The sequence below is a fragment of the Anolis carolinensis genome, chromosome 2 (genome assembly GCF_035594765.1).
Source record: "Anolis carolinensis isolate JA03-04 chromosome 2, rAnoCar3.1.pri, whole genome shotgun sequence".
Lineage (NCBI taxonomy): Eukaryota > Metazoa > Chordata > Lepidosauria > Squamata > Dactyloidae > Anolis > Anolis carolinensis.
In genome coordinates this window covers 155993677-156063595 of record NC_085842.1, presented here as the reverse complement: position 1 = coordinate 156063595, position 69919 = coordinate 155993677, and the positions used below count along the sequence as shown (strand labels likewise).

Genomic DNA, 69919 nt, shown 5'->3' with positions numbered 1-69919 from the left:
ATCCAATTGCTGCCAGTTAGAAGGCTAAGCTCCTCCAACTTGGTCTCCTAGCAACCCAATAAAAATAATAAAAAACACTAAAATATTGATACAATAAAATAATATAATAACAGAAAATAACTAAAAATAATACAAGAAAATAATAAAATATAATAAATAAAAATATAACTTACAATAAAATTAATAAAAAATGCAAATAACGTCAAATAAAAATTACACAACAATTTTTAACCAATACCACCACTTTGCCACAGCAACACGTGGCCGGGCACAGCTAGTAGTAATATATAATGCTAATATTGTGCTATGCGAATAATATAATATATTGTATGTACATACAGCTGCTCTGAGTTCCCTTCGGGGTGAGAAGGGTGGGATATAAATGTAGTAAATAAATGTAGTAAATGAATAAATAAATAATTTTGGACTTAGGCTCGCCCAAAGTCTGACATGACTTGAAGACACACAACAACAACACCAATCCTAATTAACCTGACTATCTCATTGGCCAGAAGCAGGCCCACACTTCCTATTGAAATCCTGATAGGTTTATGTTGGTTAAAATTATTTTCATTTTTAAATATTCTATTGGTCTTTCATTGTTATTGTTGTTGTTTTGCACTACAAATAAGATATGTGCAGTGTGCATAGGAATTTGTTCAGTTTTTTTTTCAAATGATAATTCGGCCCCTCAACAGTCTGAAGGATTGTGGACCGGCCATCTGCTTTAAAAGTTTGAGGACCCCTGCTCTAGGTAATGCTATGACATGCTTCCCCTGGGAGTTACCATGGAGTTACACTGGAGAATCTAGCAAATTTATAGAGAAGATACTTCTCTAGAAATTTCTAGGCCCTTCAGTGCAACTCTATGATTTGTTGGGAGCTAAAGTAAGCTAATTTATGTCATCCAGTTGTATCAGAAGTTTTTGGTAATCACGGTCTATCCAGGAATATACCCCCTGTGGATACAGGATCTTATTGAATAGTAAACAAACAAAGTATGAAACAGTAGATTTTTACAGTAATTGTTATTCTTACAATTTTTGACTTTTTCTGCTTTTAATTTATATTCCTAATTTGTTATCTTGTGGCTGAGTGTAATAAAAAAAAAACTTCCAGCCAAGGTGGAATTTGTTCCTCAAGTGATATTTTGGATAGTTTGCAATCACATTAGAATTGGCAGCTATGGTTAAAACGGGGTGGGGAGGAGGTGGGGGGAGGTGTCTGTGTACAACTTAATGAGAATGTTGAATTTGTCTGTTCAACAAGTTGACTTGCTGCTTATTTTAGGGGTCAGTCACAGAAATTATAAATGAGATCTTTTCATTCTTTATTTCCTTTTGCTATTGCTTCTGCTTTTTCGGGATCAAACCACCCAATTAGCATCATGGGAGCAGGTTGCATCCAGGAGCCCTAGCCATCATGGGACAGTCTTAATGCTATGACAAATTAATGTCCCTCACAGCAGTCATTGGACTGACAGGAATGTCACCCTAGGCGGCTGTTTCTTTTCCAGGAAGTTTTTCATCGGAACAGCTACTGCAGAGTTACGATGTTTTTTTTCAATAAGGTGGGGAAGTGCTCTTATTAATTAGGCTTTCACCTCCAAAGGTTCATTTAATTAGCACCGCTTCTATCACAGATGCTCCTTTCTGCTCGAGGCTGAGAGCTGGATTAGATCGTGACTCACATTGTACCAGCAGTTGCCACATGTGTGTTGAAGTGATCCTGTGGGCTGAAGTGTTTGGTGTAATAGAGAGGACAACAAAGTGATGGATCAGATGTGTGAAGGCTGATATGAGAGAGGGAGAAAGGAAGGAAAATATTATTACCTTAAATACGAGTGTGTACCTGGGCTTAACTTTCTTTTTTAATTTCATGTACTGCAAATCCACAGGACCCTAACTTGGACCACTGCTTGCAACTCATATTTCTATCGATGAGGGCTAAAATTTGTTTTAAAAGATAGAAAAATGGGGGAGGGGGCAGCAGCTAAAATTGACACCAATGAATATTTTATTAACTTTTAAATTACATCTCTTTTAGGTTTTGGCTGATCCAAGGTGCTGTATACTACCACCAACACCTGGGAAAGCTCCTTTGAAAGCCAGAGTAAAACCTGGAGCTGATTTACCTTGTCACTAACTTGGGAATGACTGTATGCCTGCTCCTAGGAAGAAAATGAGTGTGGAAGTAGATTACTGCCCCCACTGCCTGTGTACAATGGTCAAAATTTAGATTTTCAACACACATTTCTGTTCTTCTTTAAGCATGGAGATCTTGCATGAGGAACAGAGCTTTCTATGGTAACTCTCCCTCCATTTTCCATTTTACCTCCCATACCTTCTGTTGCATTTCTTCCCCAAGTGGCTGATGAAGAGCAAGAGGCACCAGAGAAGTCTCTGTCTATTGGCTTATAGCCAAAAATACAGTGGGAAAAGCAACCTTTAGGAACTCTCAGAGGGCCTTGTGAAGTCCTAAAGAATAATGTGTTGCATACAGCTGTAGAAACACAGCCAGATGGTTCTCTTTTGCCCCCCACTCCACAACAACCATTAAATGAACATGTTTTGGGAACCTTAGAAGCAACAGGGGAGTTTTGAGGGACAGGGCTATAGTTTAAAAGAAATGGTAAATATCTTTCTCTGCATTAACCTGCTCCCCACAAAAAATAGGTCCATGTCAACAGTTATATATTAACAGAACCCCAGTTTAAAAAGTAAGTCTGGCTCAGCTCTACATTATGGCTAGAACCCGGTTGATGCTCTTTTTTTAAGGCCAAGCAGCAGTGGGAAAGATGACCAACAAATACTATCAGCTTTGAGCCGTCTATTTCTCCAGAGCTATCTGGCCTTCATAACTGTTGTACTTGTGAGCCATTTCCCCCTGCTGCCACAGTTTATGCCAACATAGATTGGCATTGTCTACCACCGTAGATGTATGCATGAATGTTGGTGGACATGATATATATTGTGAATGTTATATATGTATTTTGGAGTCTCTTTCTGTTCCCACATCAGTCTTCATATATTTGTTGTATTGCTTGATAATTTTGTTGTAGCAATAAAACAAATTTGTGAAGACTGATGTGGGAAGTTATCACTTGAATGCTGGTATAGCATTGAGTCCAATGGGATCTGATTCCTCATTAGATTCAATGCAGAATCGGATCCTATTAGCTTAGATTTGGAGTGCAACAGAACTGGAAGTTAAATCTCAGTTCTATCCAAACTTGCTGCTTTCTTCTGGTTACATCTCCCATTCCTCTTTTAAAAACAAAATAAAATAAAAATTATATTATCACAGAGGTCATGTATAGTGAGACTCTTTCTCTTGCAGGCGCCATATAAGCCACACATTCTAGCCGTATTTTGACAATGGCTGTTCAAAGAGAAAACAAACCAGAAAGGGGCTATTCCCATTTGTATCTCTGAAGCAAGATCATCACCCATTGTGACTCTTACTTAACCTAAAATTCTTAACGTAAACATCAGAAGATATCAAAGCTGGTGGGTTCAGCAGAGGGACATGAGATGGGACACAGGGTCTTTCAACCATGCCTGCTTGAAATGTGCCCTCCCACCATGCTCTTTATGACATTTTTTAGACTACAAGATTTCAGGCAGAAGTCCGTTTTTTTCTTTTTCTTTTTCAAAATCGGCTGCTATAAATAGACACATAGGCCACATTGTAAACAGGCTTTTAAAAGGCGGAAGGTCTCCATGCAACAACATTACTTCTCATGAAAATAGTGTGGTAAATTGAATGTGGTATAACCAGTTGGGAGAAGGGGTTGTGCTACTTTTGCACAACAGATGATGAGGGTTTTCCTCTCAAATAAGAAACAAGCTGAGGAAGGGGAGAAGGTGGTATAGGATCAAATAAGATGCCCAGTTCTAGCTCCAACCTTTCCTCAGGAGGACAGAGATGACGTTTTCATGCCAACATATAGCAGCTCTTGTGACTCGTGAATTCAGTGTCTTTACTTTTCAGGGCCTTGATGTTCAGGTTGATGCTTTCACTTTTCTTGAATATGACTTTTTTTTACCTTTCACAGACAATAAAGAAGTGGGTGGTTCCCTCTATGAAAAATATTGTTGTTCTGCACCATCTGGAATTCTGTCCTTGATCCTCATTTATGTTAACAATGCTACCAATCAAAAAAGGTCATGGTATAGGAGTTTTGTTGGGGATAATTGGCTGGAATTTTTATATTTGCCTTTTCTGAGATGGGAACTGTATAACTATTACTTGCCTCTAATGAGAAAGCTGTTAGGTTCTCCTTAAAGCAATTCTAGAAGAGGAGCTTAATATGCAATTGGCCTGTTGGGAGAGCTTATGTACGCCAACTTGTAACCTTCACAACTTTTTTCACAACTTTTTCATCTTTTTTGTATCGTTAAAATGTTTGATAAAGAGAAAAAATGGAACATTAGTCACAAAATGGCAGAAATCCTACATTGGGCTTGTGTGGCAGAAATCTCTGATTGTTGAGTTCTGTACGGATTGTGATATGCATCTGTGGTATAAGAATCTATCATTATTCCTTCCATACTATTCCCACCTCTGGCATCAAATTATTTTTTAAAGATACAATGACCAGGAACACATCTACTTTGCTAAATGAAGTATACCTGTAATTGTGCAATGTGAATCGGTCCTTAGTGGGTGATATATGACACCAACGTTTCATAGGAGAAAACTTTGACATTTCCTTGTGTCACTCCTTTTATCACCTTGGTGCTTCTTTACATAGGTATTAATTATTCTACAACATGGTCTAACTTTACTTTCAAGTAAGCAGCATGGTTTGAAATGGAACTTTATTTCATTAGAACTGCCACCTTGCAAGGTAACACCCGGTTGACCGCCTTTGGAATAAGATGGGAAACTTGATGGATCATAAAAGGGACCTTTTTAAATATAAAATTACTTTTTTATTTCCACCATTCCTCTCCTATCAGTTCTTTAAGCAGTCCTTGTGCAAAAGTTAAAAACTGCGAAGTGGTACAATTTTTTGTGGATGGTTTAATCTCACTACAGAATTGCTAGCTCTTATTACAGCACAGACACATTCAGCAAACTTTACTGCTTGGATAGATACTGATTGGCAGGAGGATTGAAAGGGAAGCGAGAGCGAAGCATTTAAATAATTAAATGTCAGTCCGCTTTTGGATTCTGCTTTATTGGCTATGTATTTGTACTAAATAAATTTTCTAAATGTGCAGTTGAGTCATGATCCACCCTCCCTCCAGTCAAATATTTAACTTCTAAATAAGAACCTAGGGTGGGGATGGAAAGAACAATAAAAGCCCCCTTGGCAAAAGCTAGCCAAAACTCCTGAAGCAAAACTACCCTGAATATGGTGTCCAAACCTTATAACAAAAGACAGAAAGATTTTGGTACATTTAGCTTTGCAAAGAGGGCTCATTTTGACTGGCTTCAAAAATTTGGCACAAAGAGGTTGGCAAAAGATTGTTTTGGGTCCCTGCAGGGGGCAACATCTACAACCAACCTTCCATATTTGATGGGGCTAGGGGTACAGGACCCCCCATCAAAGGTTTTAAAAAGCTAATAAAGAAATTGCTACTTTTTAACATGAGGGAATCCCGCTCTACGACTTTCTGGGTTTTTCAACAGGACTGTATGAGTGACTTCTGTTGACTATAAAATTATAATAGGGTAAAGCTACTATTGTTTGCCCTCTTTCTGACTTAGGGTGAGCCATTATGGTGTTTTCTTGACAGGATTGCTTTTCTCTGGGACTGAAAGAGTGTAGGTTACCCAAGGTTGCTCAATGACTTTATGTGGCCAAAGAGGTATTCTAACACTGGTCTACCAAACCTTGTGCAGCATAAACCACTGTTCCACATTGGTTCCCAGGGTTAAATTACAGAAAAAGCATATTTTCATTGAACATTGGGAGAAATTACAGAATGGTAAGATAAATTCTTACCTAATTGCTTGGAGGCATGTGAATGGGTTTTCTTTTTTCTGGAGACCTTCAAGCAGAAATTGCAAAAACATCTGCAGCTGTAGGACATTCAAGCTCTGGATTTCTCCCCAGACAGCATGTGCTTGGTCAATCTGGATCATGACACTCCCATATACCTCTTGCTCTATGATCTCATGTCACCTCAAAGCAGAAAGTGGAGTACCTTTTACCAGGCGGCTGCTTAATTTTTTTCTTTTAAATTGGGACCACTGTTTTACCCCACAGCCAAAAGAACTCTTGCTTGTTAAAGAGGAATAACTGGAGCATAATTAGGGCAAGTGAAGGATTCATTCAAAGGGATTCTTCTGTTGACAAGAGTGACAGCTTTCTTTGTGTGTGAGTGACACCTACATAACAGTGACAATGTGGGTGGGTAGGTGCGAAATATGGGGAGACAATATGTGTGTGTGTTTGTGCGTGATACACACAGTGAAATACTGAGGGAGCAATTCGAAGAGTGTGAGACTTCTAAAGTGTGGGTGGGAAGAATAACAATGCATTTGCAACATGGCACATGGATTTTTGGCCACTGTTAGTTATCCCTTAATACTTCTCAATGTTTTAGAATTGTATTGTTTTTAGCTTATTATTTTATGAACCACCTTGAGGCCTAATCCAGTAGAAGTTGACATAGAATTGGAATAAATAAAATACAGATTCCCATTTTGAATGTCACCGCATTGCAACTAGACTTGTTCAGCACACAATCCCTAGAAATCCCCACTCTGTAGAGATCCACCTGTAAATTGGGGGCTGGGTATTGCAAGTAGATGTATTTATTTATTTATTTGCGGTATTTATGTACCGCCCTTCTCAACCCTGAAGGGGACTCAGGGCAGGGTTGTTGTATGTCTTTCGGGCTGTGTGGCCATGTTCCAGAAGTATTCTCTCCTGACGTTTCGCCCACATCTATGGCAGGCATCCTCAGAGGTTGTGAGGTATGGATAAACTAAGTAAGGAAAGGAAAGAATATATATCTGTGTAAAGTCCAAGGTGTGGCAAGAGTCCTTTGTCACTGGGAGCCAGCATTAATGTTTCAGTTAATCACCCTAATTAGCATTGGAGATGTTTTGTCCCTTGCCTGGGGGCATCCTTTGTTCAGTCAAGCCTTCATTGTGTTGGTTCCCATCTACTGTTTTGATTTTGGAGTTTCTGACATGATAGTTGTTGGAATGGAACATGAAAGGCACTGCAGACTAATTCAACCAGAGAAATCAGCCATAGCAGAGCATTTGATGAACCAGCCTGGACACAAGATACTATTTGAGAACACAAAAATGCTGGACCATTCCAACAACTATCATGTCAGACTACACAGAGAAGCCATTGAAATCCACAAGCATGTGGACAACTTTAACAGAAAGGAAGAAACCATGAAAATGAACAAAATCTGGCTACCAGTATTACAAAACTCCAAAATCAAAACATAATATTGAACTACTTTTTCTGTCAAATTTGTAGCATAACATGATGTTTTGGTGCTTAATTTGCAAAATCATAACCTAATTTGATGTTTAATAGGCTTCTCCTTAATCTCTCCTTATTATCCAACATATTCGCTTATCCAACGTTCTGCCAGCCCGTTTATGTTGGATAAGTGAGACTCTACTGTACTTGTGATAACCTAGGATGCATCTACACCAGGTACAGTGGAGTCTCGCTTATCCAACCTTTGCTTATCCAACATTCTGGATTATCCAACGCAGACTACCTTTTAGTAGTCAGTGTTTTTGTAGTCAATGTTTTCAATACATTGCGATGTTTTGGTGCTAAATTCGTAAATACAGTAATTACTACATAATGGTACCATGTACTGAACTGCATTTTCTGTTGATTTTTTGTAAAACATGATGTTTTGGTGCTTAATTTGTAAAATCATAACATAATATTTTTAATAGACTTTTCCTTAATCCCTTCTTATTATCCAACATTTTCGCTTATCCAACATTCTGCCGGGCCTGTTTATGTTGGATATGTGAGACTCTACTGTATGTGCAAACTTTGGCCCTCCAGGTGTTTTGGACACCAACACCCACCATTTCTAACATCCTAGCCAAAGTTTTCCCATGTCTGATCAACACTGTGTAATACAGTAGAGTCTCACTTATCCAAGACTTGCTTATCCAAGGTTCTGGATTATCCAAGGCATTTTTGTAGTCAATGTTTTCCATATACTGTATCATGATATTTTGGTGCTAAATTCGTAAATACAGGAATTACAACATAACATTACTGCACATAGAACTACTTTTCCTGTCAAATTTGTTGTATAACATGATGTTTTGATGCTTAATTTGTAAAATCATAACCTAATTTGATGTTTGATATGCTTTTCCTTAATCCCTCATTATCCAAGATATTCGCTTATCCAAAGTTCTGCCGGCCCGTTTAGCTTGGATAAGTGAGACTCTACTGTAAACAGGGCCGTAGCCAGAAAAATATTTCAGGGAGGGTTTTGAAAATTGGGGGGGGGGGGTGTTGAACCCCTGAAACCCTCCCCCCAGCTACAGACCTGTCAATATCTGCTTGAGATAGTGCCTGGAGGGACTCTTAATTTTTTGCGTCTCATAGACTTAGCAAGGGCCCCTGGTGGTGGCGCAGTGTATTAAAGCGCTGAGCTGCTGAACTTGCAGACCGAAGGGTCCCAGGTTCAAATCCCGGGAGCGGAATGAGCGCCCGCTGTTAGCCCCAGCTCCTGCCAACCTAACAGTTCGAAAATATGCCAATGTGAGTAGATCAATAGGTCCCGCTCCGGCGGGAAGGTAACGGCGCTCCATGCAGTCATGCTGGCCACATGACCTTGGAGGTGTCTACGGACAACGCCGGCTCTTTGGCTTAGAAATGGAGATGAGCACCAACCCCCAGAGTCGGTCACGACTGGACTTAACATCAGGGGAAAACCTTTACCTTTCCTTTTGACTTAGCATGGGGATTTGGTTAACCAGTTAAAATTCATGAGTAAACCAGGTTTTTTTTTAAAGTGAAAAATTTCGGGCGGGGGGTTTGAACCCCTAACCCCCCCCCCCCCCCCGGGCTACAGGCCTGACTGCAAATGTAGTGTGAAACGACTGTAACTGTCATGGGAGCTGTAGCTTTACAAGGTCTTTCGCCTTCTCGGCCAAAGTGTACTGGCACCTCGCAAAGCTACAAAATCCCAAGAGTGCACAGCATGGAACCTTGGGAATGAAAGTGGTGCCACACTGCATTCATTCTACGCTCTGAATGAGGAAAAAAGTGGGAGCCAGAAATGAGGTGGGTATATTTTTTTCGCCTTCAAGAGTTGTCTGCCTTTTGTGTGGGAGGGGTGGGAGTGAGTCAAAGGGGGTCGAGTCCCCCCAGAGTCTCCGTCCTTCCCTCCCTCCAACCCACGCCCAATGGGCACTTCCTAAGCCCCCCCCCCCCCCCCATCCCCCGTCGGCAGCCTCTCTCGCTTAAAGTGGCGGGAACGGGCAGGCAGGGACCCTTCCCTCCGGCTGAGCGCGCTCGTGCTGCTTCTCCCCGAAAGCGCGCGCAGAGAGGACTCGTCGCTCGTGAGTCAGGCAGACGGGACGACCGCTCAAAGGCCTCTTGGACTGGCCGCCCGTCCCTTTCTCTCTCTCCAGGGTAAGTCTCCCCGACCCGCTAGGGGCCAGCAAGGAGGGTTGGAGGGTGAGGAGATTTCTAAACTAGTAGTGGTCGGGAGGACTTGGATGCTGTGTCCCTGCAAGGCACAATGGGGTCGGGACTGCATGGCCCTTGGGCTCTCCTCCAACTCCAGGGTCCTGTGATTCTGGTTTCCCCTCCCTTCAGGAAGACTTTACAGCCACTTCGGTCCTCCAGTTGTTTTGGGACTCTAACTCAAAGTCCAAAAACACCTGGAAGACCATAGTTTTTGTATTGCAGTGGGGCAGTGCAGGTCAGAAATCCTCAATTTGCAAGAAAAGAGAGTCCAACTAATGATTAGGAAGAATTTCCTGAAGGCTAAAGCTGTTCCATCATGGAATATGCAGTCTCAGTGTGGCAGGGACTCCTTTTCTGGAGGTTTCTAAGCACTGTTAGAGGTTGGATGGGCATCTGTCAGGAGTGCTTTGATTCTGTCTTCCTTTATGGCAGAAAGGGATTGGATTGGATGGCCCTTGGGGTCTCTTCCAACTCTAGGATTCTGAGAAGCCCTTTAGTGCATCTAATGTAAACAGCAAAAATCCAACAGGTGCAGTTTCCCCCTCACTCCTATTATGAGGAATGATTTCTGGTTTGAATTCCCTCCTGCTGTTGGATTTGTTCAAGCCAGAAAGTCATTCGTAAGGCTATGTAACACAGCTTTTGTTCCTGGGGTATAAATGTTATTCCCTAATTAGGTCTATCATAAAAGCATGGAAAAAGTTTAGTAAACTACCCAACCTTTGTTTTTTTGTGGGAATAAATCTAGGCTGAAGTGACAGGAAGGTTAATCTTTATTGAGCTGTGTGAAGTGCAATAAGATTTGACAAGACACCATAATAATAATAATAATAATAATAATAATAATAATAGGAGCCCCCGGTGGTGCAGTGGATTAAACCGCTGAGCTGCTGAACTTGCTGACTGAAAGTTTGAATCTGGGGAGAGGGGTGAGCTCCTCCTGTTAGCCTCAGCTTCTGCTAACCGAGCAGTTCGAAAATACAAATGTGAGTAGATCAGTAAGTACCGCTCCAGCGGGAAGATAGTGCTCCATGCAGTCATGCTGACTACATGACCTAGGAGGAGTCTATGGACAACACTGGCTCTTTGGCTTAGAAATGGAGATGAGCACCAACCCCCGCAGAGTCGGACACAGCTAGTCGGGGAAAACCTTTCATGTTTAATAATAATAATAATAATAATAATAATAATAATAACAACTTTATTTGTAACCCACCCTAGCTCCCCGAGGGTTTTAAATGCTTATTTATGTTTATGTTTTATTGATTGCACATTATATTTTATAGTTGTGTCTTCAATTGTTTCTGATTTTGTATTGTATTTTATTTTACAGTATTTTAACATTTTGGAAGCTGCTTTGGGTCCCTTCACAAGAGAAAAGCGGGATATAAATAAATATTTATTATTATTATTATTATTATTATTATAATATCCGGTAGCACATTTTGCTCTGGTTTTTCAATGAATTCATAGAAGTTCAACCAATTCAACATGGTTTGTGGCAGCCACAAAAATAAAGTGGCTGGAATATAACAACTACTTTCAAATTAAGTACTGAGTAATTAAGCAGGAAATAAAACTTTCAAACCAGGAACAATTTTTTTTCATATCTTGTTACATAGTTTAGATGGGGAGGGCGTTGCTAAGGAATATTCTTGTTTGTTTCTGTGCTTTTTTGTTTTTGGTGGCAGAGTTTGTATGGATAAGGTCCTTTGGTCTTTGCACAGTTTTGCTTAAGTAAAATTTGTATTTGTTGTTATATGTCTTCAAGTAGTTTCTGATTTATGGTGATCCTAAAGCAAACTATCATGGGGGTTTCTTGGCAAAACTGGTTCAGCTGTGGTTTGTTCTTGCCTTTCTCAGAGGCTGAGAGAGAGTGACTTGTTCAGGCCATGGTGGGTTTCTGTGTCTGAGTGGGGTTTCAAACTTTGATCTCCAGAGTCATGGTCTGGAGATTCACAGTCACAGACTGCAAATCAAGTTACTTACTTTGTAGTGAAGGGAGTTATATGGTTTAGTTATGTATCTGCTTCAGCTTACTAGCCAACCTGTTATATTATTTGTCTCTGGCAGCGAAAATAGGAACCAAATGATTAAAAATGTGTCTCCCTTAGGTCAGGGGAAGGATTGAGTTTACTTTGCCTTAGGGATTCAATAGAGAACCAATATAGCTCTCAGTAGTGTTGAACCTTGGAAATAACTTTCAGCACCTTGGTCAGTTTCTTTAAAGTTCTTGTAGTACTTTGACTAGCTGCCACTGGAGGCAGGTGACATTTTGAATTAATTGCTATATAATACAAATATTTTATAATGTTATGTGATACATGTAAGGCTGAGTCGGATACACTGTACGTATACCTGGTGGTAGGAAGGTTAAGGGGAGAAGTGATTCTATAAAAATTCAAATACCCGAGTGCTGTCAGGCTAAAGATGAGGCAGATTTTGTGGTTGTTTTTCTCTTCTTTCCAGTGAGCAGGATTAGAACTAGTGGGTGGAAAATTCAAGGGAGCAGATTTTGGGGAAACTACATGTGGTTTAATCTCTGGCTCAACAACTGAACAGACTGCTTTGGAAGGTGGTGGGCTCCACTTTGCTGGCGTTTTATAAGCAGAGGTGGGATGGCCATCTGTCAGAAAAGCTGTGAGTGGCACGATTCTTGCACTTTGCAAGAGGCTGGACAAAAGACTTCAAAGATACCCTCCATCTCAAGGGGACACTTATTCTGGCACCTCTATCCAGAAATCATTTGTTTGATATCCCAGTCCAGGTTAAGGTTGAGTGTATGTTTCTGGGTATCATAGGCATACACTCACCGCAGATGTTATCTCAGTGCTGAGCACAAGTATCTTTCTGGATACAAAATACATAGCTTTCTAGCTAAACCCAACAAGTATAAAAGGTCTCAGAGTGAAGAAGATGGGTTGGTGGGAGATTACCATAGTCGGTGGTAGCATGGGTTGAGTGCCACTTATCCAGAATTCCAAAGACCAAAATACTTCAAAATTGTCTACAGAGGCAGTTGAAATAGGGACACCTTTGTTTTCTGATCATTCATTATATACAAACTACTATAGATGTAGGTGCTGTATGCTGGTGGATCCAGTGGGGTTGAAGAAATAAACCTACTCTGAGCTCTAGCATGCATTTCAAAAGAACAATCTAAAGTGCTGAACCTTTTCTCTGAAATAGGTTTTATGTGAGGGAGAGTGCATATAAAGTTTAGATTAAAACATAAAGCAAAGGCAGTGGTTCATTGACACTGGAGACTCCACTGTACACAGATTTAAACAATAGTTTGAATAGTATCAGATGCTCAACTTTGAGTTGGGCAAAATTAATGTGTGGGAATGTGAACAGCAAGATGCTGGAGCTGTGTGTGAACAAGTGCGACCAAAGATACATAAAGGAGTGTGCTTGAGAAAACTTTGATATCTAAAACAAAGCATTATTTACTAGACAAAACAGATGCTTACAAGCTTAAGCATGCATATATGTCTGTGTGCAGATCTGTCTGTGAATGTGCAGGAACATTTCAATGGGAACAGGGGAAGATATTAATTACGGACATGCTTGTGCAAGAGTGTGAGATGCTAAAAATCATATTAGTCATATAACATTGTTTATCAAATCACATCATAACAGAATTTCATACAGATAAAGCCTAGAGTGTTGAAACCCTTTTCCTCATTGTTTACTGGCATTCAGTTGCATGGGTTCAAATTCCCAAGCTTTATACAGTTGGCCTTTCATATCTATGGACTCTCCATCCACAGATTCCACCATCCATAGCTTGAAAATATTTTTTTAAACCCAGAAGTAAAGCTGGATTTTGCAATTTTATATTATTTATTTATTTATTTAGTAGTCCACTGAATATGAGACTTGAGCAGCCACAGATTTTGGCATCCACTGGGGGCCTGGAGCCCAACCCAGCAGATACCGAGGGCTCCCTTTATAAGAGTGGTGTGTTTGTGTGTAGAAAATCTTTAGGTATTCTGATTGTAGGCCTGAGAAGGTGGTTAAAAAGTATTGAAAGAAAAATTAATCTTCAGTAGGTGGTTTTTAAGTATCTTTGGCAACTGACATAATATTATGTAGAAAGAGTTCAATGGGAGTCCCATAACTGCATGTTGAAATATGTAAAGACTGCAGTACTACATATAGTTGGCCTCCGTCAACAGATCTGAGCAAGTCTCTAGACAAAATCAACAGTCCTTCATGCAACCTGCTCACCACTAGTCCTGTGGGCTATAAACAGACTACAATATACAGGGATGCCTCAATTAACAAAGGCTCTGGCAAAGAAGCTCCTTTCCCCAAAGACTTAGTAAACTCGCCGAGCCCTTCATGTTTCTCTCATCATCTGTCTGGAATATTTTTTAGCAGCATCAGAATTGGGAGAATGATGAAGGAGCGCTGTACAGAGACAAAATTCCAAAGCCAGATTGCAACAGTGTGTCTGCAGCAAACAATGCAATGAAGTGTAAGGTGCAAAAACTAGGATTTTACTAATCCTATTTTGACTGTATGCCTGCCTAAAACAGTCAGACAACACAAAAATTCTGAATGAAACACAAAAGGGGGGGGGGGGACACAGATAAGCCTGCCTACAAGTTGCCCCCAGTATGTAAAAAAAGAGCATAGGTCTATGTGGTTGGCCACCAAAATAATAAAAAATGTGCAAGATGATGAAGGAAAAAAAAACTGTCCCTGGGTGCATTTTGGAAGAAGTTTTCAAGTGGGCTTTAGAAGGTTGAATATGTTCTTGTTTATGTGGATGAAGCTTACTTCATCTAGTTGCTTCATTCAAGTGTGCATATTGTTTTAGTATATTGAAACCTATTGGCTTGCCGTTCTCCTTTTTTTGTGATTCCGGCTCTTGTCAAGTTATTTCTGCTCCTGGTAGAAATGTTTCTGCTAAAGAAGTCATTCTCAGGGATACACCTGCTTTGTAAACTGAGATATTCCAATGTATAGAAAATCCTTCAAATATTTTAAAACACTTTATTCTCAAGAACCTTTTACCTCTACAAAATGAAATATAGATTTGGTGCAGATGTATGTGGTGTATAGGTTGCCTGTATCCTAACCCAGTTTAAAGTTTTTAAAAAGCACTCTGAATTAGTTCCAGGAGCCTAATGAGAGATGAGACACTCATGTAGTGGTCTTATTTGCCTGTTGGATTTTTCACCCATTGGAGCTTCCAAACTGCCTTCCAAATGTATACTAACTTTCAGTTATGTCTCAGAAAAGAACAAAGCGTTCTCCCTACATATAATTCCTTTCTTGTACAGTATTTCTAATACTTTGGGTTAATGTACTAGTTTTACTGTTGCAGTGTTCAGTTTTTTTTTTCTGATGGGCACTTGTGTTCAGACTGAAATACAAAGATCCAGAGTCGGTTCATGCAAACAGGATCCCAGATCACTCTCTTAGCAACACCGTGTAGCTGATGTTGCATCTTGGTCAGTAGTAGCAGCTGTCCTCTCTGTGTGGGACCAAAGGCATCCATATCCAAAGCTAATAAACCTCTAATATCTCTATCTGGAAGTTAGCCCTGATGGAGTAAGCCCTATATTTGAAATTTAATAATGAATATAATCTAGTAAAAACCATCAGGGAGGAAAAACAATTTCTCCTGCTCATGTTTCATATAAGGCAGAAGGAATTTCTCAGATTAGGTTATTGCAATGCATTCGCCTTGGGGCAGCTGATGCAGATGGTTTGGAGATGGCTTTCAGGGGTGCAAAATGTCATTTTTCTATTTGTTGCATTGGACTTGAACTGGCATTTTACTGACCTAGGATGCCAATATCTTCCCCATCTAACATGCTGGCTTTTGTGCATAAACACAGTAACAGTCTGAGTCTTCCATACAGGACATGGGTTAGTGGCAAGTGCTCTCCAGATATTGTTGCACTGTAGCTCCCATAATCCCTTGTCATTTGGCTGTGTTCACTAGACCTGAGGGAAGTGATAACTCAGCAGCATCCCAAGGCCACCCACTCCTGTTCTGGAGAACACTGTTCTATCATATGATTATCTCCAGAGTCCACGATCAGCCAATGAAGCCAAAGTTTCTAAAAATCCAGTGAGTTTTCATGTTTTTATCTATTTAAAGCACTAACAGTTTCCACAGGAAGCAGCACCTTTTGGATTGCAGCCTGGAATCTAAAAAATAGGCTCCTACTGACTGTTTGTTTTTTAGTTTAATGTAATGACACTATATAAAAGGTGAAGGCAATCTTATTTTGCACCTTCTTTGAACCCCCCCCCCCCCCCTTGTGTATGTGCATTCAAATCACCAGGCAACCCTATGAAATAGGGGTTTCTTAGCCAAGAAATGTTTAGATGCTTAGATGTTTAGTACAGCCCGAAAGACATACAACAACCCTGTTTAGATGCTGTTTTGCCAGTTCATTCGTGTTATAACACTTTATTCAATCATTTCCCCAGCTAATGCCCACATTTTGATCCCTCTTGAGTTTGTTTATGTGTGTATATTCTGTGGTGAAACTCAGTGTAGTTTCAGGCATCCCCTGAAGCTCTTTTGGTCCAAAACACTGACACTCGTGTATATCCATTCATAAGTTTAAGCATCAGTGGTGAGTCGCACACATTGCTTATAAAAGATCTGCCCATGAGAAGTCGTGAGCTGGGACTCTGTTACCAGCCAGATGGGATTTGAAGTCCTTAGCATTACCGCCAAATGTCAACAGTTATCCAGTGTCATGAAAAGGTTTATTTGTCTTAAAGATCTTGCTGGGTGCTTTTTGAATTTGCTTTGAAGTTTGATGCTGGGAAAAGATAAGATGGCTGACAATAGACTGGAGGAGTGTTTGAGTTTTTCTTTACTGCTAATCTGCTTGACAGTTCCCATAGGCATAGTGGGTGGGATTGGGTTACATTTGTGCACATTGGTTTTCTTTCTTTTGCTTCTGCACTATATAATCCTCAGAAGCTGATCTTCCATCAGCCTCAGCCTGGGAGGGTAGAGTGCACCCCCAGCTTAGGCTTCCCCATATATCCAGCAATGGAAAATCTGGGGTGTTTTGTGGCTTCCGGGCTGTATGGACATGTTCTAGCAGCATTTTCTCCTAGTGTTTTGCCTGCATTTGTGGCTGGCATCTTCAGATGCATGTGAAATGTCAGGAGAAAATGCTGCTAGAACACGGCCATACAGCCTGGAAACCATACAACACCTTAGTGATTTCAGGCATGAAAACCGTCGACAATACAATGGAGAATCCAATTTCTAGCCAAGAGATAAACTTGATAGACCATTGATTGTGAGGGGTATATGGTATTCTTGGGCCAGAAGTCTTTCATTGCAATAGGGTTATCTGTGGTTTTATATATCCATATGAAGTCCGAGAACATATTCCCCACAGTTACAGAGGAAGGCCATATTTCATATGCTTTGTATAAGGAAAGCAAAATAATAAAGAAACCAAATTATTGTGGGTATTGTAGCAAAACTGGCTGGTTACTGAGAAGATTTTGTTTTTCAGAAAGACCTCACAGTGACCACTTAGATTCTTGTTGGCTGTGGCTATACCATCCTTCGTTAATAGTGGTGCAGAAGCTGTTCTTGTTCTGTGATAGGTCTTTTAGATCATGCACACAATTAAGCAAATACTTTGTAAGCTTATGGTGGTTTCATATCCAGATGCCTGGGATGAAATTTGAGAGAAATGATAATGTAGGTTGCTTTTGACTTTAGCTGAGAGATATGTCTCACTGCCATATTGGTTCATAACCAATACTCTATTGGACTACATCAAGGACAGCCATTATGACTCAAAATTGCTTGCTGTTCTGAAGGTTAATTTAACCAGACTCCTTTCATTCCTGGATAGGAGACAATAATAAGTATAGACTGTATGACAAGAAAGTAGAACCGGGAATTAAAGCCAGTGAGTGTATTAGATTAATTCCCCCCTTCTGTGTATGGATAACAATTGCTGTGGAGCAAGAACTGTGCTTTCACCTTGTTCTGGTGGCACCTGCTGGATCCTTTTCCAACAGCTTCAGAAGTATAACAATATACTGAAGGAAAATTAGAGCTTTGCTGTAGCTGAGGTTTTCCTTTGTATAGGGGTATTTACAGTCCTGTGTACATTTGGATATGTTCTTTTTTATAGCCTTTTAATCTTTGAATAAAACCGTTGCTCTTCAAATAAGTAATTTGTCATTTATTGTAGGGAAACAGCAGGAAATGGATTCCTGATATTGACACAAATAGAAAATGTAAACTTTTGTGTATCTATTAAGGTTCTAGATAAAGTGCATGCTGCTTAACTGTTTTTTGAAGGATATAATTATTGACACTTCTGTGCCACTTCTGCATCCAGCAGCTTTTCTTATTCAGACTCATATTTTTGTCTCTCCTTCCTCTCTTGCCTTCCTTTTATTACCTTCTACCCCTTCCCAAGCTATCCCTCATTAAAGGAAAAGAACATGAAGAGTCCCTTTGTGCTGACAGTGCTGCTGTCCTTACTAGTGGCAAAGTTGTGTCATGGTTACTGCGTTGAGTCTCAGGAACAACAGCTGCCCAGCAGAATTGATGTAAAGGTGAGAATTCTTGAAGGGGTGGATGTGAGATGCTGGTGAATGAAAGGAGGATCTGCTTTGAATTTCTGCATGTCCTTCTGATATGATGCCATATTTCTTTGATTCTAAGATGCCATCAATTGTAAGAAGCACACCATTTTTAGAGATATTTATATGGGGAAAAATATGTCTTGAAATACAGTATTTTGGGAGTCATTCATTGAAATCTTTCAGAGGGTGAATAAATAAAAGGAAAAGCATTCTTGCCTGTCTGACTGACTTTCCCTATCATATCTATCTATGATATGGAGGGGTCTTTCCTTCTTTTTTACTCTCCCTATCATATCTATAATAGGAAGAATAAAGAAGGAAAGAAGACATCGCTCTTGGTGAGAAGAAGCATTGATGGGGGTCTTTTTCCATGTCATTTGGGAAGCTGGTACATAACATTCCCAAACCATCCTGTGAGCAATCTCAAGTGTGACAGGACAAAAAAAACCCCCATGTTCCAAATTCCCCGTGTCAGAAATCACTAATGTGAGAAGTAGAGGGAACACTGGGAAGCTGTTTCCTAATTTTAACAGGGGGACATACTCTCATTGCGCCTAGTAAATGGAATTTGACATACTTTACATTGCCCCTACATTATGTATTGTTCTGACTACTTAGCAGGAATGAGTGCACAACTATAGGTTATGCATTCTTTACTGCACAAAAAACGTTGGTCAGTACCCCATCTACACTCCAGAGCTTGAAAACGTTATTTTCCCACAGATCTTTGAATCCTCCTGTTTATGTGGTTATTAGATGTGCTGGCTGCAGTATTCTGAGAACTGTAATCCCAACTGGAAACATTTTCAAGCTCTGCAGCATTTTCGCACCACTTTGTGCCATAGGCATAGACTGGTCCATAGGGTCTCCAGAGCCTATTGAATTGAATTCAAAACTAACTACTGAAAGCTTTGATTTTGTGCTTCCCTGAGCTATGATCAACTATTTTATGCTACGCGTCCACTGACATCTGTGGATGTCTAAGTTAGTGCAATGGGGATAATCTTTCATACGTATGAAAAGGAGAGCTTCAGTATAGGAGGTAAATTTTACATCCATCTCTGTTCAAAATAGCTTTGTGTAGTGCAGATTACTTTTGTGGACAAGACCCAGCTGGAGTTTAAAGTGGTTACTTTTGTCAAATCCCTTCTGAATGAGCTCCCTTGAGGATAAAAAGCTCTGAGAAATCCAATTCTACCCTCTCTCACTCCAGCCTCTTCCTGATGCTTCCCTACTGTCCCAAAATGCCTCAAATTACACCAGTGTTAAGGCTCTTATGATGTAATTCCTAGGGAGTTTTATGTTCCTGATCTTTGGAAACACTTTCCTTCTCCCCATCATCTGTCTTCTGAAATTGCTTTACTTATGGCAGCAGCATTTTAAACTAGATTCAGTCAGATAGCCCTGAAGTTTTCTTCTTCGGGGCAGATTTGAAACATTGTATAAAGAGATGTAATTTGGGAAAGTTTTTTCATTGACAACCTGAACTGATTATTGGCAATTAGGGTGGTTTTTGTAGCAAGAGGGACAGATTCTATCAGAATGTGAAGCTATTCTAGCACTCCCTGCTAGCCGTATCTCTTGAGTGGGAGATGGTTATCACAAAGGATTTGCAAAGGGATAGATGAGGAATTGTGATTGCTTTTTTGTGCCTGTGGCTATTGAACAAAGGCAATAGTGCTTTTGTGTTTTGCTTAATTTTACTCAAGAATGTGCATTTCAAATTATCTGGAATATTTTTGCTGGGGTGACACAATCTTGGATGACAGAGAATTTGTAGAGGGAATGAATGCATGATATTACACCCATCTATTCCATCTAAAGTCCTGGTCTACTTTCCAAAATAGGCTTACCAAATCTCAGAGATATCCTCCAGTCTCAACTTTTCATAGATAATCTACAGGCATGAGATGAGATTGCAAATTTTCCAATTTTGGTGGGCAAGAGGAAAGAGCTATGTGCAGCTCAGCTATGAAAGTAGGTGCTTGGAACAGTCTGTATGGTTGCTGTAATTTGCAAAGACTTTTCAGAGGGTCTGCTTATTAACTTAATTTGCTTCTTCCTTCCTTGCTAGGTTAAGATGGGTTAACTATACCAAAGATGTACTACTAATGCAATTAATTTCATTTTGGCCTTGGGGATAATGCTACTGGGGAGAAATTGCTCAGCTGCCTATATTTCTAGAAAGCAGCAAACAGCCACTTTTACAGAATAATCAGTACAGTGATGCACAATTTGTCTTCCCAGAACTTCAAAGAACGGTCCATTCCCACTCTTTAAACAGAAATAAGAAGTGGAAGTGAATGAGAAATTTGAGTGACAGCAGAGGTTTTAGACTGCAACTCACAGCAATCTAATCTAGCATAGCCAATAGAAAGGAATAATGGAAGCCATAGTCCAAAACATTGGAGGGCCAAATATTTCTCATCTTAGTTTTAGTAGTTTCCTCACTGTTCGTGTTGGCTTGTACTAGGAAGATGGCATTGAGTGATCACTGATTGATTACATTAACTTCTTTTGAAGTATTTTCTTTTGAAATTGGCCATAAGAATATACTGGCCTTCCCAAATGGATTTGTCATTTGTATTCTAGACCAAATGACAAAACAGTCCACCTAACCCATTATTATATATTCTGGTTAGCAGTAGCTCCCTAGGGTCTTTTAACTGTTTTAACGATTTTAACTGTTTTATCTATGTTTAACTACATTTATTGTTTATCCTTAATTTACTGTGTTTTGTTTTTTATTTACAGCCTTTTTTATATTATGTATATTGTTTTGTGTTGTGAGCAGCCCCAAGTCCTTTTGGGGAGAGGGGGTGGATTATACATAAAGTTTATTATATTATTTATTATGATTCTTCCTATTCCAGGGAAGAGAGAGCAAGCTTGTTGCTTGGACCTGAACCAATGGGCTCAAAATTCAAGGAAGGCTGTTCTGACTCAATTTATGGTGGCAATCTAAATGAGCATTCTTCAGTGTGTCTGTGTTCATGTCATAGCACTGTTTGAAATTACAGATCTGCAAATCTGGAGGGAACTCTGTTGTAGGATTTCATAGTTCCACCTGACATTTCCTGAACATGTTACGCATAAAGCCAGTTTCTAGTCTAAACCTGAATAGGCTTATTGAATCCATTGCTGAATGGTAAATCAATGTTCGATTCATTCAATAGATCTGCTCTAGTTGGACTGGCAATTGGACATGGTCTATAATATCCTGCTAGAATCATGCCCAATTAATTTAGAGGATACATTTTTTGGCAATGGCCAATGATTGCTGAACCAATTATTTGGCTACTTTACATTATAGATTGGAGGGAATATTTTGTTAAACTAATATTTCCTTAGACTGGATACACCTACACCACATACATCTATGTATGTGTTAATGAAGGAAGTGAGAATTACTTAGCTGTTTAGCTGTATATTGTCACATCATCTTGGGATCTTTTGAATGCTGGGTTGCCTTCTTTTTTTCTCTCCATAGAAGAGTTCTGATCCTTATAGGCTGCCTCCATCCTTGCTTCGGCGATTGTATGATGGCCAAGGGATTTCCTATGAGGCACTGCTCAGACTGTCAGGCAAAGAAGAAATTGGTATGTTTCCCCATCTCACCACATTGCTGGTTCTCAAGCACTTTCATAACAGACAAAAAGGTAAAGTGGTCATATAATTACAAAAGCTGCCCAATCAAAATTGCCATTCCAAAATACCTTGAGATGTCTCTGATGGTTCATGCTTAGAGTTCAGTCAGTTCGGAGAACATGGTGTGAAGTTTAGCTCTTTCCTCTTGCCCACTGCAGTGCTTTCCATGGAATCAAGGGGGTCTTTAGATTATGGGTGAATAAAGAAAAAGATCCAAGTGGGCAGATGTTTGTTTTCTTTATTTTTTTAATTCAGAAAGCAGCTCAGAATTTCCCCAAACATAGACATATACACCAATACATGAAAATCACAAAAAAACACCCCACCTCACTATGCACACATTTACACATCACTTCGTTTTCCTCCTACACTACTAGCAATTTCGGTCCTTTCTCAAGCCCATTACTTCATTCCCTATTTTTCTTTTGCTTCCTGAGTCTTTCCTCAGTAATGTCATCCAGTCCCTGCATGCAAATTTCAGCTTCTTGCCAGGCCCCTTACCGACCAAGTCTGACCTTGAATCTCACCAGTACTTTTTTTCTTTTTCAGGTCCCCAGACACTTGCCTCTTCCCAGAAACGTAAGTCAGTAAACTGGTAGTGTTCTATTACATTCATTGCTCCCTCTGAAACCACATCCTGGTAGAAAGCAACTGAGTCGTTTCAAGAAATGCTGGGGTGACTGGTGGATTTCATTTCAGAGGGATGCTGCGCCTTGTTTCTTTCTCTTTTTTTTTTTGGTCCAGACCTCCAAAATGCTGAACTTCATTCCCAAAATAGTGTCAGCCCTTTGGAGAGTTCTTTTAAATGGAATAAACTCTAGAGGGAATTCACATTGCCATGGAAGTACAAGCTGCCATTGGGGTGAGGCTTATTTGCAGTTAGCTAGTGAATACAATGGAGTCAATCTTTGGAGAGACTACTGCTTTAAAGTTATGGGTTGGCTTGCTTAAACTTTCCTTTTTTCCTTTTAAAACTAAATTCTGTGCTGCCATCTCCAGCTACCCATGTCTCTCCTCTGGGGATTCCCTGTTCCACCTCTTTCTTATAGCACTTGGCATTTACAGCAGTGGTCTCCCTGGGTCAGTAATTTCACAGAACCAGGAAGATTCCCAATGGCACTTCAGTAAGAGTGATGGAAGCAGCTGCTAGGGTGACAGGCATGAGAATTAGAATGCTATGTGGTTAGGGCAGACAGGGGACACCATGCAAGGATGATCTAGTGGGAGGTGTAGGAGCAGAAGTTGTTCTTTTCTGTCCTTGGTATAATGTACTGATGGAGTAAGAGCAGAGTTGGGATCTTCTAACTTTCCAGATGTTTTGTATGGCAATTCTCAGAAATCAGGTCAGCATGCACCAAGGGAGTACTAGAACAAAACATCTGGAGGGCACCAACCTAGAATCAGTGGGGCTGATAGATGTAGGATTATGCATAAAGATCATCAACTTATATGAACTGAGTTGAAGTACTTTGGCCACATAATGAGAAGACAGGAAAGCTTGGAAAAGATAATGATGCTGGGGAAAATGGAAGGAAAAAGGAAGAGGGACTGACCAAGGGCAAGATGGGTGGATGTTATCCTTGAAGTGACTCTCTTGACCTTGAAATAGCTGGGGGTGGCAATGGCTGACAGGGAGCTCTGGGATGGGCTGGTCCATGAGGTCACAAAGAGTCAGAAGCGACTGAACAAATAAACAACATGAACTGAATAAACATTAAAGATTGGAAGTTTGAAATTTGTCAATGCACACACATACGACCACCAGCATGGATAAAAGTAGAGGTTTGATGTACACAATAGATGTATGTTCATGTTCTTTTTCAAATGGGGAATATTTGCTTCTAACCTGAAAAATAATCAGCTATCAAAGAAACTTTACAGATTTTTGGACTGAAAAATCTCACACACTTCCATTACAGAGAAGAAAAATTATTTTGGCCCCATCTACACTGCCATATTATGTGGTTTCAGAATGCAACTTAACTGTATTATATGCAGTGTAGATGGGGCCTTTGTTAGTAAATCCTCCCTTAGCAGACAGGCTGGTCTACTATAAAATAGACTAAGTAAAGAAGATGGAAAAGAAGATTTAGAAAGTTAACATTTGCAAAATAAAACAGGAAAAGAGAACTGTCAAAACCTTGTGAAAAATGTTTGTGGGCACAGGCTACCTTTGGATTTCTTAGCTTTACTTCCAAATGCCAAAATGAGGCAGTAGACAGCTAAGGACTCGTGAGGACTGCGTTGTTTAGACAGAGCCAAAGAATGGGACATCCAGCAGTGCATCTGGGACATTTTGTTCTCACTGAATATGAGCTGTTATTAGGGACTCTGGGGCTACTGCATTTTTGTAAAAAAAAAAGAGAATTTCTAGCAGGATTTCGATATTGAGACTTTTTGGTAGGCTTTTCTCAATAGTTTACACATTTGGGGAAGACATGTAACTGCCTACACAGATGGCTGAAAAGGCATTCATTTAAAGTATGTTTATGTGTTTTTAACTGTGGAATTAATTTTATCTAACCATATTCTCTGTTTGTAGGAGACATGCACGACTTCTTTGTCGGACTCATGGGGAAACGGACTACAGAGCTTGGTAGGTCTGTTGGGGATTGTGTTGCCAAGATAGTTCTCCCATCTCTGATATTCTGTGAAAGATTCTCATAGATATCTTAGAATGGCAAAAAGAAACAGGTGTTCTTTATTCTGGATTGCTCATGTGAGATGAAAAAATTGTGCATACTCCAAGTATGTAGCTCTGTGGAAGTAGAGAAATCAGTGTACAGTACTAGAAACTTCATGAACATCTTGGTTTCCTTAGTTGTTGTTTTTGAAGCAAATCCCATCCCCCCCCCCCCCCCCCCCCGAGAACAATCCTGTTCTTGGGCAGGATAACCTGAAATATGTCTGATCACTTAGTTGGTGGTCTACACCAGGCTTCTTAGACATTATCCACTTGTGACCCCTTTCCGCCCAATAAATTTTTATGCAATTTCAAGTTTATAGGTATATGAAATAGGTATAAAACCCAAACATTTAACATTATAAATTAGCATTTGCAAGGCTTGCTAAATAGGCAGTTTTTCTTTTTATGAAGTACAGCCGAAGCATTTTCTAGAGTCTACTATGCACACTACACATTGTTGCTAACCAGTTCATGTAAATGTCTAGAACAAACATTTTGTGATGTTCAGAAATCTTTTACAATTGCCATTTTTCTTGCGACCCCAACATTGAGCTAAGGGAACCCCATTTGGGGTCAGGACCAACAGTTTAAGAAGCAATGCTCTAGGTGGTCGACAGTTAACATTCAAGATTAATTTTATGCTGGATCCGATTGCCAGTATGTATGGATGCAGACCCTGCAAGAGCAAAGAAAGGGAAACATGGCATTTCACTCAGGTTAGGGGAGAGTGAGAAAATAATTAGGAGAGATGGAACACTTGTTATCATACTCATTATTGTCAAGAGTGGAGCTAGGCTGTATGTCACATCGAGGTGGGATGGAATTTCCACATTTGTTGTGGCACCCTTTCCCTGGACCAATGGAAATGAAGAAATGGAATCTGTCTGTGTCTTGTTCTCACACCCCGTTTTTCTTATGAATTTATTTCCATTTATCTATCCATTCACTCTCAGCAAAAACCATACTAGTTCCTTTAGCTTTCCTCATGAGGCTTCCCAATTATTTGATATATAACAACAGGAGAATGGTACCATAGCTAAGGCATATCCAGGATCGTTGGCTTATGAGGACTCAAAAACACACAATTTGAACCGGGTGCAAGAGACATTTATTTGGAATTAAAGAAGGACTGTCAAACATATTTTGAGTTGTGGGATTTGTTTTCAGCCATAGAAGTATACCAGAATTGAACTGAGCTCATAGCCTTTTCAGACGAGTCCCTGCCTTGTAACAAGAAGTTTTCTTTGACTCTGAGGCCTAATTCATGTTTTTAAAATGTCATTTTGTTGTTCACTATTGTTAACAGTTGGGAGCCAGAAACTCTTGCCAATCTACTGAAGATCATTTCGAAATCTCTCAGTACTTTGCCATTTGCAGCTATTATGACTGTTACAACTGGAAATGCAGTTGGCAGTTATCATTATATATCTGGAGAAAAAAAAGAAGGAAAATCTGTCATGTGAAGTATAATCTGTCATGTTAAACATTTCTGGTAGTTGGAAAAATAGGTAAGGACACACGAGCTATAGAAAAATGAACAGAAAGATGTAAGGGAAAATCCATAGAGAGCAGGAATGTTTCTGCTAGAAGTCAACTGCCTTTGCCCTCTGATTTTAGATCAACCCACAGAAGACAAGGGAAAGCTCACAGATTTTGGAAACATAAAGTATTCAAAAACTGCAGAATGAGGTAAGGGGAGTACAATGGTGTTGTAATTATGTTTCTTTTTAAAAGGTTCTCCAATATTCTTCACCCATATATACATTCCTTCATACATATTTCTCTATGCACAAGTGCACTCAGAAGTGTCAAACTTAAACACTGCCAAAGTCAAATGTATTTCATTTGTGATTGAACTGCAGCTGAGAGAGTCACATACAAACTATGTTCTCTCTATGTTCCAGCAGCAGTCAGGGACATGTAACCCATGCAATAAATCTCTCATCAGTCTACAAGGAATTTACAGAGACTGGGGTCATATATTCTGCAGAGCAGGAGCAAAAGCCATAGACCTGGAAATATTTAGATGTGGGGGTGGTTATTTTTGTATCTAAAGATAGGGGTATGTCCACTTTTAATGTTTGTCTTTTTTAGGATGATTTTAAAAAAAAAAAGAAATTTAGGAGATACATATTACTTTAAAAATTACACTAGAATTGGCTACCTTGGTAACTTTTCTGGGACATATTCCAAGCAAAATTGGATGGGGTGCGAGATTATTTCTGGAAATCCTGATTGTATGCTATTCTAGTTCATTGTAATGTGCTAGAATTCAGAGACATTGTCATGTTAATTGCGAACATCAGTATGCAAAGAGATCCTAGAGACAATGAAGTTGGTACGCTAATAGAAGCTTTCATAGACTTTTATAGTCTAAATCAGATCATAACATGCTTCTCACTTACACAAAGAGTGAATAGTTCTAGGTAAAGGTAAAGGTTTTCCCCTAACATTAAATCTAGTCATGTCCGACGCTGGGGGTTGGTGTTCATCTCCATTTATAAGCCGAAGAACAGGTGTTGTTCATAGACACCTCTGAGATAATGTGGTCGGCATGACTGCATGGAGTGCAGTTACCTTCCCACTGGAACAGTACCTATCGATCTATTCACATTTGCATGTTTTCAAACTGCTAGGTTGGCAGACACTGAAGATAACTGCAGGAGCTCAACCCCACTACCCGGATTCGAACCACTGACCTTTCGGCAGCTCAGCGGTTTAACCCGCTGTGCCATTGGGAGCTCCTTTTCTAGAATAGTTCTAGGGCAATGCTATTTTGGTTTGCTGTTTCTTTAGCATTAGAAACCCAATATATTTGAAGTAGCACACACACAGTATAGCAGAGTGCTCAGTAGTCATCCAATTGTTATGAATTCATTATGTGGTGATTTCAATCCTGCAGATGAAAGGACAAGAGTACTTAGAACTCTGGAAGAGTGTTTTCTCTCAGAGCCAAAATGAGGAATGTAGAGAAATGTTTTGTTCAGTCACAACTTCTTTCATCACTATTGGCCATTCTGGCTATGGCTGATGGAAGTTAAAGTCCAAAAACACCTAGAGGGCCACATATGCCCCACCCCTAAAGTAAAGAATAGCGTTGTCCTTCCAAATTTTTGGTTTTGACTTTTGTGGGTTTGATTATTCACGGATTTGATTCAAAATGTTCTAAGAAAATCTAGGACCTGAAGTGTGATTCTATGATCACATTCCTCCAGTCTGCTAGAGGATCTGGAGATTGTTAGCAAACTCCCTAGGAATCTCTAGATACTCCAGTGCAATTCTGTGGTCAGTGTAAAGTTTCTTTCTGCATTGGCTGTGTTGCTGTAGAGATATGCTCTAATTGAAAGGAGGATTCTCCAAGACACACAGGAGCTTTAGTCCTTTGGTTGCTCTCATTCTGTGTATCCACTTGACTATCATATGTACATAGTTGCATGTCGCTGGCATTGCTTATGCAGTAGTACCTGTGAGACTGAAGACACCATGTTTAGAATAATAGAGCCAGAGTTGGAAGATACCCATGGGCCATCCAGTCCAACTCCATTCTACCATGCAGAAATACAATAAAAACACTTCCAACAGATGGCTATCCAGCCTCTGGTCGACATCATATATGCATTTACAGCTTAATCAAGTGATGTTGCCTGTATGAAATGACTGTTACAAAACCAGAAGTTCAGACAGCACTTTCTCATTATCTGAAACTTAACAGCTTTCAAATGAAGTTCATTTTACATCCATAGCAGGGGCTAAAAAGACTCTCAGAAAGATATAATTTGGAAAAGCTTACTCTGGCATGCATCATTGGTATAATAATTTTGTTTTAAAAATTTATACCCAACAGTGGCCAGCCTGAAGCTCAAAATCAAACAAAACATGGAAACCAAGTTACACATTATTCAAATTTCATTTATGTTCAGGGTCAGAAAGAACAATTTGTGATTTGATTTGTGAAGGCAAATGGATTTCCCATGCTGGTACCTTTTATGTCCCTGCCTACAGACACCTGTTACCCTGGAACTAACATGAATTATGAAACCAGTGAAGCTGGAATCTTTGAATGTGTGTGTGTGTTGTGTGGGGGAGAGATTTCTTGGTTTTCTGTGTGCACACACAAGTCTCCTAAAAATATGTGCATCCCCACAGGAAAAAAGATATAAAACTGCTTACTCTGGCATAAAACTTGGAAGAGTAAGTTGCCTTTTGTACTAAAAGCCCTACTATCTTCCCAACAGTATTGCCAAAGCTGTATTTGCTAGGGCCGTGGTTTTCAAAGTGTGTCTGCGGAGCCCTTGGGGCTCTGTGAAGCATACTGAGGGGCTCTGTGCTTCCCTCCTCTTCCAAGCTTTTCCTCCTCTTTCCTGTTCCTCCCCCTCACCATGCCTTTCTTGCCACCAAAAGCATTTTCCTCACCTTCCCCCCTCACCTGGCTTGCTTCCAAATCCCTATTTCCCTCCCACTGCTCAGGGAGTGTTGTAATTGTTTTCCTGCATGGCAAATGAGTGTTGGACTGGATGGCCCTAGCGTCTTCCACTGAAATACAGTTAAGTTTATGTTGGTCAGAAAATGTGTCCATGCCTGCTATATATACATTATGTATAATATAATATAAAAATTTCTTGGGGCTCCATAAGAAACCTTTGCTTCAAAAAGGGCTCAGCAGCTGAAAAAATTTGAGAACCCCAGGGCTAGGGGATTCTGGGAACTGAGTGCAAATGAATACAAACTACCCACCCTGGAGCAAAGACTGGAATATTATTTTGTGCCACAAACTTACAGAATTTCATCCAGCATGACCAATACCCCACTATTCTCCCCATTCAAAAAGTAATGCTTCCAAACTTCGCTTTGGACACATGTGCCACTGAAATTCTTAAGAGAAGATCAGCATTAAATGTACAGGAATGAAGAATCCAGGACTCTATACGTAGCAGCTTACTTTTGAAATTGAAGGCAATTTCAAAAGTAGTTTTTACTGAGATGAAGATCTGCTGTTGTGGAGTAAAAAATATCAAAAGCAAAAAACTGAGCTATTCTAAACCGAAACTAAAAAACCTGTTAATTTCCCACCATAATTTGACCCAGTGCTTAGAATAGCTGTGTAGATTATTCTGGGACTAGTAGTCTGAAATGTGATTCTAAGAATGTCAACTGTAAGTAATGATTGAAATAGATAAATCACCAATCATGATTAAATAGATGTCAGTAGATAAATTTGTGAATGATTGGGTAGCATTTATGGTGAATCACCTGTATTCTAGATAATGTATATGTACCAGGCACCAATAAGAGTGATTACTATTTGCACTAAGGTTTTCAGGCTTAGTGGTGGGCAGTCTTATGTTAATGTGTATTGTGTGGAGTAGAGGAGGAAATTGTGTTGCTTCATGTGTTTGTCTGTCTTGTGGTCATAGGTGTTGTGGAGTACTAGCAGTATTAAAACAATTTTTTTAAAGAAAGTAAACTATAGTGCATAGTGTGCTCAACATCAGTCTCTCATGATCTCTTTCACAAAGGTGTCATGCAAGGATGAGGGACAAACCTCATGTCTGCAGGACCTCAAGAAATCAACACCAAGCAGATGCCATCCACCAAAGCCCAACATACTCTCGACCAAACCCTTGGATGTACCATGAAGACCTCACCTTGTCCTGTGCCTCCAGCTGCCATGCCTTTTCTCCTTGACTCTGATCTTTATTTCAGCCTGTTCCTCATTGTAATCTCTGATGTTCTGTTTGGAAATTTTCACTCCCTTCATTGTGCTTTGCCCCCTGTATCTATGTGACAAATTTGTAGATTACTCTCCCATGGCTCAAGCAAAATGACCACACCTGCCCACCCTTCTGTGTCACAGATTCAGAACACCTCAAAATCTTATACAATAACAGGGTTTTTCTTTATGACCTGCCACTGTGTGTCCCTTGTTCTTTATTTGATATTTCACATTTTCATCACAGCTGTCTGATTCTAATTTGTGGGAGGGATAACTAATACTCCAGAAGATAGAATCAGAATTCAAAATGACCTTACAGGTTAGAGAGCTGGGCCTAAACTAATAAAATAAATTTTATTGAGGAGAAATGTAGGATACTACACTTAGGCAGAAAAAAAAATGAAATGCACAGAGAGAGGATAGGTGATACCTGATCTGACAACAGCACATGTGAAAGAGATCTTGGAGTTTTGGTAGACCACAAGTTGAACATGAGCCAACAAAGCGATGCAGCAGCTAAAAAAGCCAGTGTGATTTTGGGTTGCATCAAAAGGAGTATAGTGTCTCAGGAAGTCATAGGGTCTGTCTATTCTGCTTTGGTTAGGCCTCACCTGGAATACCATGTCCAATTCTGGGCACCACAGTCCAAAAGAGACATTGACAAGCTGGAAGACGTCCAGAGGAAGGCGACTTAAATGATCAAAAGTCTGGAGACCATGCCCTATAAGGAATGGCTTAATGAGCTAGGGATGTTTAGCCTGTAGAAGAAAAGGTTGAGAGGGGACATGATAGCTATGTTAAAGGATGTCATAAGGAAGAGGGAGCAGGCTTGTTTTTTGCTGCCCTGGAGACTAGAACTCAGAGCAATGGGCTCAAATGACAGGAAAAGGAGATTCTACCTGAACATTAGGAAGAACGTCCTGACCATAAGAGCTGTTTAGCAGTGGAATTCACTACCTTGGAGTGTGGTGGAAGCTCCTTCCTTGGAGGCTTTTATGCAGAGGCTGGATGGCCATCTGACAGGGTACTTTAAATGTGCCTTTTCTGCGTGGCAGGAGGTTGGACTAGATGGCCCATGTGGTTTCTTCCAACTCTATTATTCTATCTGAAAGTTTCTTGATATTTTGAACTACAACTTCTGTAAGTTCACAACAGTATGCCAGAGTCAGTGATTCTGGGAATTCAACAGTAGCATGACAGCCCACCAATCTGGCCCATTTCCAGGAACCCCACCAAAATATGGGAAACCTAGGCATGCTGCAAAGACAATAGGAGGAAGATCCTTGGGGCGCAGTGGGCAAGCACTCCATAGACTGGTGGAAGGACAAGTTTTTGTTAAAACTTGCATGGTAGCAAGTTTGGCTGCTGCATGCCACTTGCTTGATCTATTCACATTATCTAGAATACAGGTGATTCGCCATTTTTCCCTATTTTTATATTTAACACTTCTTGTTTTCTGTTTTAAATGCAACTCAAAATGTTAAAAATATGGAATATTTTTTAAAGCAAGGCACCAACATATGTATGATTATCACAGTGGTAAGATAGGAACAAAAATTAAAGTCTTTACAAGAAGTTTTAAAGTAGTAGTCGAACAAGCAAAGAGCATTTAGGCACCTAACTCGAGCTGAATCAGTTACATTCAAAGCCTTTCTTACAAAGCCAGGTTTTGACCTGATGTCTAAAGTCCTATAGTGTTGAGGATTGGGCAAATCCCCTTGGGCGAGTGCACAAAAAGGCTGATAGAGACCTGATTCTAGTAATCATTCATGAAAGTTTGTTTAAGGGAATTACCATACTTGATGAATGAAATATATGGATGGCATGTACGAGAGAAAAGCCTACGACAATATGTTAATTTTGAAAAATGCAGATAAAAATGTGCCAAAATTTCTGTGTGGGAGTGAAAACAAGTCTCACAAGATGCTACAGAACTAGAACAACACAAAAATGCTGTGGGATGTTCTCAGAAAAGCAGTAAAAACAAATGGCAGATGTTCATATTTATTATTAAAATACCATAAATAGATTGTTATAGCAACTAATAATGACAAAATCCTCCTACTATTTCCTTTTAATTATCAAGAATGATTAATATTAGAAAACCTTTTTCTCTCTCTCCTGTGACTGAGAAAAGAACTTAGGCTAGAAAACTGGTTTGGCTGCAGGCCTCCTAAAGAGTCTAGTCCTGAGTTAGCTGTTTCCTTTGGGAGAGAAGTTTGATCTTGTCTCAGACACTGAATTGAGCCTTGGCAGTAATTAAAACTTAAAGCAATCTCTGAAAAAAAAAACTTGGAACTTTATCACACAAGGTAGGCAAAACAGAATTGCAATGACACTCTTCGGCTCCTGAGATTTTCCCATCCCTAGCTTTTGATGGATAAAACCTGTCAGTAGCTCGCCATCCTCAATGTTACCATCATCCACTTTAGTGTGATAAGTCCCTTCTGCTTCTGTGCCCGCACACAGATAAAGTTACATCAGAAGGTAGGATTTCCTCCTTTCCCCCCTCCCTCTTGCTATTCCCAAGTTGGGTACATTCCTGCTATTTTATATACATCTTTGCCTTTTTGTCTTTGATTCTAAAATTGTGCAATTGCATTAAAAATAAAAACAATAACAAAAAAATTAAATGAATTCCAAGGTATGCTGAGTAGGGAGTAGTGCACAAGGTGGCGTTACAAGGAACTGTGGACATCCGATTGTGGAATGCAGTATGTATCCATTATTTACATTAAAGCGACTGTAGTGCAATAATGGGTTGATGTGATAAAAGTCCTTGGAGTTTAGCTGTTGATGGCATTGAGAGTTATAATTGGTACCTTGAACTGAAAAAAACCAAAAACTTCACAGATTATATCATGCCAAACAGTTCTGGACAGTAACCTGGTAACTAAAGTAATTGCAACATCCAGCAGAAATATTTTTCAAAAACAATTCTTGGAAAGGTATATTCTTACAAAGAGCTTCAAACAATAATCCAAGTCCAATGTGTTTTAAAGTTTTAAAGTAAAAGAGAATATTCAGAAGAGTTCCTAAAATTAATATGTAACCTCTGTTGTTAAAAGATGTACATGCTCTTTAGCCCAGTGATAGAAATAATTCAGCCCGCCAAATGTTGGGAGTGCTAGCAGCTGTAGACAACATTGAAGAATGCTAAGTTTTGCAGTTCATCAACATTTTTAGTGGCCTGTACAATTCCCTTCTTTGCTTACAGAAGTTTCTATCTGAACAGAACCTGGATAAATCACTTTTCCGAACGACAATTCTCAGAATAATTTATGTATGCATACAGAGTGTGGAAAAAAAGCATTTTCCAAAGGATGGAACACACACACAAAGGTTGAGTATCCCTTATCCAAAATAATTGGTACCAGAAGTTTTGGATTTTTCCCCCCGATTTGGAATACCTGTATTTGCAAACATTGTAAGTACATAGTGAGATATCTTGGAGATGGAACCCGCGTTTAAACATGAAATTCAGTGATGTGTTATATATATGCACCTTATACATAGTTTAAAGGTAATTTGATACACAATATTATTTTAATAATTGTGCATGAAACCAAGTTTGTGCATTTTGAACCATCAGAAAGTAAAGTTGTCACTATCTCAGTCACTCATGTGGATAATTTTGGATTTTGAAATTCCGGATGTTCAACCTGTATCACAGTATTTCATTTCAGGTATGCTAGCAACTACAAGCATTCATTCTTCCAGTAGACACAGAACAGTACTTTACAGATGGGCTGCAGTCTATTATCTGTCCACTTGCTTTATGTAGCCACTCTCACAGGTGTCTGGGACATCTCAAGTGCAACACACTTCTGTTACAGACACTTCATGACTCATGAATTGAGGATTAACAGCACCCCAGTCCTATGGGTGTCTATTCAGAAGAATAAACATTCATAGGACAGAGGTCCCCCAAGTTGGTAGTAGAAAATGCCAAGATTAGCACAACTGATTACTAGTATATTCTTCAAGGCTGAATAAAAGAATTCCTACACATCTCTACCAGATAGGTAGCCTACACCAGGCTCAGAGCACTAGGTTCCTTGCTTGATATTCTGATGTGCAACAAGAAAGCACAGAGATAGTTGCCTTATAAAAAATGAGTCAAGCTATTCATCAAACTGACTCTTCTGTCTTCTGACAAGTAGGAACTCTCCAAGATCTTAGATATGTTTGTTTGGATGCCATATCTAGTCCTGCTTAGAGATGATCTGCACAAAACCCTGGATCTTCTGCAGGCCTGGGGTGAAATGTTCAAGACCAGATTTTAGAATGACTTTAGGTACCTTTGCAGTTAGAGCTTCATAGGTGGTGCTCTTCTGCCACAATACAAAGGCAGGGAGGGACTGCCATCTTGTGAATTTTGTTTTGTACTGCAGGTGGGTGATAGCCGGGGCAGAAGCAAGCAGCAGGGAACATAGACTAAAAATAGGGGCCCAGTCAAAAATGCAGTCCCTGATACACTACATGTAACAAAAGGAAGCACTTAGTTGTGCTTGGCTGTCTAGCCCAGGCATGGGCAAACTTCAGCCCTCCGGGTGTTTTGGACTTACCAATAGGCTGTTAGGAATTGTGGGAGTTGAAGTCCAAAATATCTGGAGGGCTGAAGTTTGTCCATGCCTGGTCTAGAACAACAATAGAAGCATTACTACAGTAGAGTCTCACTTATCCAAGCTAAATGGGCTGGCAGAAGCTTGGATAAGCGAATATCTTGGATAATAAGGAGGGACTAAGGAAAAGCCTATTAAACATCAAATTAGGTTATGATTTTACAAATTAAGCACCAAAACATCATGTTATACAACAAATTTGATAGAAAAAGTAGTTCAATATGCAGTAATGTTATGTTGTAATTACTATATTTACAAATTTAGCACCAAAATATCACGATATATTGAAAACATTGACTACAAAAACGGCTTGGATTATCCAGAAGCTTGGATAAGCGAGGCTTGGATAAGTGAGACTCTACTGTATATGGAACCAGATTGCTTGCTGCACTATATACATAGTTGACTTGAAGGCATACAACAATACAACAAGTTATCTAGGACTCGGTAATGCATCTACCATGCAGCCAGGAACACTGGCCTTCTTCCCAGCTGTTGGACAAAATTTTCCTTATATGCCATCTCAAGCAAGAAGCTTACTTGTTCCTGAACAGTTATGCAACTATTAGGCTATGGTGACAAACCTATGCCCACATATTAAACACATAATTATTAAAAACTAATACATTAAAAAAATCTTAACCTGGCTGCAAGGAAGATGTCACAGGGCATCCCTTTTGTATCCTATATTGACCAGTCTCAGAGGGAGAGTTCCTCTGGCCCCATCTACACCCCCATAGCCATACAGTGCAGTTTCAAAGGGCATTCATTCCACGGCGGTGTAGATAGATGGAGGCAGAGGCAATCTCCCTCTGGACCATTTCTGACGCGGAAGCCTTGCGAGAAAGAGCTTCGCCTGAGTCGGAAGGGGGCCTGCTGCCTTTGTCCCTCCCGGCCTGGGGGCGCGGATTCCCCCGAAGGAAGGAAGGAAGGGAGCCAGGCGAGGGCGGAGGGCGGAGGGCGTCGGCGTGGCTGCAGTGCCCCCTCCGGGGCTGGGGGCGGCGCTGGGCCCGGGCGTCTCGGGGCGGATGGAGCCTCTTGGCCGGGGTCGGAGCCGCCGCGCCTCCTCCTCCCCCTCCCCCTCGAGGTCTGGCGGGGAGAGAGGGAGGGAAGAGGCCGGGGAGGGAGGCCTTTGTGTCCGCGAAGGGGAATGTGCCCGGCCCGCCGCCTCCCGGGTAAGGGCCCCTTCCCTCCCTCCCTCCCTCCCTCGCCCGCCCGACCCCCGCCGCCTCCTCCTTCGCGCCCTCCCCTCCCCCCACTCTCCCCTCTTCCTCCAGGACGTGCTCTCTCCCCTTTCTCTGCCGCCGGCCCTTGTCTGAAACATGCCCCCGCCGCAGCAGGTTCTTCCTTGGAGGCTCCTTCCCCCGAAAGTTTGCTTTTCTTTGCGGTGGGAAGGCTGCCCCTTTCCCCCCATACTTCTGGGGATGCTGCCTCTCCCATTCATCTCCCGTTTGAACCAGCATCTCCACTTGGATCTCTACAGTAGTAGCTTGAGGGGTTGGAAGGATTTTCAAGAGTGTTACTTCTGAAGAAGCTCCCTCTCTATTGTTTCCTCTCACTTCCAGCTCCTCCCCTTCGAAACAGTACCTTCACTTTTGTCTACAGTTTGAACTGCGTTATATGGTCAGTGTAGACCAGGCATGGGCCAACTCTGGCCCTCCAGGTGTTTTGGACCTCAACTCCCACCATTCCTAACAGCCTCAGGCCCCTTCCTTTTCCCCCTCAGCCGCTTAAGCGGGGGGAAAGAGGGGGGAAAGGAAAGGGCCTGAGGCTGTTAGGAATGGTGGGAGTTGAAATCCGAAACACCTGGAGGGCCGGAGTTTGCCCATGCCTTTTGTTGACCCATATAATCATAGAACTGTAGAGTTGGAAGAGACCTCACGGGCCATCCAGTCCAACCCCCTGCAAAAAGCAGGAAAATTTATTCAAAGCACCCCCAACAGATGGCCATTATATGGCTCTACAACGCTGGCCATATAATGCAATTCTAACTGCGTTATATAGCAGTGTAAATCCAGCCTTGGATCAGAATCTAGAATAGAGCTTTCCAAACTGACTGGATCCACACTGCCCTATATCCCGGGATGTGATCCCAGATTATCTACTCTGAACTGGATTATATGAGTCTACACTGCGCCCCTGGTGGTGCAGCGGATTAAATCGCTGAGCTGCTGAACTTGCTGACTGGAAGGTCGGCGGTTCGAATTTGAGGAGCGAGGTGAGCTCCCACAGTTAGCCCCAGCTTCAGCCAACCTAGTAGTTCGAAAAAAATGCAAGTGTGAGTAGATCAATAGGTACTGCTCTGGTGGGAAGGTAACAGTGCTCCATGCAGTCATTCCAGCCACATGACCATGGAGGTGTCTATGAGCAAAGCCAGTTCTTTGTCTTAGAAATGAAGATGAGCACCAACCCCCAGAGTCGGACGTGACTACCTAATGTCAGCAGAAAACCTTTACCTAGATCAGTGGTTCCCAACCTTTTTTTGACCAGGGACCACTCTCCAACATTAGTACCAAAAGGGTTATGAATCAGTTTTTGGCAAACTTTAGATTCGGTTTGGTTATTTGGGGCGCTGATACAGAAAATTGCATTGGATAGACCACATCAACTCTAGTTTCTGATACAGAACATGCCATCAAGTTGTCGCCATCTGCTCGCCCACAAAAAACCGTATTTAATAATTTAGAGCTGATGCGGCCTAGCCAATGCAATGGTCAGCTCTGCAGAAAGGAATGGAAATAAAATTACTAAAATTAAATAAATAAAGAGGAAGGAGGTTTGGGACTGGATTTTCGTTCTCACGACCCACTGCAGGGCCATGGCCCACAGGTTGAGAATCACTGACCTAGATCCAGCCTTGGACCAGAATTTAGACTAGAGCTTTCCAAACTGGCTGGATCAACACTTCCCTATATCCCAGGATCTGATTCCAGATTATCTCCTTTGAACTGGATTGTAATCTGTGATTAGCAAATCATCTGGGATCAGATCCTGGAATACCGGGTAGTGTAGATATTGTGTAAACCTTATAAGAAACCTTTGGTTCTTTGTGAAATTAGGAATAAATCACATCTTTTCAAAAATATTAATGAAAGGTTTGCATGACGTATGTTGTGTCCCCATCCATTTCCTTATTACAATGCATGTATGTGTCCATATCTCTTATGAAGAGGAGATTAAACTTCCAGTTTGCTCTTAAACTGAATTATTGTGCCGCGAAATGATGCACGTCTAAGAAATGTGTCACCAACACGAAATTATTGGAAAGCTGTGGTCATATTCCTTTAACCTGTGGTGCATGATTTCCCCCACAGTGAAAAAGAAAAATTTTGGGGGAGGGGTGTGAAAGGATAACTTTCTTTGATCATGAAGAAATTCCCGTTGTGTCATGGCCTTGCATAAAGAAGTCTCCTTTGTTGTTGCACAGTTCTCCCAAGACGCTTCCATCTCACTGTGAATGGGAAAAAGATGCTCCCAGTTCCATTCCTCCCTCCCTCGGGGTGGACATCAGTGTACCACAGTTCTTACAGAGCTTCTACATTATGAACTTAATGCAGTGTGACACTACTTTAACGATCATAGTTCAGTGCTGTGGTGCCTCCCCTCAAATTGTAAATGCCAGGATTTCATAGCATTGAGCCATGGCAGTTAAAAGTGGTGTCAGACTGTATTAATTCTGCAGTGCCTACATATCCTTAAATTTGTGCTGACTTTGCATTCTGCCTGCTACCGTAGTTATAGAACATCAGACAACACACATTATTTTAAAATAAGAATAATGGCTTCACATCTTAATTCTATTGGTCAGCTCAACAATATGTTAAAAGTGGTTTGGAAATAAATAAACAAAGATGCAACAGGTAGTATTGGAAGAAAAGGGGCAGAAAGAACTTCCGTTTCCTGATCTTTTCTTTCTGCTGCCAGTTTAGCTTTCAGAATTTTAGTCTTATCTGTTGGAAGAGCGTCAAAAAAATCCTTGTTTTCACAGAGAATATGCACCTTAAAAGACAGTAGAAAGAGCTGACTGGAAAAATAACAAGTACATTAAAACCTAAACATGAATGATAATAACAGGCCACCCTGCTGAAATTATTCAAGGGAACTGAATGGTCTGCCTCTGAGGTATAGATAGCTAACTGGTTGCAGAACTACTAATAAGTAGAATATGTCTGGGAAGAAATATGTATTTCTTCCGCCCTGAGTCCCCTTGGGGAGAAGGGCGGGGTAGAAATATCGGAAATAAATAAATAAATATTTCTTTAAAGACGAGACTGTGGCTTTTCAGATGTAGTTGAACTTCAGCCACATTCCTATTCTGGATAGAGTTTCTGGGAGTGATAGGTTAATACTATCTAAAGGGGCACCCTGGCTGAAAATAAGAGAATTTATCTTACTAGAGTTTCTGATTTATAGTACGTGTCCCTTGCCTGTACACGTACAACCACCGCCACACTTGTTTTCAGAAAGCATTTAATCCAAATCCTCTTTGTTTCTTGTTATATAATTCATGTGTTTATTACCGACAGTTATGTTTACTCTCATCTTTCTATTTATAAGCTATACAGGGCAGCTTGCAACGTCACCATAGACATTATTTTTTTAGGTTTTGTTGATTTAAAAGCTGTAAGCACTGTCTGTTTTCTTCTCTCTAGAGTCTCCTGACGAGTGAGATTCCATGCTTCTGATGCAGGTGAAGACTGTGCAAGTGTAAGCAAGAAGTGAGTGGGGAAAGCAGCTCTTTATCCACTGCCAAAATGGGTATGAGGATCAAGCTGCACAGTACGGACCACCCCAATAACTTGCTGAAGGAACTCAATAAATGGAGGTTGTCAGAAACTATGTGTGATGTGACCATTGTTGTGGGTAGCCGCTCCTTCCCTGCACACAAAGCAGTGCTGGCATGTGCAGCAGGCTATTTCCAGAACCTTTTCCTCAGTGCAGGACTGGACACGGCTCGCACCTACGTGGTGGATTTCATCACTCCAGCCAACTTTGAAAAGATCCTGAGCTTTGTCTATACCTCAGAGCTCTTCACAGATCTGATCAATGTGGGCGTTATTTATGAGGTAGCTGAAAAACTGGGTATGGATGATCTATTGAAGGCCTGCCATTCCACCTTCCCAGACCTGGAAAACTCAGCTGTGACTAAACAGCCCTCTGTCCCAGGTGAAAGTCGATCAAGTAGTGCATTGCCTGAGTCAAACCATGCTGTGGGTGAAATCCGAAACAATGGGGAGCACCTGGGAACAGAGCGAAATAACAGTTTGCATGGTGAAGCAGCAGGTGGCTACAAAGAAGAGGCTGCAAATGATGCGAGTCATAACTTACTGCATCCACAGACTCCCAAAACTGAAGAACAAGAAACACCAGCGCAATTCAGTGGTGCCATGAGTATTATGACACAGGCTGGTCTGAGCAGCACCAATATGGCTGTTCAAACAACTGTCAGCTCTTGCCAGCCATACAAAATCCACAGCAATGGGGACTATGGCAAAAGCAACTATTTCTCCTCAGATGCTTCTCTGGATGTATCCACAGGCAGCAATTCCTGCCCTAGCAATAGTGACCACTCCAAAGACCAGGGTTTTGGACCAATGGATGAGCTCCAACTGGAAGACTTAGGGGAAGAGGAATTGCATTTTGAAGACCCCAGTGAGGAGCTGGGTGCAGCAGAGGAGGTAATTGAACTCAGTGATGATAGTGAGGAGGAGCTCTCTTTTGAGAACAACAACCGGGATAACAAGGCCATGCCCTGTCAAGTGTGCAAAAAAGTATTAGAACCCAACATCCAGCTGATTCGTCAGCATGCTAGGGAACACGTCGACCTCCTGACTGGCAACTGCAAAGTGTGTGAGACCCATTTCCAAGACAGAAACTCTAGAGTCACCCATGTCCTGTCTCACATTGGGATATTCCTCTTCTCCTGTGATATGTGCGAAACTAAGTTTTTTACCCAATGGCAGCTCAGTCTCCACCGCCGAGAAGGGGTGTTTGACAGCAACGTTATCATCCACCCCAGTGACCCACTGATAGGGAAGGTCAACTTGTTCAGTGGGGATTTGGCATGTGCTGTCTGTGGGAAACTGCTGGCCAAAGATTTTCATGTGGTTCGGGGTCACATTTTGGACCATGTGAACTTGAAAGGCCAAACATGTGGTGTGTGTGACCAGCGGCACCTCAATCTCTGTAGCCTGATGTGGCACACACTCTCTCACTTGGGAATCTCTGTTTTTTCTTGTTCTGTTTGTGCCAACAGTTTTGTCGACAGGCTCCTTCTGGAAAAGCACATGGCAGTCCACCAAAGCATGGAGGAAGCCCTCTTCCGATGTCATTATTGCGGCCAGGCCTTCAAGCTGGAAGCTGCTTACCGCTACCATGTGAGCCAGCACAAGTGTAGCTCCAGCTTGGACCTTGTCCGACCTAGCTTTGGTGACCGAATGCACCAGCAACCTCTGCCGAAGAGGAAGCTGACAGAGGAGTTCTTAAGTGAGGACACGGCTCTTCAGAATCAGCCTGGGAACAGTAAATACAGCTGCAAGGTGTGTGGGAAGAGGTTTGCTCACACCAGTGAATTCAACTACCACCGGCGGATCCACACTGGGGAGAAGCCCTATCAGTGCAAAGTGTGCCACAAGTTCTTCCGTGGGCGTTCCACCATCAAGTGCCACTTGAAGACACACTCTGGGGCTCTCATGTACCGGTGCACAGTTTGTGGCCACTACAGCTCTACTCTTAACCTCATGAGCAAGCATATAGGTGTCCACAAAGGCAGCCTTCCTCCTGACTTCACAATTGAGCAAACATTCATGTACATTATCCATTCCAAAGATGCGGAGAAAAATGCAGACAGCTGATAACAGCAGTTATTAGGAAAATAAGCACTATTGGTCGTAGCAGTGAAATGTGCTTCAGGCTTTTTTTTTTTTTTTTATAAAAATAACATTATTTTTAATGGTCAGGCATCATCAGCATTGTCCTTAATTTCCTTTGCCTTTTTAGAGGGTTTCTAAATCACTGTCCTGTGAAAACAACAGCACATTAGATGTGTTATTGTCCTAAGAAACCTGTCATATTTACCTCCTGCTGGGTCCAATGGTCTTCATAGTTTTAAGTCTAAATAACAGACTGTTTTTTCCTCTCCATTGGATAGGATTTACCCCTCACGACTTTTCCCTCCTCCACCATTGTCGTTTCCAAGCTGAGATCATTAAAAGATTTATGCTGTTAAGATATATTGGTGCTCCACATCAGTGGGGATAGCAAGAGAGAAAGTGTAAGCAAAAATCTTTTTTCTGTCTAGTTATTGAGAGGATAAAAGTTGGAACAGCTCACAATTCAGTCCTAAGCATGTTTACTTGCTGCTTCCTTCTGGGAAGGTGTGCTTAGAGGTTTTTTGGCTGGCTTCTTGTCAGATAAATTTGTGTATTTTTATTATTTGATCTTCCAGATGTTGGGACCCAGAAGTCCTAACCACTATGATTGATGATCAGGGATTCTGGGAGCTGAAACTTCAAACATCTGGAAGCCCAAAGCCTGAAAACCACTGCTCTAGATAAGATTGACATTAAATGCACAAGGGAAGGTTAGGCTTGTGTGTGGTAATGTGTTCATCCTATCTTGCACTGTGTCATATTTAGCCTTTTGCCCTTTATCAGAAAATCAAGAATTGGTTTCATAATAGGGTCTTAGCAGGTGTATGGCACATTGGCATAGAGTTTGTCCAAATATGAACTTTATGGATAAAGTTTTGGCTGGAGGCAGGGAAGTGGAAGTATCCTGAGAAAGAAGTATTGGCTATTAGCAAAAAGAAAAGGCCCTTGGGCATATGCACTGAATTTCTTTGTTGACTCCCACTGTAGTACCTAAATGCTTGCTGGGGATTCTGCCAGTCACATGTCCGGAAAAATAATACTGGTGTGTAATGGTTCATACTTAAAGCTTCTGATTACTATAGTTATGTGGGTAGAACTAAGAATCCTCTTTATGGGCTGTGATTCTGTACACGTTTACATGATAGTTCCTTCTGAATTCTGTGGGATTGAATTCTCAATGAGTTGGAACAGAAGGCCCTTGTGATCGCTGTCAACTCTATGTTTCTGTGACATGGAGAGGAGTGCATAGTTGTTCTTGAATTATTATTTTTTTTGCCTTAAGGAAATTTCTCTAGAAGAAGGAAGAAAAGAAGTAGGGTCTTTCCAGGTGGCTTGAAGGACAGAATAAATCCTCTTATGCATTAGTTTGGAGGGACCAACATATTTTCTCAAAGTAGCACTTTGGAGCAGTAGAGTCAGTTTGAATGCTCCCTGATCCCATGCAGTATAATGAGATCCCTGTCTCACTGAACTGTGAAAAATATAGCACCCTCAAATGCCTACTTCTACAAGTCTGCAGCAAAAGCTGCCGTGGATGGCAGTAATTGGCTAATGCCCATTACACCAACAAGTTGCATGATACCTCAGTCTTTGGAGCAGCTTGCAACATTCCTTTTCTTAGGATGAAGCATGGAGATTAACATGAATAAAACATGGATCTGGTGCTTAATTTGATAAAAATCAAAGCGATCATTCTACATGAAGTAAGAGGAAAAAGGAAAGTGAGCAATTTAGGGGTGGGGAAATTGCATCCCATAGATAGCATCTGACCTCGGATTAATTTTTGTGGCCCAAGTGTCCCATAACTCTTAACCTTCCAAATGCCTTTATGGGGTGTGTGATGGAGACAGCTTCTCCAGTTTTTGCTCAGAACGTTGCAGTTTCAGTCTATTCAACATAAGTAACTTGAAGACCAACTTCTGGCCCTCTTCCTATTGAGAAAAAAAGGAATCTTTTAGACCTAGAATGGCCCACAATGGCTGAAAATTGTCCCATTCCCTAAATGGGTGTTGATAGACATTTGGAAGCAAAACATTCTTGCAGGGGCAAAGCCTTCTAAGATATCCTTGAAGAAATCAATACAGCCTGCTAACTTCCAACAGTTGTCCACTGGTGGGCTTATCCATGATTTACCTGGATAGGATGTCTTGTCCGTTGTGCTTACTGCTAGGATGGAAAACCCACCGTGTCTTGCTCTTCAGTAATAGTGATTCCTTCTTTCCCTCTTCAGTGCCTATGGTATCACAAGTGCTGAGCAACGTTACCTCCCTACTTCTGCTGTAGAACTGTTCAGTAAGCTTCTTGCTATAATGTTCCTAAACGTATTCAGAAGTCAAGCGCTTCCCTGCTGGAATGCTGTTTCAGTCCTGTAGTGGAAAACACTAGCAAAATTACCTCTTCTCCCTTCTCTGAGGGGCAACATGCTGCTTTTTTCACTTTTGGTTTTTGATGGCTACACACCCCTGCATTCCCCATGGCTTACACATTTATATCCTTTCTCTATTCTTTTTAAAATGAAAAACCAATGTGTGTTCTGTCTTGATGCCAGTTTTCAGGAGGGAAGGAACTGAGTTTGTGCTAACATGAAGATATGCTTTTTTGCCATGCAGAGATTTTGTCCCCAAAGCAGTGAAAACTCAGCATATGTGTAGCTAACAATAAATAGAACCCATTGGCTTGATACTGGAGACTCTCACCTCTACAATTGGAAAGACTGAACAGAAGAAGGAGATCACAGGCCACAGGCCTGTGGATTGTGCTTTATGCTGCAAACATGTTCCCCCCCCCCCCCCCCAAGTGCAGCTCTGTGGGAAATCCATGCAGGAGGGATGGATGTGTGAGATGAATGTTGATATATGTAGCAGCTGACTTGAGATCTGCTCTTTGGATTAATGTAAACTACCTCATAAGGAGGATGTTCTAGAGTCTTAAAAGTTACTGCTGTGTACTACTAAGTTCTCAGACTTCCATAAATAAAAACACTGGTGACTGGTGTTAAAGGAAAGGGGAAATTCATGAAAGCATGCTCTAGGTCTTAACTAGAGAATGAAAATAATGTAGGCGTCCCTGGCTCATCTCTGACTCTGGTTCCAGTAGGGCAGAGGTCCTCAACCTGTGGGTCCCCAGATGATTTGGCCTTCAACTCCTAGAAATCTTAAAATCTGGTAAACTGGCTGGGATTTCTGGGAGTTGTAGGCCAAAACACCTGGGGACTCACAGGTTGAGAACCACTGCAGTAGGGTGACCTTGGGCAGGTTGCTTTTGCCTCTCCTTACAGTACCTACCTCTAAGGGTGTTGTGAAGATTATCTATTTTGATGTGTGTCAGGAATGGGGGGAGCACTTATTTATGTCTCATTTTCATATCCAAGGCTTTTAAGATAGTTCTAATGTGCAGGAGATATTTAGGCACATTTCTTCGACCCTTTCCTTTTTGTGGCCTCAGGTTGGCAAACACCAAAAAAGACAAAGAAAAGAAGATAAAATAAAAGTTTTGGCTAAACTGGCAGACAGTGCTATTTTAGGAATAATTGGCAAGGTTGTTGGTAATGATTAAGGAGCTGCCTCAGGATTTAACCACTACAAGTTGAATCTCTCTTAACCAAAATGCTTTCAACTAGAAGTATTGTGGATTTTATTTCTAGTTTGTTGGATACCTGTATTTTCAAAGATACATAATCTAATATCTTGTAGTTGGTACCTGAGTCTAAATATGAAATAATTTATGTTTCATAACCACTGTATACACATAGCCTGAAGTTAATGGTATACAATATTTTAAATAATTGTATGCATGAAACAAGGTATGCGTGCAAACAACCATCACACAGTGTTATTATCCCAGCCACCCATGTAGACAATTCTGGATTTTGTAGTATTTTAAACTTAAGAATTCTGGATAAGGGTTACTCAACCTGTTACTTTAAAATAATTAATAGTTGGACTAAGATTTGGGATTTCTTGAACCTAAAGTATAGTGAGCATTGCTGCTGACCAAGGACAGAAGGCCAGTCCTCTTGTTATGCAAAGCCTGATTATTCAAGGAATTTCACACTACCTATCTACTGGAGGTTGCAATGGCATAGTGGGTTAAACCGCTGAGTTGCGGAACTTGCTGACCAAAAGGTCGGCGATTCAAATCTGCGGAGCGGGGTGAGCTCCCCTTGTTAGCCCCAGCTTCTGCTAACCTAGCAGTACGAAAACATGCAAATGTGAGTAGATCAAATGGTACCATTCTGGTGGGAAGGTAACAGCACTCCATGCAGTCATGCTGCCCTTGGAGATGTTTACGGACAACACTGGCTCTTTGGCTTAGAAATGGAGATGAGCACCACCCCCCAGAGTCGGACTCAACTAGACTTAATGTCAAGGGGAAACCTTTACCTTATTTACTGGAGGGGATGCTATTACACTCCCCAATTCTCTTTCTTTGCTTGAAGAGGGCTCCTGTATCTTAAGTGTAGATATCCCTTCAAAGCTCAGCAGACTACGTCCTGTTTCGGACTCTACGTTTCATGGTTCAACCTCCAAAGTCCTAATTATTAATGTATTTCCAACATTGTGCCATGTGCAGATCTTACCTAAATAGGATGCAGCCACCATTGGGAATGAAGAAGAAAAAATCTTATCTAGGAAAAATTCCGGTCTCGTGTTCAATTCAAAGCAGAATCATAGAGCTGCTTTTCTCTCATTTTTTCAGTGCCAAATCTGTCCTGCTAATTCACATGAAAAAAAGTGTCAGCACCAGAAAGTTTGGTTTTGAGAGTGTTCCGCAACAAAGAAGTTTTGAATCCTGAAACTGTGGTTAGGGCATTTGGGACACAGAAAATTGTAGCATGGTTTCTGATTCTGAATGTCTTTATCTTGAGGATGAGTAAAGTTACCTGCCTGCCCCTAAACACTCCAACTTATCCCTATACTCCAAGAACAGGAATTCACCTAAAAAACTACCTCACTGGGGAAACATTGTGAGGTGTAGCAAGTGTCTATAAAGTGCTTTGGGACCCTTAGGCTTGCAGAAAAAGAAAGTATTGCGATTAAATGACTTCACTCTGTTTGACATGCTACCATTTATGAAAAATGTCTCCCCATCATTACCATCACAGCAGGGGAGGATCAGGCATGGAACAGGGATTCCACTCCAATGCAGAACAGTGACAAGTTTTAAAAAAATGTTTTGGAGATTAATGCATTATTATTATTTGCAAATTCCTTGTTTTCTTCCAAAGATCCAGATGTCTTGAAGTGAAACAGAAGAATAAAAGACAGCATCATGTCTAACCTTTTGGTCAAGTCAATGATAGGTACTGACTTCCTGTTTATTTAAGTGTTTCCTATCTATTTGATGTACAGTTTGTATATTTTGTAAAACGTTTCTCTTTCCCCAAAGGAATCAAAAGGTAGATGTCTAAAATGGTTGTACATCAGATTTTTTTAATACTCCCATTGTTCGAAACAAAAGTTGTGTTTTTTATTTAGAATAATAAAAGAAAAACTTGAAGCATTTAGTTGTTCTTGTTCCTTACTGTTTGTAGTACAGACTAATCAGCTTGCTTTATTTCTGGGCAGTATTGGATAATGAAGGAAAGAGACATAGAAGGAATACTCCACTCCTGTAGAGTTGGGTTTGAAGTTCCCCCAATAAGCTTGAAGACGTATGGGCTTATTAGAAGGCCGTCTGAATTTGCTATGAGTGTTAGCAAATGCATCTCTCTCATTGCTTTCACAAGTAACGCTTATCTATGTTTATCGGAAAACTTGTGTGGGAGCAATGTGAGAGGAGCTAGTTAGAAAGCCAAGCAAAAATATCTATGCATGCACGTATTACATTTTTTTGGAGGAGGAGATTTATTTTTACGTATTATGTCTAAAAAACCAATATATCTTGAATTGTTTCTGATCAAATGTAGTTTTGGCTTAATACTCCACTTAGGCAGAAAAAATGAAATGCAAAAATAGAGAATGGGAGCCGACTGGCTTGACAGCACTACGTGTGAAAAGGATCTTGGAATCCTCGTGAACAACAAGTTAAAACATGAGCCAACAATGCGATGTGGCGGCAAAAAAAGCCAATGGGATTTTGGCCTGCATAAATAGGAGTCTAGTGTCTAGATCCAGGGAAGTCATGCTCCCCCTCTATTCCGCTTTGGTCAGACCACACCTGGAATCACACTGTGTCCAATTTTGGGCACCACAATTGAAAGGAGATGTTGACAAGCTGGAAAGTGTCCAGAGGAGGGAGACTAAAATGATCAAGAGTCTGGAGAACAGCCCTATGAGGAGCGGCTTAAGGAGCTGGGCATGTTTAGCCTGCAGAAGAGAAGGCTTAGAGGAGACATAATAGCAATGTATAAATATGTGAGGGGAAGTCATAGAGAGGAGGGAGCAAGCTAGTTTTCTGCTGCCCTGGAGACTAGGACATGCAACAATGGCTTCAAACTACATACAGGAAAGGAGATTCCACCTGAACATTAGGAAGAACTTACTGTGAGAGCTGTTCAGCAGTGGAACTATCTGCCCCAGACTGTGGTGGAGGCTCCTTTGGAGGCTTTTAAACAGGCTGGATGGCCATCTGTCAGGGGTACTTTGAATGCGATTTTCCTGCTTCTTGACAAGGGGTTGGACTGGATGGCCGATGAGGTCTCTTCCAACTCTATGATCTCTGATTCTATTCCCACTTGGTATCTGAAAAAGTCTCGTGCTATATTCAAATGCTCTCAGATAAAATATGGTTGCAAGACATCAGTGCGCATTTTCTGGACACCCTGCCTTCTTGGTCTTGAGCATTTTTTTAAAACTGGAAATCCATCCAAGTACTTTATTATTGTTTCTTAATCCTGATATATATACATGTCCTTGAGCCCTGGATAAACACCCTTCCCTTAAAAAAACAAACAAACCAGTGATTGATTAACTGCATTTCTAGTAATCTCCACCTTAACCTCCTGTTCATGTTGTTCGGAGATTAAACTTGGCCTCAGTCTATGTTCTCTCAGGATGAAGATTAAGTAGGATGCGCCGAGAACATTTTGCTCAGCACTTCTTCCCATGTTCCACCTTGAACTTGAAGAAAGTGCTCTTTCCTTGCTCCAAAGCACATTCCAAATCATGACTTATTTTTGTGGAAGGCAAAAATCATAATCAGGCTAAAGTGTTAGCTTTTGTTTAATATGGTTGGTGAAAACAGTTTTATCAGGTTTTATTGCCCTTATGTTTCTGATTTATGACAATCCTAAGGCAACCCTTTAGTTAGATTTTTGGGGAAAGAGTGTGTGACTTGCCTGTTACCCAGTGGTTTCTGTGGCTGGGCCGGAATTAAACCCTGGTCTGCAGAGTTGTAGTCCAATGGTTTACCATTGCAACAGACTGGCTCTCTGACAGGTAGTCTTCTAAAATACAATTTTGCTATTACCCTAAACTGGTGGGTTTTTTTTTAATCCTGTTTTTCACACATTCCACCTTTGTCAACTGTGGGTTCCCTCTTTTCTCACTTCTACTCTTGTCTGTCTAATCTGAATAATCTGAACTAAAACCATACTGCTTTTATGCTCTTTACCACAGATAACCCACACTGAGAAATATTTAATGGTAGGACAATCTCATTTATTGAAAATCTAGAAAGTACAAGAAGACTTTGATGGGGATGTTCTTGTTTGATGAGTAAAGCACAGCTCAGGAAAAAAGGAATTCAGGAAGGAGAGACGCAACATTTTCCAAAAGAGCAAATGCAAAAAGTAAAAGCGGGAAGCTAGACTGAGACATCTACAAACATTACAAAGCTTCCAAGTGTATATGTGCCTCTTCAAAGGGGATTCAAAGCCCTGGCATTTGTGTGTAAAGCTGGTTAGCCATGTTCTTTCCACATTGGTCCAAATTTACTATTTAATTTATCACATTTCATTGTTTTAAAATAATAGGCTTATATACAAACTGAAAAATAAAACCATGGGGAAGGCATATGCAGAATATATAATGTTCTCTGTAGAACATATTATTTTCTACTCAGAAAATCATGGTTTCTGAGCAGGAAATTTTTTTTTGCATAAAAGTTCATTTTGCAAAAAATACAAAAATAAAGAAAAAACCTCAGGCTCAGGAAATCAATTTTAAAATTTTATTATCTGAATATTTTCAGATAATAGTCAATGTCTATTCCTTTATCATAGGAGATAGAGGAGCTGAGGTGGCGCAATGGGTTGAATACTTATGCCAGCTGAACTTCTGACCTGAAGGTTGGTGCTTTGAATCTGTGAGATGGGGTGAGCCCTGTCTGTCAGCTCTAGCTTGTGGTGACACGAGAGAAGCATCCCAGCAGGATGGTAATACATCTGGGTGTCTCCTGGGCAACATCTCTGTAGACAGCCAACTCTATCACGATGGAAGCGACTTGCAGTATGTTCTCAAGTTGCTTCTGACATGATAAAAAAATAGATGTCAATTTCATCATCACATTCTTCAGCTATATGTTATGATGTTCTGACTTCTTATTCATGGCCCATTCTATTCCGTGATAGGACAGGACAGTGTTTCCAGAATTAAATTTTCATTCAGAACTGTGCAAACAGGCGAGGCAAGTCCATCTTTACTGTCCATCTTTGCAACAGTAAAATTTCATTTCAGCAGAAACATTCATTACCATATTTATGGTGATGGGTGGGCAGGTGGATAAGGAATTTGGAAGAAGGAAGAATAATAAAAACTTATCAGTCACTTTGTCAAATTGAACTGAAGTGATAGAACAGCATTCCCATATTTAACCTTGGGTGGCCTCTGGCCCCTAGATTATAAGACATTGAATTCTGACAACAATTAGAACATTGCAATGAGGCCAGCCCTCTGTCAATAGGAGAAATCTGAATACATTGGGTTTTACTACCTGAACATGACAATAGAACATAGAAAACATTAGTTTGGTGAGATGTTGTCCTTTGTGATGACAATCGAATGTTGGGTGCTGGAGGAACCCTCTTTATCTTTCTGATTCATCTGATCTTTGGGGATATATTTGACCACAGCCGAGATGAGTTTTCCTTTGAAGTTCTTGCTTAGGAAGTTGTACAAGATGGGGTTGACCACGCAGTGGACCATGGTGAAACAGTCTACAATGTCATAGAAGAAGTAGATGAAATGAAGCCAGTAGCAATGGATGAAGATTCCAGTGCCTTCAAGTGTAAGTAAAAGCATCAGATGGAATGGCAGCCAGCTGATCAGGAAAACAATGATGTAGGTATAGATGAGAAGGCAGTGTTTCTTGCCTTCTGGTTTGTTAGAGCGTCTGATATGTCTGGCAGTCAGTATGTTGAAGATAGCCATGACTGAGAAGGGAATGAGGAACCCACCGAAGAAAGTCAGAAGGGTGAGAGCAAAGGCCCAAGTACTGTAGGTCTCAAGGGGAGCCATGAAGAAACAGAACGGCTCAATGGTGCCAGTTTGCCCCATGTGTACTACCTCTGGTAAAGGAACAATGGCAGCAAAGGCCCAGATGCAACAGCAAGCAATTCGTCGTACAAGATGCTGATGTTTGTGCCAAAAGAGGGAAGATGTTGTCAGTGATACATAGCGGTCAATACTGAGGCAGGTCAGAAAGTAGATGCTGCTGTACATGTTGGCAAAGTAGAAATAATGGGCGAAGCGGCAGAGGAAATCTCCCCAGTGCCAGGTGTAATCAAGCATGGCTTCTAGCATCCAGACTGGTAAGGAAAGGATGACCCCTAAGTCTGCAATAGCCATGTTGAAAATGTACAGGTTGACCAAGTTTTTGTGGCTTCGGGTCTGCCAGTTGACCCAGATCACCAAGAGGTTCTCCACCAGCCCCACCACAAAGATGATGAGGTAGAGGACAAAGAGGAACACCCGCTTCGTGTTCTCATCCAGGCCTATCTCGCAATGGCTGAAGGAATAGTTGAGCAGCTGGAAAAGCTCTGTCAGGTTGTGGTACTCCTCATCCAAATGTAAAAGATCCTCAGATTCTCCCATTTTGAGTAGGAAGGTTAACTGTAAGAAGAAAGGAAGAAGTTGTTATTCATACATTTAGGTCACGTTTTCCCTCCTAGTCAGAATAAATTGATAGGCAAATACCAATGCTGGAAAACTCATAGTTACTAACCCTTCAAGTCTAAAGTGTCATATATTGTATGCTTTTTGTTTGTGTAAAAGAGACACTTGGCGAATACAGAAGAATCCACTAAAAGTGGAAGGCCCTTTCTCAGGTTGATTGCTGCAGTGTATAGTCAGAACAAAGTGAATCTGCACTTGGAGTTGAGGGACTACAACTCCCTGAATCTTCCAGCTAAATATAGACATCTACATTAGGGAAACAAACAAACTTTTCAGGTGTACTTAAGAAAAATCCTAACTGCCCCACAGCATCCCAACCAGAACCTTATGTAAAAAAATAAAATAAACCCATATAGAGCCAGCCCTCCACATTTGCAGGTTTAAATTTTGCAGATTTGATTATTTGTTGTCTAGGAATCTCTAGGTCTTCCGGCATGACTGTATAGCCAACCTCTGGGATAGGAGTTATGCTGGAGGGCCTAGAGCAGGAGTGTCAAATGTGTGGTCCTCTAGACGTCTGGACTTCCAACTCTAGTTAGCTTGTCCAATAACCAGAAATTCTGGGAGCTGAAGTCCAAAACATCTGGAGACCCACAAGTTTGACACTGCTGCCCTAAAGATTCCTAGAGATAAAAAACAGCATTTTAAAAATTCAGTTTCCCCACTTTCATGGGGGTCTTGCATTCCTAACCTTGCATTCCTAACCTCATGTGGAGAGCTGACTGTACTTAGAATTAAATAACAGATTGCCTATAGCAATGTCCTGGGCCTATGCATTTGTTTTCAGTTCCAAGACCAAGCTGAGCTCACAGACTCAATTATCACAAACTTGCTTTTTCACAGCAAGCTAATTTGGCTGGAAAAGTTTGAGTTTTTGCTCTTTTTCCTAAGCCTAGGTGAGACTCAGCTGTTATAATATATGATATACATCTGAAATAATGTGACAACAGAATGGCAATTTCATCTATCTCTCGGGATAGGCATACAAATGAAGAAGAGAAATATAACTTTTTCATGGAAACATCTTTCCATCTTAACATCTAACATACATCTTAAGACATTTTGAAATGGATCCAGATTGACATTGTGATCATAAGAAGGGGTGAAATAAAATGGCGGGGTGCAGTGGGGGCTAACATCTCATTTGCCATTAGCCAAGAGACTAGATTGAGATCCTACTTGGGAATTTAGCAAATCAGGATGTTTCATGTTGTCTTTTGAAGCCCTTGGAGATTTGGGTATGTTTGTTGCTATCTGCTTTATATGTTGAAACAGAGTTTAGGAGTTACTGTTTTGGATTACAGTGTTTTTAGATTTCAGTTGGTTGGGGGTGTGTGTGTGGGTGTGTTTAGGCATTTATAATCTCCAGAAGTAACTTTTTCAAAGTTTTGAGTCTGAACTCTCTCTTTATTTTCCATTGAGACATTCCTATGAATCCAGTGAACACAATACATTGTTTTCTTAGGCTGGTGACAGATTATATATGAAGTTTCACACAGTAACTTGCAACTAGTGCTGCCTCAACCATACAAGAATATATCATGGCTTAGCCTTAGAGAGCAAATGAAAGTGGGCCACAAGTGTATATCTAGTCCAGTGCTGTGGCTTATACTGGATCTGGGATGTCTAAGTCCTTTCCCAGACCAGCCACCTAAGTGATATTCCCCGGACCTCATTGGGTACAGAATGCTTAAACGTTGAACCACAACTCCTTTTGAACTTTCTCAGCATGAATAAACATCCAGAAATGCAGCTGAAGGGAAGTTGAAAGTTATTTTTATAGCAGTTTTGCAAATATTTCTTCAGCGGGTGTCTTTCCATTCCTGAATTTGGAGGCCTTTTCCTTCCAGAAGTGGAATCTGGAATTTGAATATGTTTTCTCAGTGAACTAAGATCCTAACGTTTTCCCACAGACTGATTTTAAAACAATTTGCAATTATTTGTTTTATTTATTTACTATATTTATGTTCTGCCCTTCTTACCCCGAAGAGGACCCAGAACGGCTTACAAGTAGCCAATAATTAAATGCTGCATATGCAGAACATACAGTAAGATACAGTAAGATAAACATATGCATTTAAAACATATAATTAAAACATCAAAACATTAAAACTAATTATTATTAAATCAAAGAATCTGGATTGATCTTAGCAATAGACAATGATATCTGAAGATGGTCCAGATGGTAGAATTTGATTAGGCTGAATGTGAGCTTGGGTAGGTGAATCTCTGGCTTTTAGATTCCACAAAACTCTTCCTTTAAAGATTGGGTTCAGTGAAGGGATCACTGGGTAAATCCAGTAGCAATTTGTTGCTTCCTTGCCAGTGAGGCAGTAAAACAACTTCAAGTTTTAATCTAGATTTTAAAGGCACTATCCAAGGTGCTGGATCCTATGCTTGAACTTGTTTTAGCACTTTGGATAGCTCTTCAAATTTTCAGACTGAAACTTACCCCATTGATGTGAAAACTACGAGCCACAACTGGAAACATCACAAATCCTGGTTTCCCAAATAGTCAAATAGTCAAATAAAACGTAGGTGGCAGAAGGACAAATGGTTTTCAAAAAAAAGTTAAAAGTCGCTTACATGAGGTTTTGTAATATCATTTCAGCTCACTGTGGCCTATAGCTTAAAAGTGTTTGTAGTTTTTCTATAACAACACAAAATTCTACCAAAATGTTTAACATAAAAATTGGACAAGCATTATGGCTGTTGTTATCTTTACTTAAACTGGAACCCAAGGCAACTATAATACTATGCATAGAGGCTTGTTGTTAATTGAAGTCACGTCAACTTTGATTTATGGTGACTCTTTGAATGAGAGATCTCCAAGTCATCAATAGTCCTGCTCAGGTTTTGCAAACTCAGGGCTGTGGCTTCCTTGATTGAATAGCCACTTGTAATGCTGTCTTCTTCTTCTTTTCCTACTGCTTTCCACTGAACCAAGCATTACTGTTTTTTGAAATTGCTTTCAAGTCTCTGATCCCCTTTCCCATTCCACCACCACACAAGAACACCTCCAGCTTTAGTCAATCAAATTTTGGCTATAAGACATTGGCATGACCTGTTCCTCAGCCCCAGGGCTTAAGGTGGATTCCAAAAATTTAAACCGATACGAATAAAAGTTCATATTAGTGAACAAGATTCATTAACTTGGCAAACTTCTGAACTAAAATTCAAAACTTCAAATAAAGATAGAGCAGGCACTGGGCTGGAGAGAAATTCTGTGCTTTCTCCATAGCATTTAGAGGAAGGAAAAGAAAGTCCTGCATTTGAAACAGAAGGAAATCTGACACCTGAATCAGAGATATCCTTAGAAACATTTCTTTTCAAAATGGATTGCTAGCAACAGGTTTCAGGTACAAAAAAACCTCACGGGGTTGGTGCACTGCTTACCTTTTAGGGGAATGAAAGATGATCCTGATGTTGCTGCAGTGAAGAACCCTTTGCCTTCTGTGGTGCTTTCCCTCCAGGAAAATGTGTTATATGCTGGCTGCCTGCCGTTAGGGTGCTTTTCTTTCTCTCCTATCTCCCTCTTCACAGGAAATGAATATCATAGCCTGTTACCCTGAAAACATGATCTTGGCTCAAAAGGAGTAGTCTAACATGATCCAATTCCTGGGGACACGGACACATGCACACCAACACTGAGGGTTATCTCTAATGACTGGGAGCTTGGGACGGATATATTAGCCCAACCAGGAAGGGGGAAGGGGGCAGGGCAGGAAAATCTTTCGAAGAACCGCAGAGGATGTTGGTTTTCCTGCTGTTAATATCCTTTCCCTTTTGTAACATCAGACTTCCTACCCACAAGGGCAGCCAGTCCACAAAGACAAGTGTGTGCCATCAAGAATGAAGAGGTAGTAGATGCCAAAGTCCCAGCGATGTCTCAGACTACACTAGGCTTTTCAAGCTGCCACAAACAGTGACCACATGGTGTCTATGGTGGCCCTTGGCAAGGTGCTTCCCTCCTCCTCCTCCTCCTCCTCCTCCTCCTCCTCCTCCATCTTTTTTTGCTTTGTCTTTCCTTTTCAGTAGAATGAGGTGTTTGGGAATGCCTGTACATGCATTATGGTTACAAAATTTATAAAAAATTCTGTTCCTGGTTTGAGTGTGTTATTCCTGTTTAATTGTGTGGTATTTACTTTGAAAGTAGTTGTTATACTCCTAAAACTTTGTTTTAGTGGCTGCCACAAACTATGTTGAATTGGATGAGATTCTATGCTTGAAAAACCATAGCAAAATATATTGCAGAATGTCCTGCAAAAACAAAATTTCTGAAGTTTAATAACCTTTTCCCATGTTTTAGTAATAGAACCAATTAGAAAATGACATTTATAATCCAGGAAAAACATTTGTGTGAGTAAAGTTAAAGGTTTTCCTCTGACATTAAGTCTAGTCATGTCCGACTCTGGGAGATGGTGATCCTTTCCATTTCTAAGCCGAAGAGCTGGTGTTGTCCGTAGACACCTCCTTGACTGCATGGAGTGCTGTTACCTTCCCACCAGAGCGGAACCTATTGATGTACTCGCATTTGCATGTTTTCGAACTGCTAGGTTGGCAGAAGCTGGGGCTAATAGCAGGAGCTCATCCCACTCCCTGGATTAGAATTGCTGACCTTTCGGTTATCAAGTTCAGCAGCTCATTAGTTTAATCCGCTGCACCACTGGTGGCTAAATTTGTGTTAAATTGTGTTATTTATGTATTTTATGTATTTACCGGTAGATCCTATTAAATCATAGAGTTGGAAGGGACAACAAGTGCCATCAAACTCAATTCCCTGCAATACAGGAACACACAACTAAAGCACTTCTTGAAAATGGCCATCCAATTTATATTCAAAAAATCTAAGGCAATCTACTCTAGTGTCAAAATCTTACAGTTGAAAAGGTTCTTTCTAATGTTGGGATTGAAGCTCTTTTCCTGTAATGTTAACCCAGTGGTTCATATTCTATTGTACATAGCAGTAGAAAACAAGCTTGCTTCATCTTCAACGTGACATCCTTCCAAATACTCAAGGATAATGAAAGCTGTCCGTTCTCCCCACAGTAGACTGTTCATTTCCCCAAAAACTACAAAGAGGGTCAAGGGGCCGTGTTGAACAAGATGAATTGTGAGCTTCCAATTCATAGCATCTATAATGACTAAAATGAAGAGCATCAATGATAAAATGTTTGCATAAATCAAATAAAACCCCTTTTCTACACACATTAATGAATTATGGGTCTACCTCAGTTGGTGAAGTAGATGTGTCCCTGAGCATTACTGCTTTATCAGAGACATTAATAGCATAGAAAGAATAGGGGTAAACTCCTACAAAACAAAGAAGAGCAATTTAACCTGTGGTGGATCACAGGCAAACATTTATGGAAGGCAGCAGATTGTTTTATTGTGTTTCTATCATATATATGATTTTTTTTATTCCTCTTTCCAAGTTGCTCAAAATGCTGTTGGGGGACTAGCCCCCCTCTTTGGATGTTATTCTGACTTACATCCCTCAACTAAGGAATCTCTCCAACATGCCAGCTCACCTGCAGAGAATCCAGAAATTCCCATCTGAGTGTAATGGAGAACGTTAGGCCCTTCAAAGGTCAAATTCCATAAGCGCCGGCCAGCAGAGCTAATGTTAAATTACTGCAGGCAAACCAAAATACCAGGAAAATGAAACGTTCTCAAGCTTTGCTGTGAAGGTTTTGCCCTCAGAGTCAAAGGTAGATGCTGTTGCTCAAGTGAAAATAGCAGCATGTACTGGACCGCTTCCAAAAAGTCATTAAAATTCATTAGAAATAGCAGAATAGGAAAAAAATGGTCAGAGGAAAGGGAACAAGTGCAATGTAACAAACAATTGTCTCTGTTCCATCTAAGACCAGGGTTGTTCTGGCCCTTAAATAAATTATACAAGACTAACAACGGCGTCTTTCGCCATGAAAGGGAAATCCCTCTGGGTTCATCATGTACCCCTAGGTTGGGTGGGCAACAACTGCGGAAAGGAAGAACAAACCCTGAACAGACAGAAGTTTCCTTATGCATGAATATCCAATACATTTCTGTCCTTTGCTGGTCCTTTTATAGAAACTGAAGAAAGATGGACCTGACTCTTCCAGTTATGACTTTCACTTTGACAATATTTAGGGATTCACTGAACGTTTCTGGGGACAAACAGGGAGGGATCTGAGCTTTGCTGTTCTCTCTGAAATCACATGTAGATGCATAAATATGTATACTGAGAGCCCTTGGTACCCCATGGGATTTGGTTCCAGGACCCCCTGTAGATATCAAAAGCTGTGTATACTTATGGTCGAGGTAAAAGTAAAGGTAAAGGTAAAAGTAAAGTTTCCCCCCTGACATTAAGTCTAGTTGTGTCTGACTCTGGGGGTTGGTGCTCATCTCCATTTCTAAGACGAAGAATCGGCATTGTCCGTAGACACCTCCAAGATCATGTGGCTGACATGACTGCATGAAGCCCCATTATCTTTCCGCCAGATCAGTACCTATTGATCTACTAATATTTGCATGTTTTCGAACTGCTAGGTTGGCAGAAGCTGGGGCTAATAGTGAGAGCTCACTCTGCTCCCTGAACTCAAACTGCCAGCTTTTCAGTCAGCAAATTCAGCAGCTCAACAGTTTAATCCGCTGCACCACTGGGGGCTCCATGTGTGTACTTAAGTTCCATTATATACAATGGTATAGTAAAATTGTGTCCTTTATGGCAAAATCAAGCGTTACATATTTTGATTAAAAATATTTGGAAGCTTTAGATCGGGGGTTCCCAAACAAAGGCCCATGGGCCAAATCCAGTTTTTTTTTCGTGTCAGGAGCAACTTGAGTCACTTCTGGAGTGAGAGAATTGGCCATCTGCATGGACGTTGCCCAGGGGACATCCGGATGTTTTGATATTTTTACCATCCTTATGGGAGGCTTCTCTCATGTCCCCGCATGGAGCTGGAGCTGATAGAGGGAGCTCATCCGCACTCTCCCCGGGTGGGATTCGAACCTGGCAGCTTTCAGGTCAGCAACCCAACCTTCAAGTTACGAGGCTTTAGTCCACTACGCCATCGGGAGCTCCGGCTAAATCCAGTCCATCAAAGTCTTTTTCCCAGCACCCACTGCTACCGCCGTATACGCATGCATGCAGTAGTGGCAGCAAGTGTGTGGGAGTTGCAGCAGCGAGGGCAGGTATGTGAGATGAGGGTGAGTAAGTATGAGTGGTGGTGGCGGGAGCAAATGCATGTGTTGTATAGATGATGCTTCCATGCATGCACGCACACCCAACACATATACATGCACACAATTAAAGTCCTCCATCCTCCCGCAACAGTGTGAAGAACCATGAACTGGCCCCTCATGTGAAAGGTTTGAGGACAAGGTCCCCTGCAAAGGTAATTAGAAAACAAAGACTAATTACGACAGTTACAAAATGTACTGATAAGTTTCAGATATGCAACTTTGTTTTGTATGGGAAATTATGATGGGTCTTGTGATGCTGCGCTGTGGCGCAGGCTGGTTAGAAGTCAGCTGCAATAAATCACTATGACCAAGATCATGAGTTCGAGGCCAGACCGTGGTGGAGTTAGCACCCAACCATTCAAATAAAAAATAGCCCTGCTCGTTGTTGACCTAAGCAACCTGAAAGATAGTTGCATCTATCAAGTAGGAAATTTAGGTATCATTTATATGTGGGGAGGCTAATTTAACTAATTTACAACGTCATAAAAATCGTCCAGCAACGTTTGGAATGAGGAAGTCAGCATCACAGTGGATGATGAAGCAGCTGCTCCCCCTGTGGCCAGAATCGAGCATACCCTCAGGAAGCTGGAAGCTGGAGAAGGTTAAATTGCCTCTGTGTCTGTCTCTGTCTCTATGTTCATATGGCATTGAATGTTTGCCTTGTATGTGTACATTGTGATCCGCCCTGAGTCCCCTTCGGGGTGAGAAGGGCGGAATATAAATACTGTAAATAAATAAATAAATAAATAAATAAATTATGGTATCAGTTTTAATATGCAATAGCTTACTTTTTTCAGAGTTTTGAAGGGGTCAAGTGAGCAGGCAGATTTAAAAAGCAAAACAAAACTAACAACATATGGTAGTAGGACAATAGATGGGATCTGCTATGCAAATACATGTGCATAGTTATTTACATATATACAAGACGCAATTGCATGAACAGTAGACCCAGTCAAAGGAATGCAAGATTCAATTACCATGATTAATGGCAGACACCTTAATAGTGACAGCATTGAACAAATTCCAGACTCTGCATTCCAACTTCACAGTGGGAAAATTGATGAAAGTTTTTCCAACATTCAGATTTAATGCCTGATATCTCACACCATCTCCATAGCAGGGCTGAAAAACATCACAAAAATACACACTTGTATGTTTAATTAAAATGGTAGTTGCATGTAAAGATGCAGGAAAGGTTTTGTTTTAGCAAATGTACAAGTAAGAAAGCCACTGAATGTGCAGTGATTGTACCATCTTGCCTTAGACCAGTGGTTCTCAACCTGGAGTCCCCAGATGTTTTTGGCCTTCAACTCCCAGAAATCTTAACAGCTGGTAAACTGGCTGGGATTTCTGAGAGTTGTAGGCCCAAAATATTTGGGGAACCCAGGGTGAGAACCATTGCCTTAGACTGATGAATTCTTTTGTGCTCATGCTTTGGGCATGATTGGATTGGGGCTGAGGAAAGATGTGGTGGAATACAGTGATTTCAAAGGAGTTACTTCCTTAGTAAGGTTTTCTACCTCCTTCATGTATGTTTTAGGTTAAACATTGTTGTTAATTGCCATCAAGTTCAATTATGGTGACCCTATGTATGGATGAGAGGCCTTCAAGACACCCTGTCATTCATCTCCCTGCTCAGATCTTTTAGACACAGGGTAGCTATGGCTTCCTTGGAGACTCTCCATCTGAATAAGGCCTTCAACTTTCTTCTACTGTCTTCTTTCTTACCAACCATTATTGTCTTTTCAAGTGAGCCATGACTTCTCATGATATGGCCAAAGTATGGCAGTCTGTTAAGTCACTGGGGATGATTTGCTCTAGGGCCCATTTATTTGTCTTTTTAGCAATCCATGGTCTCTCTAGAACTCTCCTCCAATATCACATTTCAAAGGAATTGATTTTCTTCCTTTCAGCTTTCTTTGCTGTCAAACTCTTACAAACTATACATAGATATCAGAATTATAATGGCATGGACAATCTTGACTTTAGTATTTAATGAGATATCTTGACAATTCAGGATCTTGTCCAGATTCTTCTTTAGCTACCCTCCCAAATCCTAGTCTTCTTCTGATTTCTTAACTGCAGTTTCCATTACAATTAATGACTGAACCAAGGTATGGAAAATCTTTATTTCGCTCACACAAATCTTTGTTTATTTATTCCACTGTTACTTCTCTTAGGGAACTGTCTGGTAACAATATAGTTTAGTGTTTTTCACGGTGGCTGTTCATACCTAGAGGAAGCTTCAATTCATGTTTAGTCTTCCTCACCGGCAACTGCTGTATTGCTCTTCAAGAAGAAGATACCATGTAGTCATCATGAATAATCCTAAATTGCATGCTTCTTTTCTGTTAATTTTGTCTAATCATCATTTTGATAACATGGCACATACAGGACACCCAAGATAGTGGGAAATGAAGTTTAGTGGTCAGTGTTGGAGCCACTTTTATGTGGGGGAGACTCAACATTTTCTATTCCATCTGAGGCAACAAATTGTCTTTGTCCGCCCCCTGGTCCTAGAAGACAAATCTAAGTTATGGGTTAGGAACAGGGAAGCTGGGGGCCTTTGGGACTGAGACATGACTTCTCTATCAAAGATGATGGCTCTGCACTTTCTGGAGGGGAAGGGAGTGAGGAGGGGACTTTGGCATGGCTCCAATCAAAGGGCAAAAGGCCTCGGTTTAAAACAATTGCTGGAAATCTCCATTTCAGGTCCTGCCAACAATCAGATCGGAAGGAAGGCCTGTCTGGAACAGGGAAATGCAGTAGCAAAGATAAGTCAGGCCTTTGAAACAACAACAAACCAAGTCTGAGGCCAGGTAGCCTTAAATTACAACAAAACAATTGTCCCATGATGTGGTAGTAATTCATCTGGCCTATACCATAATAATCTTTTGCCTCTCCTGGACTCACGTTCTTCATAATGGGTATATATACCATGCTGCACAGCGCCTGGAACAGTGTAAAGATGACTGGTTCAGACAATCCAGGGTATCCTTGGTTCTCAGGATTCGATTACCTGAATTAGGACACATGTACAACATTGTGGAGTTTAAGCTCTGCAGTCCCAAAATAGCTAGTGTCATTGCAGACTACTAGCTGGGGATGGCACTTCTGAATGTTCCCCACATTAAAATAACTACCTGGTAGAAAACAAGTAGTATGTCAAGGGAAAATCTCTCAGCTGCTAGTTCTTTCTTGCAGATATGGTGTATGTATCTGTGTCTATAGGAGCCCCCGATAGCACATCAGATTAAACTGCTTAGCTGCTGAACTTGCTGACCAAAAGGTCACTGGTTTGAATCTGGGGAGCGGAGTGACCTCCTGCTGTTAGCCCCAGCTTCTGCCAACGTAGCAGTTTTGAAGCACGTAAATGTAAGTAGATCAATAGGTACTGCTTTGGCAGGAAGGTAACAGCACTCCATGCAGTCATGTTGGCCACATGACCTTGGAGGTGTCTACGGACAACACTGGCTCTTTGGCTTAGAAATGAAGATGAGCACCAACCCCCCAGAGTCTGACACGACTAGACTTAATGTCAGGGGAAAACCTTTACCTTATCTGTGTCTGTATATGAATGGATGCAGAAGATAACTCAAAATGTGATTCCTTCATTTTGCACTCTGAAATGAACCCATTACAACACCTCAAAAGCCTGGGGAGGCTCATCCTGCTTCATTACTTGTTTATACTAGCTTTCATGGTATGATGGTAACATTTTTGCCACTATCCTTGCAGTGCTGTATCAGACGTGATGGTGTGCCATATTCTAGTGGCCTCTCCAGGGATTTGGGAAATGCATATTCCAGGTATCTGACTATTTTAAGCATATTTATATGTATTTGTTTACATTGGTGTTACAAGTAACACACTCAATGAAAACACTGAAAATAATATAAAAATAATGAAAATGAAAACTGTCCAAACACAATGGACACTTACAGCAGTTCCTCCTCATCCTGGAGAGAAGTGACCAGTGGGATGTCACAGTGCAATTCAACATCATGGCTTCAGTGCAAATCAACATATTTATCAATTACTTGAATGACCGAAGAGAAGGCATGATAATTGATTATCAAGTTTGCAGATGACACCAAATTGGGAGGGATAGCTAATATCCAAGAGGACAGGATCAGAATCCAAAATGATCTTCACAGAAACTAACAAACTGAATTTCATCAGAGAGAAATGTACAATAATACACTTTGGCAATTTGCCCAATATGGGTGCATCTATTCTACACTTTTACTGCCATGGTTCAATGCTATGGAATTATGGGAATCACAGTTGTATCCTTCTTCACCAAAGAGTGCTGCTGCATTACCAAACTACACATCCCAGGAGTCTATAACATTGAACTATATCAATTAAAGTGGTGTAAAATTGCTTTAATTCTCTAATGTAGAGCCAGCCTCTGCCTCTGCATGATTTACTGGCTGAAATAAGCAGTTCCACCATATCTCTTGACCAACTGTTGAGACAGAATGACTTGATCTCATGGGATGCAAAGGCCCATCTCACAATTTCTGGCAAGTTTATCTTGGGTCTCTGGTCTATATCTTCCTTCATAGATACTTGAGGCTCCTCCTGGATCTAGAGAGCAGAGATCCTGTTCCTCTTTGTTAGCAGTAAAGATAAATAGAAGGCTTTTCCGTTATGGAAAAGCTACTTGAGAACAGGTCCTGACAGATAGCAGGTTATATAAACTACTTTCAGGAAAAGAGAAAGGAAGAGGTGATGAAGAGGGGCTAATGAAGACAGCATCATTTCCCATCTTGTCTTTCATCTACTCTCCCTCATCTACTCTCCAAATCAGTCATTGTCAGCACTTTGGTTCCATGTGAAATCCTTTTAACACTCCAGAGTTACATGATTTCGCATGTAACAAAAACAGCAGGGTTATTTTAGTTTTGTTGACATTGAATGCACACAGCTCCAATTTAGATGAGTCCAAGGGTGGATCTTCACTGATTCAAGGGCTGATCTAGAGCCGCAAATGCTGGATTGGCCATAGGATGGTTTGCAACACCACCCCTCCAGCTGCTGAGGAGACAGGTGGGAGCCTTGATCACCCGGTGGACGGGCTGCCCGTGCTATCCACTCCTTTTCCTCTTATTGCAGCAGCCAGAGGATGCAGCACGGGCTTTCCTAGTTGCTTTTTGGCTGGAGTGACATCAGCTGGGGCACCAGAGCAATGAGGGAAAGGGGAGAAAGGAGAGGGGAAAATCTCCCCCTCCTCTTCTGAATGCTCCGGCTCACTCCAGGCAATGAGCAAGTGATATGACCCATGTCTTACCTGATAATCACTGGGGGTGATGGTGGTGGTGAGTGCCATACTATATCCTTAGGCCATCTGAGCCCAGGGAATATAGGGTGACCATGTAAACAGTTCACTGATTCAGCCTTGGAACTGATCCAACAGTTTACATGGGACCAAAAGTTGCTGTTTGCACCACATTATGGGAATAATAATAATAATAATAATAATAATAATAATACTTTATTTATAGGTCGCCCTATATTCCTGAGGGGACTCAGGGTAGCTTGATAATGTGGAGCAGTCCATTGAGTGAAAGATAGCAATTTCACACTTGCGTGTTGTCTACATTACTCTGAATAGTCAGAAGCCCCTTGGATTGCTCTAGTTCCATCCTATGGAAATTTTAATGTGTAATTCAAGTGCTGTAGTGAAGTAGGGTTAACTGGAACTTTTTAATGCAGAATTTTAAGTATCTCACAGGATTACAAATACTAGGATTACCCAGCTTGGTGGTATAGTTGTTTAAAGTGGTTTCAAACTGCTATAATTTTACAATGTGGATGCTCCCTAAACCACAGTAAATATTCCAAGTTTCAGTTTTGTGGAAACTAACGTTTGCAATTGAATCCATGTCCCTCTTCTTCCGAGTCCCTCTGGGTAGAGAGAGCGGGTTAATTTTTTAAAATTATTATTATTTCTGCATCTTCACCCTTTCTTTCATGGTATTATTTTTTGAGGGGAAAGTATGCCTTCTTGCACTGAAAAAACTATGGATTCAAAGTTGTAAGAGTACAGAAAGTACTCACTTTGAATCCCCCCCCAAATGATAAGCATTCCTGCTTGGGAAGGAAGAGAAAGAGCTGACTGCCTAACTCCCTGTAATGTTTCATTGGTCCCCAGGGCTGCTAAGGTGCTTTTGTCTCCTATGGTCCCCCTTCCTTGGCATTGCCTGGGGTTTCCTGCCCCTTCCCCCAACCTATGGAGTCCTTGCCCACTATGCCCCAAGGATCTTCCTCCTATTGTCTTTGTAGCATGCCTAGGTTTCCCGTATTTTGGTGGGGTTCCTGGAAAAGGGCCAGATTGATGGGCTTCCTCATGACAGGATCAGCATACAGTGACTTTCTTCTCTGATTGTGGCCAGACCTCTTTCTGCTGTGGGACCTAGAGGAGCATGCAAAGCAGTTCAGTTGTGACACAGTTTAAAATATCCTGTGCTCAAATCCAGAAGTGTAGGATGTTGCTACCTTTATTCCTAATTCATTTCAGATGCACCTAATAATAATAATAATAATAATAATAATAATAATCCTAACATTGGGTGCCGTTCCAAAATATCTCAGCCAGCATTTGGAAACAATAGACATTGACAAAATTATGATCTGCCAACTGCAAAAGGCCACCCTACTGGGATCTGTGCGCATCATCCGAAAATACATCACACTGTCCTAGACACTTGGGAAGTGTTCGACTTGTGATTTTGTGAAACAAAATCCAGCATATCTATCTTGTTTGCTGTGTCATACAATAAAATAATAATAATAATAATAATAATAATAATAATAATAATAATAATTTATATCCCGCTTTTCTCCCTAAAGAGGGACCCAAAGCGGCTAACAACATATTTAAACAGTAGAAATCAAACAGCATATATAACAAATAAAACCATCTATAAAATAAAACATAAATAAGCATTTAAAACCATTTGAACAGTTACTATTGTTGCACGAAGTCATCAATTCAAGTAACGCACTTTGCTCAGCTCACTGCAAGTTAACCTTCCTGTTAAGTCAAATTTCTTCATTAAATGCTTTCTTGAACAGGGTCTTCAGCTGTTTTTTTTTTAAAAAGATATCAGGGAAGGAGCTGTTTCAATCTCCTTGGAAAGGGAGTTCTAGAGGCTAGGCAGGTCCATTAGCTAGGCACAACAACTTTGGAAGACTATGAGATTTAAACCCTTGCTTTAACATGAGTAGAAATTTCATATGGCAATCCGCATGGTTTAGTGCAGTGGTGTCCAGCTTCTGAACTCCCATGAAAGTGGGAAAACTGAATAAAAAAACCTGCTATTTTTCCCCTCTTGGTATTGCTAGGCCAGTGGTGTCAAACATGTGGTCCTCCAGGTGTTTTGGACTTCAGCTCTGAGAATTGGACAAGCTGGATGACTTCTGGGAGCTGGAAGCCCAAACATCTGGAGGATCATACATTTGACACCTCTGGTTTAGTAGTTTAGGTGTTGGACTAGGACACTGGGAAACCAAGGTTTGAATTCCTACTTGGCTGTCAAGACACACTGACAGGTATCGGCGCTCCATGCAGTCATGCCGGCCACATGACCTTGGAGGTGTCTACGGACAGCGCCGGCTCTTCGGCTTAGAAATGGAGATGAGCACCAACCCCCAGAGTCGGTCACGACTGGACTTAATGTCAGGGGAAACCTTTACCTTTACCTTATTTTCCAAAATATTATGACAGGAGCATGTTGCTTCTTATATCCAGCAGGTGGTGGTAAGTTATCACAGGTATGTCATTCTTGCAGACGGGTACACCTCCTGTCTAAATCAGGAACACACACACCCGCACACAAACATATATAATGGCCTAATGTGCTGAAATAAAATAAATGAAAAACTCTAAACCATGGTCAATCAAGTAAAACAAATGTTTTTCAGAAACCAGAGAATGGATAGATAAAGACAACCATACTAAAGTCATTTGTGAAAAAGGCATAGGTGGGTGTAAAGTACAGTACTTACTGTCATAGGTGGCTAGTAGCTCCCATCCCACTGGGACGGTGAATCCATTTCAGCTTTTATCTAGCTAGATAGGAGTTGCATATAGTTCTGAACCTCTTTAGAAATAGGTTATATGTGAAAATCCATTATGCATTTCACCATAATAAGATTTTTCTAAAAGAAACCATTGGCAAAGAAAATTGGTTATGGTACTGAAATATGTGAAAAAGGGTCAAGGAGAATGTAAAATGAAAATGAAGAATCAATGTTTAAGAGAAGGATATGAATTCCAATTTTTTGTAGTTGTTTGATAGATTTAAATTAGATAGAAAAACAATGGATTAGAAATGTCAAAGGTTGAATTTAAAACTCAGTTATGTATGAATAAGGGCCCTCGGTGGCACAGCGGGTCAATCTGCTGAGCTGTTGAACTTTCTAATCGAAAGGCTGGCAGTTCGAATCTGAGGAGTGAGGTGTGCTCCCGCTGTTAGCCCTAGCTTCTGCCAACCTAGCAGTTCGAAAACATGCAAATGTGAGTAGATCAATAGGTACCACTCTGGCAGGAAGGTAATGGTGCTCCATGCAGTCATGCCAGCCTCATGACCTTGGAGGCATGTATGGACAACCCTGGCTTTTCAACTTATAGATGGAGATAAGCACCAATCTGGACATGACTAGACTTAATGTCAAAGGGAAACCATTATCTTTATGTATGAATGATCAGCAGGTAATTCACAAAATGTATAGGCTTTTATTAAGAATTGGAATGGAAGATGTACAAGTGAAAGACTGTATGAATGTTGGACATAATCTATAAATTCATCATATGGAAAGCATGTGGTTACTTAGTGTGCCCTCTCTCTTAAGGGGTTTAGCATGGCGGATAGAGAATTACTTCCAAAGTGCCGAAGTCTACTGACAAATCACTGCAGAACCTTTGCTTCTTTACAGGTTCAGACTAAAACCCAAACTAAATTCACTGGCCTACTTAGGCCTCTTTTACATTTTCTTATAATGCAGCCTGAAAGTACACTATATTCCCAGTATAGACTCGTATAATGCATTGAATTGCATTATAAGAGTTTCAAACTGCATATACAATCTACCAGCTGCTACTAAATGAGGCAATGAAGATCCTAAGAACTCAGAGTACAGTATGAGGTTCATTATGGAGTAGTGCAGAATAGCCAAAGATTGAGGAGATTCTTAAATGATTATCATTCCTTATGGAAGAGGGTTGGGTATTACAGGTCAACACTTGTGTACACCTGAATAGGGGAAGAAGAAGGAGAAAGAGCAAGATAAAATAATGATGATACTCCAGGCCTCTCTTGTCTATCCTTTGAGCTCTTTTGTGTGTGCATATGCCAGTAGACTTACGATGACTTCATGATTTTAAATTGTTTTCTTAGGCAAGGAATACACAGAGGTGGTTTGCCCAGTTCCTTCCTCTGATATAGCCCACTGCATTCCCACAGCATCGGGTGCCTTTAGATCACTCTTAGGTTAAGGAAGGGTAGGACTATGACTGCAATCTCACATCAAACACCAGAGGGTAGCAAAGGAAAAGGCATTCAACTTAGAGGCACTTGTGCCTAGGGAAGTAAAAAGATGAGGGGGGGGGGACATACTTTCTGTATGTATGTGGTGGCACTTAGTTTCACCGTGTACTTTATCAGATGCCAGAAATTAATTCTAGTTGGACTTGGCTATTGGGAAAAATTTGTGTTATCAGGAATCAGGTATGCATTCCCATACAAAGGTTGTATGATAGGATAGGAAAGGGTGACAGTTGAACTGGGATACCTTCTCAAATGCCAGTCTATTAGTAGAGGTCTGAGCAGAGATAATGGTAATGCCACATATAATTTTACAGAATAGGATTACACCTGTGTGTCTAACACCAATCAAATCTTCTTTAAGAAACTAAGATTTAGAACGTCATCAGATGCAGGGTGACCCCCCCCCCCCCCCCCGTTTCTACACACTTTTGACACAGTTTACAGACAGAGTCCCATGGAGCCCATCATAAAATACAAAAGTAGTTCTGCCGGTTGACTGTGAGACACTATCAGAAATGTGTAGAAACTGAGGCATATAAAATTGAGGATCAATCATGTTCTCTCTCTCTCTCTCAGTAACATAGTTGTTTCGGACTCTTCGTGACCTCATGGACCAGTCCATGCCAGAGCTCCCTATCGGCCGTTGCCGCCTCCAGTTTCTTCAAGGTCAAGCCAGTCACTTCAAGGATACCGTCCACCCATCTCGCCCTTGGTCAGCCTCTCTTCCTTTTTCCTTCCATTTTCCCCAGCATCATGCTCTTTTCCAAGCTTTCCTGTTTCCTCATGATGTGGCCAAAATACTTCAACTTTGCCTCTAATATACTTCCTTCCAGTGAGCAGCCGGGCATTATTTCCTGGAGGATGGACTGGTTGGATCTTTTTGCGGTCCAAGGCACTCAATCATGTTAAGAACCCCCAATTTGCATGGAAATGGCTGAAGGGGCTTAATTTAACATGAGATAGGGTTTGTCAGATTCGCCTGTGTTATATCGCTTTAATGATGTTAAAGAGTGGGTGCTCCTATGGGTGGTCTTAAATGAGCATTAGTGCTCCTTTTCTTGCCAGTAACCTTCTTGTATGATTCTTGTACAGTAGTTTCTTAAAATTAATTTATTCTTTAGAAATTGCTCAATTTCAAAATATCACCACTTAGGCTGGTTGCACACAAGGCTTTAACCCAGGCATAATTGGGTTTCTTAAACTCGATTGGGTCTGGGCTGAAGTCCACACATCTCCCCCCAACATCCGCACTTTCCTGTGGTGGGGTGTACAGATGC

The 69919-nt window shown here is 40.9% G+C and overlaps 3 protein-coding genes across 4 annotated transcripts; 2 read left to right on the top strand and 1 right to left on the bottom strand.

Moving 5' to 3' along the window:
• Positions 1–9226: 9226 nt before the first annotated feature.
• Positions 9227–30501, top strand: tac3 (tachykinin precursor 3). 2 transcript variants are annotated; one of them, XM_008104060.3, is made up of 7 exons: positions 9227–9247; positions 18091–18229; positions 21750–21858; positions 22457–22486; positions 24450–24503; positions 26211–26282; positions 30110–30501. In XM_008104060.3, exons 1-6 carry the CDS (start codon positions 9243–9245, stop codon positions 26279–26281), a joined length of 408 nt encoding a protein of 135 aa, XP_008102267.1. In that variant the 5' UTR covers positions 9227–9242; the 3' UTR covers position 26282; positions 30110–30501. The 2 variants fall into 2 exon arrangements, with proteins under 2 accessions (XP_008102267.1, XP_062826944.1); XM_062970874.1 differs by lacking the exon at positions 9227–9247 and adding an exon at positions 9435–9598.
• Positions 30502–35582: 5081 nt separating this feature from the next.
• On the top strand, positions 35583–47305 carry zbtb39 (zinc finger and BTB domain containing 39). Its single transcript, XM_008104062.3, has 2 exons — positions 35583–36106; positions 39584–47305. The coding sequence occupies exon 2, from the start codon at positions 39686–39688 to the stop codon at positions 41783–41785; it is 2100 nt and encodes a 699-aa protein (XP_008102269.2). The 5' UTR covers positions 35583–36106; positions 39584–39685; the 3' UTR covers positions 41786–47305.
• A 2077-nt stretch (positions 47306–49382) lies between these two features.
• On the bottom strand, positions 49383–55668 carry gpr182 (G protein-coupled receptor 182). Its single transcript, XM_008104063.3, has 2 exons — positions 55255–55668; positions 49383–51795 (listed from the first exon to the last, which is right to left on the bottom strand). The coding sequence occupies exon 2, from the start codon at positions 51775–51777 to the stop codon at positions 50707–50709; it is 1071 nt and encodes a 356-aa protein (XP_008102270.1). The 5' UTR covers positions 51778–51795; positions 55255–55668; the 3' UTR covers positions 49383–50706.
• Positions 55669–69919: the final 14251 nt, after the last annotated feature.

Excerpts from the sequence above, each read along its gene's own strand:
- tac3 (XM_008104060.3), top strand. Across the intron at positions 22,487-24,449 it reads ACTTGCCTCTTCCCAGAAAC|GAGACATGCACGACTTCTTT; the intron begins GTAAGTCAGTAA and ends CTCTGTTTGTAG. Across the intron at positions 24,504-26,210 it reads GAAACGGACTACAGAGCTTG|ATCAACCCACAGAAGACAAG; the intron begins GTAGGTCTGTTG and ends CTCTGATTTTAG.
- zbtb39 (XM_008104062.3), top strand. The coding sequence starts at position 39,686 with ATGGGTATGAGGATCAAGCTGCACAGTACGGACCACCCCAATAACTTG.
- gpr182 (XM_008104063.3), bottom strand. The coding sequence starts at position 51,777 with ATGGGAGAATCTGAGGATCTTTTACATTTGGATGAGGAGTACCACAAC.